At 40.0% G+C, this 72,089-nt stretch overlaps 2 long non-coding RNA genes across 2 annotated transcripts in view; both read left to right on the top strand.

Moving 5' to 3' along the window:
- LOC147912028 (uncharacterized) overlaps positions 1-8,647 on the top strand; it is a 12,716-nt gene extending 4,069 nt beyond the window's left edge. The window contains exons 2-4 of the long non-coding RNA XR_015550391.1: positions 1-89; positions 1,929-2,139; positions 2,611-8,647. The exon at positions 1-89 is cut by the window's left edge and continues 22 nt beyond it. This is a non-coding gene — a long non-coding RNA (uncharacterized LOC147912028). The remainder of the gene's footprint in view (positions 90-1,928; positions 2,140-2,610) is intronic.
- A 9,324-nt stretch (positions 8,648-17,971) lies between these two features.
- LOC147912027 (uncharacterized) lies at positions 17,972-68,719 on the top strand. Its single transcript, XR_015550390.1, has 6 exons — positions 17,972-18,033; positions 52,449-52,547; positions 53,466-53,545; positions 53,869-53,992; positions 54,357-54,446; positions 63,436-68,719. It is a non-coding gene; the product is annotated as an uncharacterized LOC147912027 (long non-coding RNA).
- The last annotated feature ends 3,370 nt before the right edge of the window (positions 68,720-72,089 follow it).

Raw genomic sequence — 72,089 nt, 5'->3', positions numbered from 1 at the left:
TGGAGTTAACCTGATATTTCCTTGGGGTAATCTGATTTCTTAAAGAGGTGAAGAACTGACGTCTTGAAAACTTTTTCACGGTTTTGAATGTAAGCATTTTCTCAGGATATATGTAGAAATGAGTTTCTTTTAATTAATTCAGAGTACCCTGTGACCTGAAGGTGAAAGATTTTTATAGGATGACACTGTAGTTTAGCTGTCTCAAGCACTGTGTGCAGCTTTCTTCTTCTTTATCTGCCTCTGTGCAAAAGGCAATTCGATTTACCAAACTTCTCTGCAGCCAGGACTGTCCATGTGACATGAGAGTGGCCAGTGAAACATAGGTATCATCTATGCTGGCACTTTTTCCCTTTCCCTGTTCTTTCTTCTTGGAAATTTGCCACGATATTTGTAGGCTCATTTGATGACCAGGCACAGAAAGACTGCATGGAACCAGGGATAGAAGGATCCAGGGTCATGGGTATGTTTCTTGAGTTGCTCCCACAATCCCTACAGTGTTTCCAGAGATAAATCCACCGCTTAACTATATAAGTTACTCTAGCTGAGCATTCTGTAACTCACAGCCAGAGGAAATCCTGACATACAACCTTTTGTGTTTGGAGTCAGGATAAAATACTAGCTCTGTATCTACTGTTACATTGAGGAGCACAGTTATGGTGGAATTCAGCTCGTCCCAATTAAAGTCAAAGTGCAAAGATCCCAACAGAAAATTATCAATTGCACTTTTTAAGAACCCACCCATAAAGATATATTGTAACACGTGTGATAAACTCTAGGCCATTCACCCTTAAGCGTTGTGTAGTTAGAATACTGAAAATCTTTTTCAGTGACGTGAATTGCTTCACTTTGTAAAAACATTAACGGGTTTTTAGGGGGATGCATTGGCACTTAGTTTCTCCCATATGTAAAGACGCGTTTGAATTTTTGCAATTACTGGCATCACCTCCATTCCAGGTCATTCAGGAAGAAAATGCAACGTCTGAGGAGGTGTTATTAGGTATAAAAGTATATTATCAAGACCACATTTAAATGACTTGATATTGGCCTAGTAATTGAGAGATCGATCAATGCAGTTAGTAGAATGTCAGAAGAATGCCCAGTCAGACATGGAGTCCACGATAGTGTGATATTTCAGAAAGATGGATAATTTTTTTTTAAATCATGGTGGGGTGACAGAAAAACTATTTGGAAAAATGGCACAGTTGCCTTTCTTCCTCACGATTTGCACCAAACTAAATTATATGTAATTTAAACATCTAACTATTTTTTAAAAACATGAAAATACGGAAATTGTTTCTTTTGTTTTCCTATGGGAAAGGTCTTTTTAATCGTTATGTTAAACCCAGAAGTCAAAAAGGAAATGTACGTATGATTGTAAATTGATGTCCTTTACTAAAGGGTAAACTGAAGCATATTAAAAATTTTAAGAGTTTATTTGACCAAAAATCGATTGGAATCAGCAGCATCCAATCAGGCAGATAGAAAGGAGCTCTAAGGAGCTGCATGAAATGAACGACTTTTATAGGCAGAAGGAAGGAGCAACAAGGAAGTTATACTAGTCAAAAAAATGGCATTGGTTATTGCAAGGTCACTTTCTTTTAGGGATGTCGGAGGTTTATCAGTTAGATTACCTAACTTGTGCTCGTCAGGCCATTCCTGATTGCCTGGTTTAAGATTCCATTTCTGGGAGAGCCAAAAATATAAGTAAGTGAAGTCTCAGTTTGATGATGTGAGGCTTAGCATAAGCGACTCCATTTGGGCCTTTCGTCTTGTTTTTAACACCCTCAAATAGTGAAGTCTGTATCACACAGACACCCAAATCCATAAGCAGTCTAAAAGACAAATGAAAATTTAGAGGAAATAAAAATGTACTTGCAACAATATATCTAGTTAATATGCTTTTCTTTCTAAACTATGTTCTTACACAGATAAAAAAAAAAAGATCGCACCTCATTCCAAATATGGGTAAGGATCTGAACAAGGAATTCAGAGAAAAAGTGCAAATGGCTGACATACACAGAAAATATTCAATTCTACTCAAGACTGAAGAAATGGAAAAATAAAATGAGACGCTATATGTACCTATTAGACTGGCAACGAACAAAAGTTGGATAATACTCAGTGTTGATGAAGGGGCAGGTAAAGATTGGATTGGGTCGGGATGTCTCAGCTCATTGAGCCCTCCCTGGAGACCAGCCTCTGGTCGATCTCCAGGGCACTCTCCAACCAGTGGCTTAGGGAAGAACTGACTTCACTAGGAACCCGGCAATCCATTAAAAAGTCAGCTAGGAGTCACTGCTTTTCCTTATTACCCATGAAATTGCTTCTCATATAACACAATGCATGCTTACATGATCATTATTAAAATTGAGTATAGTCATGCACTGCACAACAATGTTTCGGTCAACAATGGACCACATATATGATGGTAGTCCCATAAGGTTAGTACCATATAGCCTACGTGTGTAGTATGCTGTACCATCTAGGTTTGTGTAAGTACACTCTATGATGTACATACAGTGACGACATTGCCTGATGACGCGTTTCTGAGAACGTTTCCCTCTTGTTAAGCGACGCATACCATAATGCAAACCATGGTTTGTTTTGCAGGTTGTTGAAAATAATAGCTGTTAACAAGGTGTTAAAACTAGTATGGGACGCAACAGCTGTTCAACTCATTTTGGAAAATGATTTTTATATATGGCTTACAAAGCACCTCCACTCAGCAATAAACGAAATCCTGCAGAATGTAAGCATTTAAGCTCTGTGACAGACGGCCGCAACTCATTTCCTGATGCGTTTTGTAATGGAAATTTAACAGAGAAAACACTAATAATAATGCTATTAATATAGTGCCTTTTCCCTAGGAGCTTCAAACCCTTGACAAACATTACATAATTAATGCTTAAATATTATACAAACATCCACAGGAAGCAGGAGAGAGGAAAGGATTGGCAGCCTCATTCTGTGGTTGCAAACAACACACATATTCACAGGCAGATGCACTTGGAGCATAAAAATAAGTCAACAGGTAAAGCAGTGGTTTCCAATGCTTCCTGCGTGTTAGCATCGCATGGTGGAAAGAAGGAGGCGATTAGGCTGTGGCAAGAGAAGGGAGAGGAAGAGAATACGAGAAGCAGGAGGAGAGACTGCACAGAGAAGAGTGAGCAGGAGCAAAAAGAGAGGAAGAGGAATCTGCATTCGAATCTCCCCCCACAAATACCCTCCACATGGGATTTAATTCCTACTGGTTGGGGGATGTGAATCTTTTTCTTAGCATCCCCAGATAATTCTAATGTGCAAGACTTGTCAATCCTTATGCTCAAATACTCCACCATAACTTATAAAGTCAATGACAGACCTTAAAGCACGCTTGTTGCATTCTCTATTAAACATCTCTACTAGCAACGCATAGTCCTTCTTCAGACAGTGAATGGTTTTGGGTGCAGGATTTCCAAACCATGAAATTGAGAGTTCCAACAACCTTCAGGTGAGACTTGCCTCACCAATTTTGTGTTGTTTTTATTGCTGGCTGTAGCTAAAACATTGCCTTTGAATGGATAATGTAGACCAAATTACCTCCTTGGCCAAAGGCAGGACCCAGGAGTACCTAAGTAAGGAAAAACCTGGTTGTAGGAGAAATGTGGTTCCCCACCTTGGGTGCCCTTCATTCAAAACTCTGAAGTGAGCCTTCAGAGTATCGACTGGTGTTTTTATGAATGTCCCTTTGTGTAAGGATTAAGAGATAAATGGAAGAAGTTTATTAACTGGAAAAGTGCTTTTTGTCTGGTAAACCATAAATGGCTCTCATGAGTGTTGAGACTAGAATGAAGCTACAGGAACCTGAACTTTCTCCAATAAATCCATACATAATTGATGCTGCCATGACTGCAGGAAATTAATGGATGGAGCAGCTTGTAGTAGCTTCATTTCTAAGGCCTTCTGTTTGAAGCACAATCGATCTGCTTCATTCAATGATTAGGCCCGGGAAACTTAGCCTGAACATCAAAACATCCATAGCTGAGCAGTTTCTAAACAAGGGTCCCTAAAGACAGTTTAATTACTATCTCGTAGCCAAAGGTAACCTGGAAAGGAACCTCCTTGATTAGGTTCACCTTTGTAGCAACAATTTAAAAAAATCTGTTTGTTTCACCTTGAGGACATTTTTCTGGAGGCTGGTTTGAACGGCTACATGATCCAGTATATCATTTTGCACTAAATACAGTGATGGATAACATTAAAAATGATGAAAATATCTGCCACCCAAGTCCAAGTGTGAATCTTCCCACTGTGCAATATTGTTGTACTTTGGTGACCCAGTTCTTCTACCCAAATTCATCTTTTCCTTAAAGAGAAATGGAAATGATGCTCCTGTTTGATGATTTGGGAGTGTTTGTAGAAGTCTACTAAATTGTGTTAAATGATACTAGGAAAATATATAATCCAGGTATTTCTGGTTTAGTGAAACTCCTACAGTTATTTTTTAGAGGCACGTGAAGTTCTTAGTGGCCTCAGTATAGAACAGGTTTTCTCAGCCTTGGCATGATTGACATTTGGGGCTGGATAAGTCCTTGCTGTGGGGGCTGCCTTGTGCATTGTGGAATGTTTAGAAGGGTCCCTGGTTTCTACCCACTGGATGATAGTAGCACTTTTCTCCCTGAATAGTGAAAACAAAAAATGTCTCCATATATTGCCAATTGTCCCCCACAAAGGGGTTGTGTGTACATGTGTGTGTGCAAAATCACCCCGGTTGAGAATGAATGATGAAATAACACAATTTCTGTGATTCTTTCAATTGAAATTTATTTGCTGCACCACTAACTATTGATATCCTTGAAATTAAATACAGTCTTATGAGTTCTTTTCATAAATAAGCCCCCAGTGTTACTCTCCTCTGCTAAATTTCTATAAAACACACTCTAGCATTGTTTAAATGTGTTCACAAAAGTGTGTTGTATGGTTTTCTTCCTACAGGTCCCAGCCTCTTTTTCTGGGTTCTTTCTGTTCTCTGTTAAAGCCAGCATGCTGTTGATTCTCCTAGTTTGTCCTGCATGCCCTTGAGCAATGAAAATGTTATTTTTAGAAAAAGATTTAAGTGGAATTCTGGAAAAACGATATACAATAACTCAAGTGTGTTTGGCACCAAATGAAACTGAAGATATATTTTATTTAAAGACAATTTACTGTTACAATTCTTGAGGGATTTTGCACGGCTTAGTTACAATATGATACAGACAAAGCAATGTAGGCACTGCAAACATGCTTATTTGACTTTGTCCAACCATTGAGTGCTCTGTGGTTTCAAAATGCAAGCTCCAACGATGTTGTAGCACCTTTAAGAAGCCCAATGATGAAAGGGAATAACTTACACAGATTGAGTAGTACAACGGGGATTAGGAACCGAACTGTCTGAGTAGACAAAATTAGTTAACTTGGGAGTTCCTGGGCTGCAGAGATCTGGGTTCATATTCTGGCTTTGCCATTAATTGTTTGCACAACACGGGACCAAATAATTTCACCTCTCTAAGCGACAGTTTCTGCATTTGAAAAGTGAGATGATGAGGTGCATTCTCCAGGGTTTTATAAACAGTAATAAAAGCCTCCTGCAAAGTGGCTGGGTCTGGCACAAATCACGGGCTTGATAATGCTACTTCTCTTTCTGTCTACCAATGTGCAGGCTCACTGACTTGTTCTGGGAGAGAGACTGGAGAGACCAGGACTTTGCACACTGTACTTGGATGAAACCACGGGCATCTAGAGCTCAGATGGCTGTGGAAACATTCAGGGAAAATTGATACCTGTACTCTGAAGGGCAGCTTGATTTCAACTGAAAAAGTCAGGTCTGGAAGCTGTGCAAAGGATCTACAGTTTCCTAGTATGGGAGAGTAGAAAGTATATATATTGGTCTCTGCCACCCCCACTGCCTCCCCCTGCCCAGTTTCTGGCACTAAGTTCCTAAATCCCTTGGAATTTCCTGGGTGATAGGAGCATCATTTCTAATGAGGCAATGCTCCAGGGGCTCCTGGATGGAGGGTGGTCATCAGAAAGACCATGCCATGATCAGAAGCTTGGAACTTTCAGTTACACCCCTCTGCTCTCCAGCAAGGGGAGAGATGCTGGAAATGGAGGTTATGATTGGTCATGCCTATGTGATGGAGCCTCCATAAAAAATCCCTAAAATTTGGGGTTGGAGGAGCTTCCAGGCTGGTGAACATGTGGAGGTGCTGGGAGAGGGGCACACCCAGAGGGGGCATGGAAGCTCTGCTCCTCTTCCCACATACTTTGCCCTACTCATCTCTTCCAGTTGGATGTTCGTCTGTATCTTTTATCATATCCTTTCATACTAAATTGGCAAAGAGTAAGTAAGCTCTTTTCCTGAGTTCTGTGAGCCACTCTAGCAAATTAATTGAACATGAGGAGGGGAACCTCTGATCTATGGCCAGTAGATCAGAAGCACAGGTGACAATCTGGTCTTGCAATTGGTCTTTGAGGGTGAGGGGGCAGTCTTGTGGGATTGAGCCCTTAACCTGTGGGATCTGACACTCTCTCCAGGTAGATGAACAGTAGCACACCCAGCTGGTGTCACACAATTGCTTGGTGTGGGGAAAAAACCCACACATCTGGTGTCAGAAATGCTGTAAGGTAGTGTGAGAGTAAAGGAGAAAAAAGAAGTGTAGGTTTTCTAAACAGGGAGGATGATAAACATGAACCTATGTGGAGAAGCAAATTAAGGGTCCTTAAAGATGAGCTATTTCGTTGTTCCTGGCTAGGGCCATTTCTTTTCTTCCTTTTTTTAAAACAGCTTTATTGGGGTATAATTTATATACCATAGAACTCACGTGTTTAATGAGTTTTAATAATTTATAGTGTTGTGCAACCACCACCACATCCAGTTGGAGAACTTTTCCATCACCCCTGAAAAGATCATGTGTGCCCGTGTGTGGTCAGTCCCCGTTCCCACCCCCAGCCTCCCCGCAACCACCAATCTGCTTTCTGTGCCTATAGATTTACCAATTCTGGACTTTTAATGTAAATGGATTCATACACGCTATAGTGGTTGTTGTCTGGCTTTTTTCACTTAGCATAAGGTTTTTGAGGTTAATCTACATTGTAGCAGATATTAGTCCTTTAGCATTTTATTCTTTTTTATGGATGTGATGATTTGAGCCGGTTACTGTAAAACTCTCTCATCTATATGAAGGAGATATTGGTAGGACCAATCTCAGGTTATTTTGATGATGATAAAAAATAGCACACATAAAAAGTCTTAGTATGGGGATGTCAGCATCATGGCAGAGTGAGCTTTCCTGTAAACTCTTCCCCCAATAAGATACAACAAAAGGAACAGTCACAGACCAACAACGGACTCCTAGACAGTGAAAAGCAAGATCAGAAAGATCTACACTGCCACACGTCTGAGAGTAGAACGTGCTGGGCCCCTGGAGGAAGCGGGGAGAGGTAAGGAGAACTCCTCTCCCTCCCCATCAGATAAGCGATCCCAGTCTGCGTGGCTCCCAGAGACGGGGGAGGGATGGCCATCTGTGGGGAAACCGTAGCTCTTTGGGCTTTCTCAGCCAGTGGGAAACTCCCACACAGAGGACTCAGAACTGCTACAGGGGCACCATCAACATCTGAGCACACCAGGAGAGCCGATAACAAGGGGCAAGCAGGAAGCCCCCCACGCCAGGGACCCAGCAGGCAAAAGAGAGAGCCCTCCCCCTCCCCACAAGCCGGGCACTGCAGCTCAGCCAACCAGACCAGACCAAGCGGCCAGCGGATTGCAGTGAACAGCTGGGGCAGAGTGCAGTGGTTCAGATTACACAGCCTTTAACCCCCACATGGTGGCGGTGGGTGGAAATTGCAACCAGATATTTCCAGGATGAGGAAAAACAAAGCCAATACAAGAACCACAATGCAAAGGTACATGAAATCACCAGACCAGAAGGAAAATGACACGCACCCAGAAACCAACCCTGAAGACACAGAAATCCATAACCTAAATGACAGAGATGTCAAAATAGATATCATAAAAAAACTCAACGAAATACGAGACAACACAGACAAACAATTCAATGAGATTAGGAGTTTCTTCACAAAAGAGATTGAAAACATAAAGAAGAACCAATCAGTACTGATGGAGATGAAGAATACAATGGAGGAGATAAAGGAGAATCTGGAATCTTTAAAGAACAGAGCTGACAATATGGAGGAAAGAATTAGCATTATAGAGGATAGGAATACAGATATGCTTCAGATGGAAGAAGAGAGAGAACTAAGACTAAAAAGAAATGAAGAAAGTCTCCGAGAAATATCTGACTCTATTAGGAAATGAAACATAAGAATTATAGGTATTCCTGAGGGAGAAGAGAGAGAAAGAGGAACAGAGAGCCTATTCAAGGAAATAATAGCTGAGAAGTTCCCAAATCTGGGGAAGGAGCAAGAAATATCAGTAAGTGAAGCCAATAGTTCACCTAAATATGTCAACAGGCAAAGGCCCACTCCACAACATGTAATGGTAAGGCTGGCCAAAGTCAATGACAAAGAAACAATATTAAGTGCAGCTAGACAAAAACAAAAAATAACGTACAAAGGAACTCCCGTCAGGCTCTCAGCAGATTTATCAACAGAAACTTTACAGGCTAGGAGAGACTGGAATGATATATTCAAAATACTGAAAGACAAAAACTTTCAGCCAAGAATACTCTATCCAGCAAAAATATCCTTCAAATATGATGGAGAAATAGTAACTTTCCTAGATAAACAAAAGCTATGGGAGTTCATGACCACAAGACTCCCACTACAAGAAATACTCAAGAAGACCCTCAGGCCTGAAAAAAAGAAAAGAAAAGGAATACAAAGCTTGGAGAAAGGAGAAAAATAGGTAGACAAAATCAGAAAAATAGTAGATCTTTACTGGAATAGGTTAGAAACCACTTAAATACCAAAATCAAAGATCAAAGGAAGGAATTCACCAAAAATAAATATAACCTCATCACTGTAAACGCACAGCCACAACACAAGATAGGATATGGTATAATAAGAATGACTTAGAAGGGGAAGAGGAAAGAGATGGAATTGACTTAGTATAAGGAAATAAGAGGCTATCAGATAATGGACTATCTCATACACAAGCTTTTTTATACAAACCTCAAGGTAACCACTAAACAAATAATCAAAACAAAATCACATATGATAAACAAAGAGAAAACTAGAAGAGTCATAAGACAGAACAACCAAACTGAATTGGCAGTCCGAAACAAATGGGACAAGAAACAAAGGAAATGCAAAAGAACCAGAAAATAAGTGACAAAACAGCAACATTAAGCTGTTACTTAATCATATATCAATAATTACTCTAAATGTAAATGGATTGAACTCTCCAATCAAAAGATACAGAATGACAGGATGGATTAAAAAGCAAGACCCAACAATATGCTGCCTCCAGGAAACACATCTCAGCTCTAAAGACAAGCACAGGCTCAGAGTGAAAGGATGGAAGACAATACTCCAAGCTAATGGCAAACAAAAGAAAGCAGGTGTTGCCATACTCATATCAGACAAAGTAGACTTCAAGATAAAACAGGTGAAGAGAGACAAAGAAGGGAAATCTATAATGATAAAAGGGACACTCCACCAAGAAGACATAACACTTATGAATATATACGCACCCAACATAGGAGCACCAATGTACATAAAGCAACTATTAACAAACCTAAAAGGAGACATTAACAACAACACAATAATAGTAGGGGATTTTAATACCCCACTTACATCAATGGATAGATCATCCAGACAAAAAGTCAATAAAGAAATATTAGACTTAAATGAAAAACTGGACGAGATGGACCTAGTAGACATATACAGAGCACTCCATCCGAAAACAGCTGACTACACATTCTTCTCAAGCATGCATGGAACATTCTCAAGGATAGACCATATGTTGGGAAACAAAGCAAGCCTCAATAAATTTAAGAAGATTGAAATCATAACAAGCATCTTTTCAGACCATAATGCTATGAAATTGGAAATCAACCACAAAAAAAAAACACTGGGAAAGTGACAAAAATGTGGAGTTTAAACAACATGCTACTGAACAACCAATGGATCATTGATGAAATTAAAGGAGAAATCAAAAACTATCTGGAAACAAATGAAAATGAAAATATGCCATATCAAACCATATGGGATGCAGCAAGAGCGGTCCTGAGAGGGAAACTCATAGTGATACAAGCCCACCTTAACAAACAAGAAAAAGCCCAAATAAGCAACCTCAAATTACACCTAACAGAACTAGAAAAAGAAGCACAAACAAAGCCCAAAGTCAGCAGAAGGAGATAAGTAATAAAAATCAGAGCAGAAATAAATGAAATTGAGACCAAAAAAACAGTAGAAAGGATTAATGAAACAAAGAGTTGGTTCTTTGAGAAGATAAACAAAATTGACAAACCTTTAGCCAGACATACTAAGAAAAAAAGAGAAAAGCCTCAAGTAAATAAAATTAGAAATGAAAGAGGAGAAATTACAATGGATACCACGGAAATACAAAGGATTATAAGAGAATATTATGAGAAATTATATGCCAACAAATTGGACAATCTACAAGAAATGGATAAATCCTTAGACTCATACAACCTCACAAAACTGAACCAAGAAGAAATGGAGAATCTGAATAGACCAATCACAAGTAGAGAGATTGAAATAGTAATCAAAAACCTCCCAAAAAATAAAAGTCCAGGACCAGATGGCTTCTCCGGTGAATTTTACCAAACATTCAAAGAAGATTTAATACCCATCCTTCTCAAACTATTCCAAAAAATACAGGAATATGGAACACTTCCCAAATCATTCTACGAGGCCAACATCACCCTAATACCAAAGCCAGACAAATACAATACAAAGAAGGAAAATTACAGGCCAATATCACTGATGAACATAGATGCAAAAATCCTCAACAAAATATTGGCAAACTGAATACAGCAATACATTAAAAAGATCATACACTGTGATCAAGTGGGATTTATACCAGGGACGCAGGGATGGTTCAACAACTGTAAATCAATCAATGTGATACACCACATCAACAAAACAGAGAATAAAAGCTACATGGGCATCTCAATAGACGCAGAGAAGGCATTTGACAAGATCCAACATCTGTTTATGATAAAAACTCTCAACAAAATGGGTATAGAAGGAAAGTACCTCAACATAAGGCTATTTATGACAAACCCACAGCCAACATCGTACTCAACAGGGAAAGACTGAAAGCCATTCCTCTGAGAACAGGAACGAGGCAGGGCTGCCCACTCTCACCACTCCTATTCAGCATAGTACTGGAGGTTTTGGTCAGAGCAATTAGGCAAGAAAATGGAATAAAAGGAATCCAAATAGGCAACGAAGAAGTGAAACTCTCACTATTTGCAGATGACATGATTTTATATATAGAAAACCCTAAAGAATCCATTGGAAAACTATTAGAAATAATCAACTACAGCAAAGTCACAGAGTACAAAATCAATCTACAAAAATCAGTTACATTCTGTATGCTAATAACAAACTAACAGAAAGAGAGCTCAAAAAGATAATACCATTTACAATTGCATCAAAAAGAATAAAATATCTAGAAATAAATCTTACCAAGTAGGCGAAAGACCTATACAATGAAAACTACAAGACATTATTGAAAGAAATCAATGATGACATAAAGAAATGGAAAGACATCCCATGCACAGGGATTGGAAGAATAAACATAGTTAAAATGTCTATATTACCCAAAGCAATCTTCAGATTCAATGCAATCCCAATCATAATCCCGAAGACATTCTTCATGGAAATAGAAAAAAGAATACTAAAATTCATATGGTGCAACAAAAGACCCCGAGTAGCTAAAGCAATCCTAAGAAAAAAGAACAAAGCTGGAGGCATCACAATCCCTGACTTCAAAACATACTACAAAGCAATAGTAATCAAAACAGCATGGTACTGGTACAAAAACAGACACACAGATCAATGGAACAGAATTGAAAGCCCAGAAATAAAACCACACGTATACGGACAGCTAATTTTCGACAAAGGAGGTAAGAACATACAACGGAGAAAGGAAAGTCTCTTCAATAAATGGTGTTGGGAAAACTGGACAGCCACATGCAAAAGAATGAAAGTGGACCATGTGCTATCGCCATTCACAAAAATTAGCTCAAAATGGATCAAAGACCTGAAGGTGAGACCTGAAACTATAAAACTCATAGAAGAAAATATAGGCAACACACTATTTGACATTGGTCATAAAGGAATCTTTTTGGGTGACATGCCTACCCAGATTAGAGAAACTACAGAAAAAAGAAGCAAGTGGGACTTTATCAGATTAAAGAGCTTCTACAAGACAAACGAAACCAGAATCAAGATTAACAGACAACCCACCAGCTGGGAGAAAATATTTGCAAAACATATATCTGATAAGGAGTTGATCTCCACAATATATAAAGAACACACACAACTGAACAACAAAAAAAAACAAACAACCCGATCAAAAAATGGGCAGAGGAAATGAAGAGACACTTCTCCAAAGAAGATATACAGATGGCCAATAGGCACATGAAAAGATGTTCAACATCACTAATCATCAGGGAAATGCAAATCAAAACAACACTAAGATATCACCTCATGCCCGTTAGAATGGCTATAATCACCAAGACAAAAACAACAAATATTGGAGAGGATGTGGAGAAACAGGAACCCTCATACACAGCTGGTGGGAATGCAAAGTGGTGCAGCCTCTATGGAAAACGGTATGGAGATTCCTCAAAGAATTAAAAACAGAAATACCCTATGATCCAGCTATCCCACTACTGGGAATCTATCCAACGAACCTGAAATCAACAATCCAAAGAGGCTTATGCACCCCTATGTTCATTGCAGCGTTCTTCACTGTAGCCAAGAAGTGGAAGCAACCTAAGTGTCCCTCAACTGATGATTGGATCAAAAAGATGTGGTATATATATACAATGGAATACTACTCAGCCATAAAAAAAGACAAAATTGTCCCATTTGCAACAACATGGATGGGTCTGGAGGGTATTATGTTAAGTGAAATAAGCCAGAAAGAGAAAGACAAACACTGTATGATCTCACTTATATGTGGACTATAAACCAACACATGGACAGAGAAAACTGTATTGTGGTTACCAGGGGCAATTGGGGTAGGGAGTGGGCACAAGGGGTGAAGAGAGACATATATATGGTGATGGACAAGCAAAAATGTACAACCCAAAATTTCACAATGTTATAAACTATTAAAACATCAATAAAAAGAAAAAACAGCCATAGTATGGCATGTGGCCCAGATAGAGAGCTTACTATGCATTTCTGTTTTGTTGTCATGATCATCATAGCTACAGTTATCATTTTTAATGCTATCACCACCACAGTCCGTATTCATTTAATGCAATCAGCAGGGAGACCCTCTTTTGCTATTCATTGTTTATAGAAACTTCTATAAAAATCTGTTGGCAATTTTTGTCAAATTTGTGTTATTCACTACTGGAGCCTAAAATTGGCTCCTAGAGCCAGGAGGAGTTCAATAATGTTTGCTGAATGAAGAAAGGAAAGAGTGGATGGTGCATTCCCAGCACCTAACATGAGGTCCATGCATGGTTGTATCCAGGAAATATTTGTTGATTGAATTGACGAAGAGTTTAAAAAGTATTGCACACCTATAACCAGGGGTTTAATGACTTAAAAGCATGTGATCCTTATATTTTCAATGCTGCGACCCAGCAATCTATACGTTTCCACGAGACTATTGTCTAATTTATGGGGCTGGGATTGGAGGCAAAATTTGGAAAGTGCTGAGTGTAGTTAAGCAGTGAGAAGTAGGAAGAACTCAGATATGCAGAATCGAGTGACTTTCCTTTGGCAAGGTCAGACACTGAATCCTGGTACAGAGAGGTTCGGGGGAAAGAATTCAGTCACACTGGTAGTTTTCTTTTTAACACAGATTTGCGCAAGCCCTTCAGACTGCAAATACATAGCACTCGGGGATTTGATGTACTGCGTTGTAGGTCTTGGTGCTCATCACCCCTGGGAATCATTGTGCATAAGGAGAGGTGTTACTGACACCAGCCTATCATGCAGCCAGGCTGCTAAAGAGATACTGAGATGCTGTCCTGTGAAGGGCAGAAAAAGACCTCCAGACACCTGCAAGCCTGACAAATACCAGGGCCTGCTTAGCAATCTCAGAAAGGAACAATAATAAAAAGGCTCGGTTTTTTGATGTATAGAAGATGCATTTAATAGAGAGGGGAGGAAAAATGTTTTCAAAATCAACATTTCTCAAATTAATTTTGTGTTGCTTCAGTAAAGGTGTCTGTGATTTGGTAGGCCATCAGGTGTGGGTTTAATTTTGTTTTGCTTATGATGTATGATCGCAGAAAGGTGTTATTCCTGAAAAACCATCGAAATATAATTAAAACATTGGCAGAGGTGATGTCTCATCGCTGGCTTTGTTTATTTTTTTAATAAAAAAGAAAACCCCAGTTGTGCTCTGCTTGGAGTACAATGACCATAAACCAAGAGAGGGAGTTCACATAGGTGGAAAATCACACACTGGCTTTTGCTTGGAAAGGAAGGGGGTTTCACTCTGCGACAAGGCACAGAGAGAGAGAGACTCTGAGACAAGGCACAGAGAGAGAGATCCTAATCTGGATATGTTTATTCTCCCAAAGAGTCTATCTCATTTGATCCTGAAGTCCTGAAATTGATGATTAAAAGGTAATGATGAAAACTATACCCTGAGGACAAGGGCAGCAATGAAGCTTTCATTGGTGGACGAGTCTTTGTGCAAACTGTTCCCTCTACTCAGATTTTATCCGCCTCCTGTTAGTATCAGTGCCAGATGGTCACTCCCTCCAAAATCCTGTTGTGTATCATCTCCCTCTTGAAGCCTTTCCTTGGAGACCCCCACTGCAGTTCATTCTTGCATCCTTCTGTATTTGCCTTGTACCTTACAGATCTGTGCATGGAGTTAAGATTTACGTGTTTACTCTCCTGTTCCACTTTAAGACCCTTGAATATACGAACCATGTGTTACTCATCCTTTCACACTTTAGTCGTAGTAAATTGTCTGAAATAAGAGATTCCAAGTCAATGTTAATTGAACTGAGTTGTACTCTAATCATGTTTATGATTATAGGACTTTTTGGAAATATATTTATTTATATGTTTAACTTTCATTCATGTAAAATAGCTGTAGACTTTATATTTTGAACTGTTTGCTCAGACCTTAATACTTTGCAATTGCTACACTTGGTCGTTTAGCTTGAAACTGCCTTCTTCATACCTGCTTCGTCTCCAGACAGGGAACTACGTTATTAAAGGAGGCATTACAAGCTGCCTTCTTTGGAGCAAAGCAACAACATACATTTTGGTTAGAATTGAAGATGCTTGAAGTTATGAAAATGTAAATCTAGGAAGTGGGTTTAGGAGAGAATTTTTCTATTTTCATTATAGACTTGCATTTCCCACAAACCTACAATTAAGAATCACTTTATCAATAAGAAAAAATAAGCATCTGTAGTTTAATATCTATATACCAACACTGAAGGGCTCAAAGCACTCTCAAATTTTTTTTTAGTGTCATTGAATCCTAAATAAGTCATAGAATCTCCTCAAAGAATGACAGGGCTTGTGAAAATGAGGTGTTAATATTCAAGTGGAGCAGCCTGGCTGATGGGCTAAGTTTTCGATAAGTATGCAATTGCTAAAGATTTTAAGAAAATCCTCATTCCCCTGGTGAACTGAAACCTGGCTCAATGGTTCTGTGAGAACTTTGTTGTTGAGCAAGCCTAGTGTCTGCTAAAATGTTTGATTTTACGGTATCTGGGGAGTCTGACCAGGAAAGAAGAATTCAAATGGTGGCTTCATAAATGTAAAACCAATTTCAGGCCTAGCCCCTCTATATGAACGTGGGCTAAGAGTCAGGCGGTGTACCTCTGAGAGCTGTGTCAGGCAGCGTGGCTTCCATGCTTCTAAATTTTGGGGTGCTCAGTCCTCAGACTTCTGATCTATGCTTACTTTTCTAGGTGACCTTATCCAATTCCATGATTTACACACTAGCTAAATCCTGACAACTCCAAAATCATATGTCTCCAGGAATGTCTTCTCCTCTGAATACAGACCTGAATATCCCAGAGCTTCTTCAGTGTGAATCTTAAATTTCATATGTCTAAAGTGAATGGTTGTTGCCATTTCCCCCAACCCACTCCTTCCTCAGAGTTTCTTATCTCAGTAAATGGAATCATCCAATTGATTAGACCAAAATTTTGGATGCAACTTTGACTCCTTCTTTCTCTCATATGCCACCCAGCTCTGTGTCTCTCTGTTGGTGGTGGGAAGTTCACCATACAACCAATTGTGTTTTACGTTAGAAGGGATGACCTGGTAAGCCCCAGACCACTGGACCCCTAAAACTTCACCAGTGTGGCAGGCTGTAAGGTCTTCATGGAGTGAATCTCCCAACTTCTGGCATGGCTATGTCTTATTAGGGCATAAAGGGAACTTGCCACCTCCTGCTCATTGTGTGATGTCGTAAGTACAATGGACCAGTATGATGCCGTGCAGAATGTCAAGGTGATCAAGATGACAGAGACAGCTGAAGAGTCAACATGTGTAGGTGAAATGCTTTTGATCATCCCTGATGATGGAATAATTCTCAAAAAGAGAGACACCAAACACCATTCTGACCTGCTCCATTAAATATACCATTCCTGGAGTAGTGGCTCCAATTGGGGCAGTTCGGTTAAATTTATGATGGTTCACAATTATTTTCTATGACTCATTTGGTTTTTATACAGACTAGACGTGATTTGAACAAGGACATAGTGGCACCCGCTGCTCCAGCATCTTTCAAATCCTTAATGGTGGACCTAACCTTTGTAATTTTTCTTGAGCACGTCATTACCAATGATCTACTATCTTGGCTAATTTAGGGGATTCCACTTGGCTTTCTCCTATTATAATGACCCTTACTCCCCAGATCAAAGAACCCATATGAGGGCTCTGCCAGCTGTAAGACATCCCAGTCATACGTTTGGGAACTGGGATGACGAGCTAAGAAGGTCGTGGAACCATTGGACCCACTGTGAGAAGAACTGGGTCAAAAGTCCTTATCTAGGAGTCTTAAACATTTCTGGGAATTCTATTCTCACCAATATTCTGGCAATTGTCTGTGGATGCTGTTGAGGGAAAGTAAGAGAAACATTTACCATAGGTTCTGGTATTGCACGGTAGAGTCTTTCCTCAACGCGTCCTGGTTTTTCCTCCAGTCAGTGGGCTCTGGGTCTGTAAGCTGCCACAGCTCTGGAAACTGAGTAAGGGATCATGGTTTTTCTACTGATGCAGCTGATGGCGGCTTTCTGCTTGACAATTCTAGCTTCTTTTCTTTTATTAAAGAAATCATCTTTTTATTAAAGAAATCTTTTATTAAAGCAACACCACTAACATTGCCATGATCTATTAGCCACAGATTCTCTGGGCATCAGGCACATTGGCTGTTACTCTGGGTTGAAGCCAGTTACAGTAATTAGGTTCGCCTTGCCTCTGATGGCTAAGTGCTTGCACCTTTCCTCTGCCATCCCAGAATCCAATCAATATCATCGATATTAGGGAATGTGTGGTTGCACCACCCACACTCAACCTGGCCTGTGGATAATAGCCACTGAGTAGCATCTAAAATATGCTAATGCTCCCTTCACTTGTGCATTCCTTGGTGCTGTAATGTGGGGGGCAGGGAGGAGGGGGCATTGTCTTCGGAGTCCCCCCAGGGAACAAAGTCAGGTGGGAGGTCTCCGGTTGTACAGGAGCAGTTCATTCTAGCATCCTGACTTCCTTATCCTTCTCACCCCTCTCTCAGTTCTACACTGAGATATGGCAACTCCACCTTATTTACAGAAGGCCATTTCTGTGTCCACTATTGCAGGTACCATCATATCAAACTCTTAGGATCGGCTCTAGACGTCTTACAGAAAATTGAATTCCAAGGTATGTCTGAATGCCACTATGCCAATGAATTCTCTTATCTAGCCTTATATTCTGCTCCTCCAATCCCAGTCTTGTCTTAAGATCCATGTCCACTCATGTCCCCACAGTTGGGCCAGTTGAGCTCGGTCCTGCAACTCCTCTGGCATAGATGCTGTTTGTTTCCCTAGAGTAGGGCTCCTTACCATTTGGCTCATCTGTGGTGAGACCTGGGTATAGGACCAAAGCAGTGGTTCCTCAAAGTGTGGCCCCCGAACCAGCATGAGCAACATCTCCTGGGAAAGTACGAGAGTACAGCTTCCCGGGACCCACCCCAGACCAACCGAATCAGAAGCTTTCGGCATAGGGCTTAACAGTCTGTTTTAACTAGCCTTCCAAGTGATTCTAAGGCATGCTCCAGTTTGAGAAACACAGGTCAAAGAAAGATGAGGGTGGGTCTTGAGGAACATGCTTCATTTTCAGAGGCGCCTCTTGGCCAGGGAAGATCATGGCAAAGGAAGAAATGTTTTCTCTGGATGGTGGAATGGGGCTGCTTCTGTCATTTGGAATGTTCCAGGGGATGTGGGGGTTTGAGATCCTCAGGCTAAGTCTACTGAAATGTTTCTGACACAGGTCTCAGGGTAGTGCTCTTTCCCTTCCTCGCACACAGCAGGCCTGTCAGGGCTCCTCCTGCAGTCATCTTTGCATCTCTGTCTCGTTATTATCCATTCTGGTCCTGATTTGCAGCATAATCTGCCCTGAGGCTGCAGAAGATGATAGTCTTCCTTAGTGCCTCCCTCTTGGCCATCTGCCTTTCACAGCATGATTTACATTGACAATTAGCCACCCTGAGCATATCATTTTCTTTTTGCAAGGTTTCTGATGTTGAAAGCAGCCGCCCCACAACACAATCCTTACAGATATTGTGGTCCCCATACCAATTAAGGACAGCAGCCACTTGATCTCCCAAAGCCTTGTCTTCCCCCTGCGACTGGTTCCAATTCCCACAAGTGAAAGCTTTTGTCATTGTGAGGCCACTGCCTGGGGAGTGTGATCTCCACCCCCACTTCACCACCAGCAGTAAAGTCCCTACTCCTTGGGAGAGAAGGACACTCTAAATCCTAAATCCTGTCCTGTGGGGTCTCATTTCTAGTCCAAGAAAGCGCCTACTCTCTGTGCCTGGATTTCCTAGACAGCAGTGCCGAAGACAGAGCTTGTGGATGGATGCTTTCCTGGGAGAAGCAAGCTCAAGGACATGGATGAACGTCGACGAGTTATGGAACTGCTCACAGCAAGACTAGAAAATAAAGCAGGGTTGCTCAGGTAGGCAGGACATGTCTGAAGAGAAAGAATGAGATCATCCAGGCAAGTCTTCAGGTAGGAGAGAAAGGGAGATCTAGTTACTGCTCCCTGAGAGCTCCCCTTCAGGGTATTAACACTCCTGTGCGTATGGCCCAGCTAGATGACCACTGGGGACACCATACCCACACCAGCAGCGTGGAACTTCATTCTATCAGATCTGGGAGTGAAGGATGAGCTAGAGCACCCACAGTTCAGTGCAGTAAAGCTTTGGTGCCAGAGCAATGCAGCCGCTTCTATAGGAGACAAGATGGCAGCCAAGCAGGAAGGCAGCCTGCATGGCCACAGGGCTGGCTTCCCAGTCTTAGCTCTGATGAGATGAGCCACTATGGACAGTGGGCTCTGGGGTTCCTGCAGTAAGGAAGCATCCGAGGGCAGGGAGGCAGGCACATGCCATGAGAATCTAAGGAGGTGCTTACATAAGTTCCAATACCAACAGTGGTTCCAGATGGGCAGGTCTACCTGTTCCTCAGAGCTCTTTCCACCATACTATGTGCAATCTTATTTCTTTGAGTTTATAATGTGTTTCTTCCCCTTCTATATTTAATGACTGAAAAGCAAAAAAAGTTTTCTAGGTGAGCCTTGTAAAGAATTCATATCGTTATGTCTATCTAAAAAAAGAAGAAAGAGTGCTAAGAAGCTCTGACCTGATGCTTGAATTTTTTAGATCTTTTTCTGGGGAGAGCGGTCAAGAAATGTTAGTTCAGTAACTCTCTAATTTTCTTGCACTCTAATGAACCCTGAAGCAATAGAAAAGTTTCCCTTTCCCACTGCAATCAGTGGCCCATTAATTTTTAATTTTACTTTCTACACATTCCCAAGTGTCTCCGCTTTTCTTACCCAAAGTCTTGTATTTGCCGTATTTCTCCTCTCTCTTGAAAGTCCAGGCTCTTGTTGTCTCATGCCTAGGTAATTACCAAAACTTATTGAAAGAACAAAGAAATGAAATAATAGCTGTGTAAATGAACATGAGAGGATCTGATGAGTGTGAGGATCCATCAGGTATTTTCCTCTGTGTTATCTGACTCAGTCTGACATCAACTTGTAACACGATAACGTTACCCCCACTTTGAAGATGAAGACATTCAGGCACACAGATGATTCTCTTGCATTCCAACTCTCATCTTTATAAATCTCTATGTCTTATCTTCTCTCAGAGTCTTAGTGTTCAAACACTATTTTAGTTACAGCGTTCCCCTGCTGTAGTCAATTTGCCACCCTGACCCTGAATGTCAGTTCACCCTCCATGTGGCACCTCCAGTCTAGGAAAAGTGCCCCAACCCCAACTTCTCTTTCATAACTACCATCACGGTTACATCTTAGAGCTTCTATTTCTTGCTTCCTTCCTTCCTTCCTTTCTTCCTCTTCCCTCTCTTCCTCCTTCCCTCACTTTCTCCTTCCCTCCCTCTATCTTTCCCTTCTTCCTTCCTTCCTTCTATAACCCTCTCCCCTTTCTTTCTCTTTGTGTGTCTTTCTGCCTTTCATTTTCTTTAAGTTAACATCTGTCTTTCGCTTTATGTTAATATCTCTTCATCTTAGCCTGTAAGCTCCCTGAGGACAGAGGCTAAGTCTGTTTTGCTAAAAATTGTATCTCCACTCCCTATGTGTTGAATGAATGAACAGATAAATGAACGAAAAAGTTAGTACCTGAGCATACCACATGAAAAGCCAACAGCCAAATTGTAGTAACTCTATTTTACTACACCACATATTTTCTTCTAGTAGCATTTGTTACTTGGTATTGAAAATGTACTAGAGGCTTATCATAATTGTTACCTAACAGAATCTACTTAGATGGGGCCAGGGAGACCATAGCATCCCTCAGTAGGCAGTGCTGCCATGCAGTATGCCATGCTGATGAAATTGCACTTCTTATGAGAGGCTATGTGATGACCCAGAGAGAGAACAGGTTTGCCTCTGTTCCCAAACCTGACTTATCTCTTACTCCATCTCATCTGTAGCAGGCAAAGGTGAGCAGTCCAAATGGTTTTATTGCCATTCAACTGGGACCCAGAAATGTAGAGCTCCAATTCCAGCAGCTAGAGTTGGACTTTCTTAGATATGCCAAAAGGCAAATTTTGGCTAAGGGGAGATTATTATCTAAATTGTATGAGTGAGGTTGTGCCCCAGGCCCCTGGGAAACAGCGTCCATTGGCAACAGGCTCCAGAGTCTCTGTGCAAGGACTTCATGACAATGGCAGTCAGCCTCGTAAATTGCCAAGGAAGATATCATTTCCTCTTGATTTATGCCATTTCTCTTTTTTCCTTCGCTTAAGGTAAAAGATGTTTGATCCTTTAAATTATGAAAGCTGATCCACTTCTGTCCTTATCAAATCAATCTTTTTGTTTAGAGATCACCCGGCTTACTGGTTGTTTCTCAAATTCTGCTGAAACAGGGATCTCAGAAACCATCTATAAGTAAGGACCTCGGTTCTAAAGGAGAATTACTTTGGATTAGCTGTCACTATCTTTCAATTGATCTTCCTCTGTTCTCTGCTCTCTATTCATATTAATTATTTTCTTTGATTACAGAATAAAATGGAAACTTCTTTGATGTCTTTAAAATTAAAAGGCAGTCAAGAACCACATTTCTTTCTCCCATAAAGAATATTTTCTGTTTTAAGCTAAGAACATTTTTACAAAGTCATTTGCTGAGTCGGCAAACTATAGAGACGTCCCTGCATTAACTTCACCTTTGCTGGTTGGGAATCCAACACTGGCTTTATTTTGCAATCTGTTCCCAAAATGTGAAACTCTGTTCATAAAGAGGTGTTGAAATAAGCTTCCCAAGTCATCTCATCTTCCTCTTTGATTATTTTATTTCCTAAGATTCTGTGCTACTTGAATCTTCTTGTTCTGGCCAAGGACCAAAAATAAAATATTGTTTTGATTTTATTTTGGGTCTAAATAGAAACAAAAAAATCAATATAAAGCGTTTATTAATATTATCAGACATATGCAAAAGTCTATTCCCGGGAAGTTTCTGATGAAATTATGTCAGATATGTAATTTTGTACATAAATTTGGATTATCAGGAAGAGAAGGCTGGTCAAATTCATTCCACTTTCTAAAATTCTCCATGTGGTGTTCTCCATTTATAGTCAAAATATCATCCACTTTCAAATAATTTTTCATACCTAAATTAAAGATATTTTTAATGATATACATATCTGTGTGTATAAACACACCCTCACATATATAATTATACAGAGATATTCAATATGGACATATACATTTGAGAACTCGTCATCTAAGAGGAAACGAGTAATGTTTATAGTAATCTGGCTTTAAAAACTTTCCACAGTAGAAATTTTTAATAAAAAACTTAAAGGTAATTGTATTAACACATTCCAATGAGACAGTGCACTTTCACCATTTCATATGGTGTCTCGTTGACATTTTCTGCTAACGATGTGCATATTTTAAAACTTTTAGACTATACATAGTTTACTCAATCTTTAGGAAATATTTTATTCTTGAATGTAAATTTTAATACTTATTTCACTTAAAGGTTACTTTGTAGTTAAATGTTCAGTATATGTATATAATGTGTATACAGTACATATGTAATATATATCAGTATATAGTATGTGTTATAATTAATTATATCTGTATATATTATAATAGAGAGATTGTATAATTGTATATACTGCACATATTACATATAATAGTATATATGATAACCAATATATATCAGTAGATGATATGTTATAATTAATTATATACATATATCTATATATCTATCTTTCTATATAAAACCTTCCAGTCTATCTTTTCTACAAAGTCTTAACAAAAATTCTCAGTGATGAGTGGAGAACCTGTTATTTTGAAGTCAGCTGAAATAGCTATTCTACAACAACATGGAAAAAAAATAGCCTCCAGGTCTCATATACAGCAAAGATTTACAAAATCAAAGAAAGTAGAAAATTCTGGAAAAAATCCAGACATCAGTTAAACTTTCAGCATTTGATAGATTATGAAAGGAAGCGCATTCCAGCTCATCAAGTTATTAGAAGATCTAAGAAATCGTGTTGGCAAAATTTGTGCAGCAGTCTTAATCAACTCCCCTTAGGAGAAGAGATGCAGAATAAGATTAAAAGCATCATCTCCAAAGAGGTCAGAGCTTTTGAAGCACCTACTTTAATTAAAAGGTGAAACTACCACTGATTCAGATATACAAAGTGTTAAGTGGAAGCCCTGTTCATGTTAATCATGAAGAATATGACAGAGTTTTTCTTTTTTAAAATCTTGGCAAAGAAAGAGATTTTTAAATTTTGAGAAATCAAGTGAAATTTGTAGTGATGGGAGTTAACTGGACTTAGTGTGGTGATCATGGCTCAACACGTACAAATACATTGAATCATTATATTGTACACCTGAAACTAATATAATATGTCAATTATTCAATTTAAAAAATCAAGTGGACTTCATTTCTTAAAGTTATTGATAAAAGAATGTGTTCTGGGCCGGCCCTGTGGCTTGGTGGTTAAGTGCGCGCGCTGCAATGCTGGTGGCCCGGGTTCGGATCCCGGGTGCGCATCGAGGCACCACTTCTCCCTCCATCCTGAGGCCGAGTCCCACATACAGCAACTAGAAGGATGTGCAGCTATGACATACGGCTATCTACTGGGGCTTTGGGGGGAAAAAATAAAATAAATAAAATCTTTAAAAAAAAAAAAAAAAAAAAAAAAAGAATGTGTTCTGCCATTTTCAGATGCATTTCAGGATAATTAATGAATGAAGTATAGTTAATTTTAAAACATGGTTTGTCAAAATATCCTTGCAAACACATAACCTTTTCTTTTCCATGATCATGACTTGTGAATTCCTTGTCTGGTGCTATACAAGGATATTACCTTTTATACTACCATATAGTAATGGGCAATTTTGTCATATCTCTCTCTCTCCCTGACTTTTTTCTACCTTCTTCCTTCCTTTTCTGCAGCAATATTTGTTTAATAAATGCTGTGTATCATAATATATTCTAAATGTTGGAGTGAGAAAATTGGTCAAGCCACAAAATATATCTATGTAAGATAATATGCCCCCTCCCCCACTCGGACAGAGCTGTACTTAATTTTACTTAACCAACTCTTTTAAACAAGGCTGCGTTTCTAGTTTAAGAGTAAACTTGCAGAGCATCAGATAGACAGGGAAGTGACCACACAGGCACCAAGTCATATCACCACGTAACATGAGGAAGACTGTTCTTAAATGTGCCGGAGATATGATGAGTGGCTGAAATTATGTTTCATGCACTCAGTTTAAGGGGTCATAAGCTACATTTTCAAAATGGTTATTCATGGCTATGGTTTAATACATTTTCCCTAGAGACAGCAAATGGAGAGAGGAGATGGTCACTTATATCTAATGATTTATTGAGCTGGGATGTGGGTGGGTGGCAGCTTTCGTTAATTTGACTTCTTCTGTAGTATAAAATATGTACAAATATCTGTAGTATAAAATATCTGCTAAATGTTTTATGAACCTTCCCCTGTAGCAGGACTTTGGGTGCTAAGCCTGGAAAGACTATGGAGGTCCCTCTCTGCTTTCTAACACAGGCAAAGTCCTCCAGAGTGAGGCAGGGAGACTTTCTGATCCATCTCGCCAGCCCACTGGCTATTCAAGGCTTCGCTGGTCTTCCCCTACCCAGCAGAGTCCCTCCACCTGGGGCCAGTCCATCCTCTCTCTGCCTGTGCCTGGTCTCAGCAGACACCTCCAGAAAAGAAGGGAGCTGCAGCCATTGCCCACCAAGGAAAAGCTGTTCTGCAATTCAGATTCTTGGTGTTCACAGTTCTTTGGTGATGTAGCTTGGAATTAATAGGATTTTTTAGTTTATTCTTTTTCCTCTAGTTATTACAGTTGGAGCAATGGTTTGTTTCAACTTTTATATCCTAACCAGGTGTCAGTATTTCATGTTCTGAAAACTTTTAAGCAACTTTGTTTAAACTCCCAAAGGAAGAATAATTTTGGCATTTTTTTGAACATGTTGAATGCAATTTAAAATGGCGTGTTTTAAAATTCGCTTTTACTTATGTGAATCCATTCTGCTGTGCTCCCCAAGTGGAGCTATAACCCACTAGCTGAACCACCCCCTTCATGGATGTGTTTGTTCCACAGACACCAACTTTATTAAAAATGTGTTTGTCACGTGACTGCTAGCAGCATAGAGTTCTCACAAGTAGAAAGAAAAGCAGGAGAAGGGAGAATTAGCTCCAGGTTTGTTTTCGCTTCTCGCTGAATTCTAAAGTTGATAGGATGACACTTCATGGCAGACATCGACAGAGCACTCCCTGTGTGACTAGCGCTGTTCTAATCAAACCCTCACTGTGTGCCCATGAAATACAGAGGAGAAAACTTGTGCCCAGAGAGGTTGGGTACATTTCTCAAGCTCACAAAGCTATCAAGTGGGGAAGCCAGGATGGAACCTAAGATCACAGGACTCCACTCTCCATCGTCCTAATTGCTCAACTAGCGGTCAGATTTTTCTTCTGATAATCTCTCACTGGCTACTGGATAATGCATTTTTCATTAAATAAATACATGCCTAGAACACTGTGTCACTGAAATTGTAAATAGCAAAGCTCTAGCCACCAGAGTGTTTTATGAAGGGAAATGATGCATTGAATTTACTGAAGACCGAAAATGATCACTCATTAGTGAGATCATAAGTTCAACTGCAGAGAAAAAAGTCTCACCAAAGTCGAAATGAAAACCTTCACCTCCTCATCTCAGTGACGGAGTCTGGCTCTAAATGGGTTTCAACTGCTGGCCAATGCCGGACTCATACTTTGCTTTAGCAGTCATCCTTAAATCTGATACATTTTCAAACAAAACAAAAGTTGTGATTTGCACAGATAGGTAGAGAAGTCGGGGTGGAGATTTATCTTCTTTTATTTTAGAATATTAAAACAAAATAGTTCTTATATTATGACTGTCACAATCATTTAATTCAAAGAGGAGACTCATCCAAAATGATTTGACGAGGGGCATTCATGGTAGAGAACTAAGTGGCCTAGACAAGAAACCCTTATTTTCCAACCCACCTTGAACATGGAAACCAGAATCCTGCTCTCGGCGAGCCACGGTGCCCTGTGTGTTTTGGGGGGAAAATACATGCAAAGAGCTATAGAGACATTCTGTAATCACCTACACTTTTGGATTTGACCTAGAAAAGTTAAAAAAACTACAGGGAGCTACCTTGGTCCAGAAAGAACAGACAGTAACCTACTTCTATAATCATATCAAGGAAACCTAAGTACCCTGGAACCTAAACAAGCCAAAGAACACCCTTTCCCCACCACCGAAACGCACAGTGAAGACTCAGATTTTGTCACAAATGCCTGCTGCAAATATGGGCTCTTTGTTCTTTGACCCTGAGAAAGAAAGTCCTTGAATTCCCCCCATGGAATCTGATTCCTCAATTCCTTGCCCATCTTTCTATTTCTCCAACAGCAGCAGAATCTAAAGAATATCCTAGTCTATCACTGCCGTTTATTTTTAGGAAACAAACAGGACATCTGGAAAGGAGAGATTAACATTGAATAAGATGAAACGCTCTATTCCACACCGCATCCCAATGATCTGGTAGGCTTTTCCGTCGTAAATATTCCAGATCTCCTCCTTAGGTGGGAGTCCTGCTCACCTTCCGTTGCATCTGGCCTCCCAGGGTCTACCCCCTCAAAGCAAGTGACGTTCCTCTGTCATTAAAATGCACAGAAGAAAGACAAAAACATGTGACACAGGCTTCAGTGTTTTTTTTCCTATAATCTATCCAGATTTTCAGCAAATACCTTGGGAAGGAGCCTTGAGTTTAAGCTAAAAACCCTCAAATATCAACAACAAAACAATCACGGTGCTTCCATAACTTACTGACTGCTTTTGATTTTGAAGTTTGATTTTTTTTTCTTTTCAGTATATAGACTTTATTCTTTAGAAAAATTGAGTAGAAAGTACAGAGAGCTCCTATATAAAGCCCCAGGTTTGACTTTAATGATGGTAGAATCATTTATTGTCCTGTAGGAAAAAAAGGGAAAAGAAAGACTGTAATCCTGTTTCCCAACAAGATGGAAGAGACAATCAGCGTGGCGATCATCAACCTGATATTGGGCAGCCTGGAGCTGGTTTCATCCCCCTCAGGAAGCTTAACCCCCAAAGGGTATTTGCTTCTTCCAATTTACTGCCAGGTTGGACGTTGTTATGATGACAGTTTCCCAGGAGCATCTTTTCCTCCTTCTTGGCCACCATCGTACCCGGTTTAGGATGTACAGACCTTTCATCACCCTGTAGCAACTTCTTAGTAATTGATGGGGCCACCTGTAATATCAAGTTATTGTCATTAAAACCAGTCTGTTTTCATGGCAGGAGTTATTACATTTTGTAAAGAAATGCTTCCCAGACACATAAGTCACCGAAGCTCTAACAAAAGAGCAAATAAACGGCTTGGCGTTGGTGAAAAGAGTCTCCGGGAAAGAGGCATTATACAGCAGAACCTTTTCAAACTCCGGCCACAGCCTCACGCTCCGGGACTAGGGGTCTCATTGTGCTGTTACCGATCCCAGCCCGCTTTTAGAATTCAGTTTTATTTCCTACCATTCAGAGCCTGCTAGTCCATTTCAATGAAGAATTCATCAATTGCACCTTTACTTTACACGCGCTCTTTTGAGTGGCTCTATCGGTCTCTAAGACTTGCCAAGTCTGGGATCATTAGCATGACACGGACGTTCCCTTCTAAAGGGAGCCGCTGACACAGAATGACAGCAGTGCAAATTTGCAAGTTTGTGGCAGCCTCTTTGTCATAAAACCAAGCTTTGTGGGCTCACAGTCATCAGCCACACGATGAGAAAAGTGCAGACACTGGTGTCCACTTGGGAAAGAAAAATGATAGTGTCTGTATTCATAGTTTATAACGCACATCGCTGCCTTCCAGGGTAAGGCGAATCAAAGATGTTTTTTTCCTCTGGCTTGCATCCTCAACTGCTCTTTGTCAATCACCGTCCATAGGTTTTACTCCGTGCATTTGAGTTATTTGTAAAACCAGGGCTGCGCTGTGTTGGAAGAGGCGATTTTACAGACAAGGGAGGTTTTCTAGCAGAAGCCCCCATCGCTGGGAGCTCTACCAAAGAGATGTCATGAGATGAAAGCACCACAGTGAAATGAAATGAAATCATGGAGACTTATAATTATGTAGCCAATGAAATAGGAGCTGATGCTAGGGAGCATGACACGTCACTCTTTTGGTCTTTCCTCTTAAAAATGGCACGACTGTCTCAGGTGGGGAATTTATTGTGAAGCGAGGATTCCATTAATGCTCTTTCATCACTATGTCTTTTGTAATTACATTTCTTCTTGGTTCTTTAAGCCCGGGATTCATAAATCCTCATTTACAGTTAAGCCATCACCGTATCACATAGCACTTCAGATGGATAGACGCATGGTGTTTGGTGTCAAGTGCAAGCAACTGTCCTATATCAATACATATGAGTAAAACCTTGAACATAGAGTAAAGATGTTATCTCCAGGACTCATCAAGATTTAAGCCCAAGGTTCAGCAAACTTGTTCCATAAAGGACTAGATAGTAGATATTTTAGGGCTTGCTGGCCAAGATGCCTACGCTCGGCTTCTGCACGGTGAAAGCAGCCACAGACAGACAGCGCAGAAATGAATGAGGGGGGCTGCATGGAACAGGTGCTGGCCGGTTGTGCCCCCAGGCTGCAGTTTGCAGACCCGTCCCATGTTCTGGCCCTGGGATAGAAACTAAATGTCCCTTCATGGGCCACCTCTGAACATCGGCAATGGCGGCTTGGAAAGGATCAGGACGTTTCAACACATTGAGATAGCGGTAACTGGATTGATTCACAATACGGGGTATGTAATTACTAATTACTTAGTATGGACCAGCCTCCAGGCTGAGACTTACATCTCCCCAAAACAAAGCAGAGAAGGCCTTACGGTTATCGTTCCCATTTTACAGATTGAGGAGTGAGGCAAAGCAACATGAAGTAGCTTTCTCAAAATCTCACAGGTAAGGGCCGGCCCCGTGGCTTAGCAGTTGGGTGCGCGCGCTCCGCTGCTGGCGGCCCGGGTTCGGATCCCGGGCGTGCACCGACGCACCGCTTCTCTGGCCATGCTGAGGCCACGTCCCACATACAGCAACTAGAAGGATGTGCAGCTATGACATACAACTATCTACCGGGGCTTTGGGGGAAAAAATAAATAATAATAAAAAAAATTATAAAAAAAAAAAATCTCACAGGTGAGAGGTGGATGTCTGTGTATGGAGGTGGGAGACCGTAGGAGGGTGAGCAGGATTTCAACCAAGATATTGGATGTTGTCTGGGGAACAGGATGGGGAAAGGGGCCACAGGCCATGGGTTTGCTCTTTGTACGTAGCCTCTCCTTTGGAATTCTTTCTCCAACTAAGTTGGTGATGTTTATCTTTATGATCACATATACATATGTATGTAGGTATATATATGCACACACATATGTATATGTGTGTGTGTATATAGTACATGTTTACAAGTAATATTCTATTGTTATTCCCATGTGAACTAACTGGTAAATTTTACTTATTCATCATCATAGTGACTAAAATAACCTTGAATATTAAATAGCGTGTGACTCTGGAAGTAGGAAAAAAGCTATTAAATATTTGACATGAAATTTCACTTCATATTATTGGTCTGAACCAGTTAGAAGAGATAATCTTGGGTGGGCAGGCACAGATGCACGAATCAGCATATATCCTTTCATATTTAGAAGTCATGAATTGTAACTCAAGTGACCAAGATGTATTGATGCCTGCGGGTTCCATAACTCTTGTAAATGATTCTTTAGAAAAATGCCTCCTTGCATCATTCATATTTATCATTTTGGTATATCTCCTTACAACTTTTTTTTTCCATTTTCTTATTATATTTATGTATCTGAGTACACATTTATCCATCTGTCTATCCATCATCTATCTACGCATTGTCTAATTTTAATAAAGTGGTATATACATAATGCATGCATAGATAGTATACTGTTTTCTCTCAGAATGTTTCGTCACAAATATTGTCCCATGTAACTGAAAATTCCTCGTAAGTCATGATTTTTTTGTGTGTGTGAAGAAGATTACCCTGAGCTAACATCCATTGCCAATATTTCTCTTTGTCCTGAGGAAGACTGGCCCTGGGCTAACATCCGTGCCCATCTTCCTCTACTTCATATGGGACGCTGCCACAGCATGGCTTGATAAGCAGTGTGTAGGTCCACACCCAGGATCCGAACCCACGAACCCAGGGTTGCCAAAGCAGAACACGTGAACTTAACCACTATGCCACCAGGCAGCCCACCTCATAATTTTTAATTTTCACAGTTTTTTCCATCAACTTTGGGCCACAAATTATTTCATCATTTAAAAAAATGATTTGACATTCACGATGTTAACTTATTTTTGCTATCATAATCAAAGCCAAAATGGTTTATTTAATATCAAGATCAAGGCATGTATTGATTATTATATTGTTTGTATTATGCTGAAGGAGAGAAAATACAGCTGGTAGAATTCAGAAATGATAGAGTATGTTAAATAAATTTCTCCTCCTATCTAACTAAGAGTGTTTTGCCTTTGTATTGTGTTTTAAAAGGTTATACAAGTGTTTATTTGCTTTTATCTCTTCAGCCATGTTTTGCCATCTTTGGGATCATCCTGTGTTTGTGCACTGCGATTGAAATTGCAGTGTTTGTTCAGAACACAACGACATTCGACCGTCAATTGCCAAGAGCATTGCGGCTTGAAAAGCGAATGAGTAAATAGAACAGAGGAAAAGAGTTAAGTGGTTCCAGGAGTGGATTAGTACATGATGTTGTTGTACAGTGGTATATGTGTTCAAAAGATTTAAAAGATCCCTGATCAATGAAGACAAAGATGATTCTCAATGTGAGCGGCTTAACCGCATCGCTCAGTCTCACAGGGCCTAAATGCTAATTTGGGCTAAAACAAAGCAAAATTGAAAAACACCAGGTCAAGAGCATTGCCTAAGCATTTTTGAGTCCAGAGAAGGTTCATGTATAATTTATATGTTTATTTATATTATGCATTCGTTATATATGTGTATACATATATGCATGGCAATATATTATCTGTATTGTCTCTGCATATAAAATGCATGATACATACTTAGGATGGTGTGTGGTGTGTAGGTTCTGCATTCATGCTCAGCTAAACTGCTCACAATGGCGTTAATGAAATCGTACTGGCAGAAGCAGGCCATTGCCATCTTGGCGATTGTTTGTCTATATCGTATATGAATCCAAGGTGTCTGAAAGTCATGGCCAAAAAAATTGGGGGTTTGAAAAATTTGGGGAAAGTGATGCCTTTCTTACAAAGTGTGGGAAACAAGGAAATAAGTCTTTAATATCAAAACCCAGAGTTTTAGTTTCTTCCTATTCCATAATCAGGTGCGATCCCATCTCCACCCCGAGCCACATCCAAGCAGCAGTCAGAAGACCCAGCTGGAAATAAAAAATGAGATCCTGCTGTGGCTTTCCTTTTCCTGCGGGAAAATATTTTAAACTATTAGAAAGGGAGTAGAATGCAAAATATGTGTGACTTTTACATATGAAGCAGAAGACTTGAATTGTGGACAGTTCCGTTGTGTTAGCAAATTTTCCTCCTCCACCCCACCCTCCAGCTTGGTCCTTTTGGGGCAATACCGGACTACTTGGTCATGAATCCTGCCTACTTGAGTAATATAATTTCCTCAACTCTAAAACGCAGATGGTGACAGACCCCACTTCACTTTGTCACTTGTTGTGAGAATTAAGTAGATTAACACAGATAAAGTGCCTAGAGGAAGGCGTGGACACAGTAAGCCTTCGACAGATGTAATCCATCATTATATTATGCGACCAATAGATGTTTATCGTGTGTCACGGAGCATGCTAGTGCTAGACTTACCTCCTTGTTCCCCCAGTGTCTACAGTCTAGAGGAAAAGACAGCCTCTAATCAAATAATCGTGCATACAGCTGCTTTTAAATTTGAAATTGTTGGAAATTATCTGGATGATGGCCATGTGCATAATGAGGGCAGCTAAGCTGGTCAGGGGTGCCTGAAACTTTCGAGAGAGAAGGAAGTCGGTATTGGCACCCAAAAAATGCTAAAGGAAGATATTTTTGGCTGAAGGAAGAGTGTGTTTCTTACCAGGGAATGGTAAGAAGACGAGTTAATAATGTTCAGCCTCTGACATTGCAAAGGAAGGGGATCAGAATATGCCACCCCAAAATATGCCCCTTTCGCATAAAGATTATTTGGAGCAGAAGGCAATTAAGAAACAACAGACGTGGGAGGAACTCTCTGCCATCCCCCTTTCTGCCTAAAAGCAGAGCATACATTACTCTTTGGAAAGGTGACACATTTTTGTTTGTAAAAGTGTCTCTTTCTCCACTGTCAAGAAGAGAACAACTCTTAATCCCCAGAGATGACTCTTGTTACTGCAGAGGGCACTTGAGTCTGCATAACATACCTTACTAAACAACCCTTATCTACCATTAGTTTCCCTCACGTATTTACCTTCCTACAATTTGCCACCCCTAGAAGCCCAAACTCTCACTCCTTCCGTTGTCTAGTCACTTCTCCACAATTTATTGCCCTTTGTTAAAGTGATATGTAAACTCCTGGGTCTAACTGCCTCCTTGGAATTTTCATTTCTTTTCTGTGAAGCCCCTCACGCACATAAAGTTATTAACATCATTAAAATCTGTGTACATTTTCTTCTGTTAATCTGTCTTTTGCTAGTTCAATTTGTTTGTCCCAGCGACTGATCCTAAAAGGGTAGAGGAAAAATTTTTCCTCTCCTGCAGGATGGAAGAGTCTGCATACACCCCCCTAAAGGGGAACGTGGAGGAAGAGAGCTGACCTAATGTTCTTTGGGCTATCCTGGGTCTTCCTGTGGAGAGGGGTGTGGTCATCCCCCAACACACTTGCAGAGACTGAGCTAGACTTCTGGCAAAGGGGCCAGAAGGAGTACACGGTGCTGATTCAGAGTCCATAGGGCCAGGAAGGGCAAATTCAGGCCATGCCAGCCAGAGAGGGCTGACAGTACCTGACTGGGACTGAAGTGAGCAGCTCTCCGGGGTTCTATGGAGAATGCCAGCAGAGGAAGCAGTGACCAGGCAGGTCTTCAGGATGCGCTACCCAGGAGACCAAGGGAGCCAGAGGAGGCTGTGTCCAGGCACTGTGACCACTCCCCTCCATCTTGAGTTAGGAACATTCACACTCACCCCACATTCCTAGATACTCATACAGTGGTGCTGTTCAGAGAGTGGACCATTGGGAAATGTGAGTGATTGAGGATACCCTCATAACACGTTCCAAACCAGATAGGATTAAAGGATAGTTTTCCTCTGCAAACACATAGGTATGTGTGTATATAATATAACATAGTTAATACAATAATGTAATGTAATATAATATAACATAATATAATATAGAGACAGAAATTTTTGCTGAGCACCCCAGTCAGTTGGAGGGTCGAAGAACCTCATTAGTTTTCCTCCCAGTCTAGGAGAGGCAGTCCTTGGACCAGAAGGACTGTGACCTCTTGCTCTTAGTATCCCAAGTGCTTGGGACAGGGTTGTCCACAGACCAGGAGCATGAACATCGCCTGGGAGGCTGTGAGCGGTGCCCCGCCTCAGACCTGCGTTCTGATGGGATCCTTGGGTGACTGGTATGCTCATTAAATTTCGAGAGGCCCTGCTCTAACTGATGATCAATAATCGTTTGTAGAAAGAAGGAATAAATGAATGTATACATGAATAAATAATTGAATAAGTGGAGCCATTAGGAACTAGCTAATGGTATGTTTTTCTTTACTCTTGTTTAGCATGCTTAAATACAGAGGCTGAGTTGCTGGCTTTTACCTCAGGCTTCTCTTAAGAAAGAGCTTTCCCTTCCCCACTCATCTTCTTTCCAGATGGACCAGTTGGGTTGTGGTAATGGAGCTGGGTTCTTTCTCTGAGCCTTGCCGGCTGATGCACAGGTAAAAGCTTACTCACCCTGTGAGTTTTAAACTGGTTCTTATAGAATCTAGACCTTAGTATCTGAGCATTGATGCCTGTGTGACATCCTTTATATTCCCTCTTCATATCTCCCTAGACTTAGAATGCCTTGGACTCCTGGCCATAATATTCCATGTGTTGGGTTTTATTTGGTGGTTTCATAATAAGATGGCCTATATACCCCTCTTGTCTGCCGACAATTAGCAGGGTGCTTGCTCTGGGCTGCATATTATTTTGATTTACATATAGTTTCTGAGTGTCCACTGGCTTTGTCCTTATCAGCTTCCCATAATCGTTATTCTCGAACTATTACCGTGATGCCTTGAGCGAAAGCTGCTGAGATGTCCTGAGTTTACCTTCGGACTCCAATGCTTACTAGCTGGGTGGTCCCATGGAATTACCCTCCTTATGGGGTTGTAGGGCTTAGAACAGTGACTAGTATACAGTAAACTCAATGTAAGTGTGCATTCCTGCTCTCGCTCATTCATTTGTGGATTTAATAAGCATTTGTTGAGCGACTAATGTGCTGGGTATGAAGGATGTTCAAATGAGTAAGGTTCTGCTGCTGTCTTTGAGGTTCTTACATTTGTATGGGATAGATGGTCTTATAGATGACTGCTAGTGAGCTGTTCTAACTGAGGGCTGTGTGGAGTGCCTTGGGAGTACAACGGAGGAGGCTATGAACTCAACCTGAGACATGACAGGGGGCATCATTGAAGAAAAGGGGCCATTTACGATGGACCCAAAACCATCAGCCCGATTCTCCTTAATCTTCTCCCTCGATTGAGCCTGCACAGGAAATCCTACATCAGATTTCTGTCAGCCCGACAGCTCAAGTGGCTTACACAGTCCATGGAGCTATTCAAAGTGGGATTCACTTTTAGGACATTTCACTGTCCCTGTTACCCAGGGAAGAGAGGCTGATAAAACAACAACAAAAAAAAAAAAACAGAAAAAGACAACGACTTCCTGAGTCCCAGTGTGCATCGTGTTAGAAAAACAGCTTCTTGCTTCCCTTATCAGCTAACGCATTCCGCGCCATTCACACATATAAACGCCTTGCCCAAAGAGACCTCTCCTCCTGCCGTACATTGTTTATATCACTTGCAATGCTTTTTCTCAGATCTTCACAAACAGGGGAAATGGTGCCGTAAAGAAGAAAGGGGGCATCCTTTGGCCAACACTTCTGAAAATCCTCCATGCTTACTTTTCTGTCAGGCTGATCAATGATTCCATACTTTTTTATTTTTTATAATGGAAAATAAACTTCAAACAGAACAAGACATAACATGGCACAACAAGAAAAAATGCCACCCAACTCTACGGCAGGGAACGCAAATGCCTTCAGATTGACGTCAAGAGTGTGTTTTTTAAGTGGAGAAGAAAAGCCAGCACGTAGCCAACAATGGAGTCTGGGTGCAGTGGTCGGGCGGGTGTTCCCACTGGGCTTAAGGTCTGTGTCTGTCAAAGCCACCTAAAGGGCACTGCCTCCAGTGAAAGCTCACTCTTTTATCCCTTCTCCAACATCTCCTTCTTTGTAAATGTTTGTTTTTCCCGCTGAGGAAAGAAATTCGGTGTTGAGATAGTGGCTGCGAGAGTAGTGAAATGAATCGGCTAAATAGAGCCGTCTTCTTGGGGACAGAGGTGGGGAGACCATTCAAGACATCTGGAAGGGAGCAGAGTCCTGCCAAGGGTGAGATGGGAACAGGCGATATAAATGTCTGCGTCTGCAGGTCTGCACCTCCATCGTTTTGAAGTCTTAAAGGAACAGGCTCTTGAACTTTATAAGTAAAGCCAACTAATCCATCAACCAAACAAACAAATATACCAACTCTGAACTGACACCATCCTGTCTTTTGCGGGGAGGAAACCATTAAGAATCTGTTTGCATTCATCCCCTGAAGATCTTCTCTTTCGTTTCCTCAAGAGCTGTGTAAGCTAACATTCCTAGATATTAATTATAGGATATTCACACTGGAAGGCAGTTTAGAAATCATTTTACTCAAGCCTCTCAGTTCACAGAAAGTTACATGTAATTAAAATAAATGTTAACGTGAATGTAATTCACAGAGGTAAATTGACTGTGTGAGAAGATGTGACTACTTCTTAAGGCTTGTGGTAGGGAGGGCCATTTTACCCTCCCCGGAGATTATACCTGTATTTCCATCAGCCATCATAGAATGTTGCCATCTGACATTTCTATATGGGATCTGTCAGCATATCAAGCTTTTTTTGGATCACAGTGTCAGGGCCAGTATTTTAGCAATGAGGTATTAAAGTAATTGGCATAGGAAATAACAGAATGGATCTCATTCCACTGTTGGATATCTGATAAGTGCTAATAAAGTGGATAACTGAGGTTCCAGGGATACAGTGATAGCTTTCTTAAGCACCACTGTCCTGCGACTTCTGCCATGTTAGTACGGGTGAGTTTTCAATATATAGGTTTAGGGCAGGGTTTCTCATCCTGGGCACTGTTGACATCTGGGGCTGGATTTTTATGTGTGTATGGGGACAGTTCTGTACACTGTAGGATGTTTCACAACATCCCTGGCCTCTAACAATTAGATGCCCATAGTGTCGCCCCCCCGCCCCGTCAAGTTGTGACTATCAAATATGTCTCTAGCTATTGCCACATGTCCTGGGAAAGGGGGTGCCTCATCATCCCCAGTTGAGAACCACTGGTTTAGAGTCATGTGACCAGCCTTCATTTGCCTTATGGGAAAACTGACATATTTAAACAGACAGCAACAACAAAAACTTCTGTTCTAAAGTTTGGAGATTTTTTTCCTAACCTAACTTGTGCATAAATGGTTGTCCTACAGAATGGAGACTCTGCAGATACAGTGTGAGTGTGTGTGTGTGTGTGTGTGTGTGTGCAAGGATGGATGGGAATAATCTCTTCCTATAGACAACACATTGCGTAAATGGTGCTATAATTATTATTACATTATTTCAGGAATTCAAATCCAAAAGGGGCACTTTACAGGAGGAGTTGGCTGAAACTGGACAGTGTACCCCAAGATGTTGCTTACTAGGTCATGACTAGGGTGTGGGTCATTCTTCTGTCAAGCAAAGCCAGGAGCATCAAACCAGCTGACTTGAGAGAGAATAGAAGTCAATATTCCTGCCCCCATCCTCATATCCCAGAACAACAATTCTACCACCAGGAAAAATGGTAGTAGGTGCTTGTGTGTTTGCTGTGAGTGCTGTCTTTTCTTTCTGCATTCAGCTTTCTTTCAATTATTGCCTTCCCCCTCCTCCTTCCTTCTCTCTCTGTTTCTCTATGCCTCTGTCTAACACACACATACACACTCACCCAGCTACCCAGGGATATTCAGTTTTGTTTTGTTTCTCTTTCAAGGAAAGAAAAATAATTGGATAATCTCATCAGTAGTGAGATCTTAGTGATAAAGCAGTGCTTCTTCCAAGGTCGTGTTTGAAAAAAGCACTTTAAGGCAATTCTTACCAAAGGTTAGGTGAGCTTGAGGAAATATGTATTGAGCACTGTCCTAGGCACCTGAAAAGCAAGGATCAGGAAAGCATGGAATTTCGTGTTGCTGCAATTGCATTGGTGTGGGGTGGGGTGGGGTTGTTTTGGAGCAAGAGGTTGTCCTGAAGTAAATTAGGTAAGCACTTGGTCTCCTCAGCCTAAGGATGAATCTAAATGAGAAAAGAGTGGGGGGAGGATTTGAACCAATTATTTGGTCACAATGAAGAGCTGGTATTTTAAACTCTAAACAATGCTTCTCTAAAGTTGCCGGCTAAGACACGCTGCTGGTAACTTGCTAATGTTTCTATTTGGATTGTTCTCTAAACAACTGTTGTACGTCTTGTATCAATTACTTGTACATTGTCTCCCTTCTGTTTCAGTATAACAATATTTATTTGTTTTCCATTTGGAAGGAGCTGGATCTATTTTAGGTTTGTATTTCCACTCCCTAATTGTGTAATGCGTACATATGTGCCTGTTGTTTTCAGAAATGGAAGCAGACAGGGTTTCTACATTCAAAGTAAAGAGCAGTAAGCATGATTACTCAGGAATAATGCATTTCTGTATGGAAGCAGTCTCGCTGATGAGTCTTATATAATTGAATACTGCCTAAGTCTATTCTCTTTGTGTAAGAACAAATTTTATTCTTGGTCATGTTAGTGATGGATTTTGTCTAGTAGTCTTTCTCCTACTGAGGAGATGTGAAAGAATGTGGGCACTACACAGTTAATGCAAACGTGATGGCTCAGCCAGCTCGACCAAAATAGGCCCAGGGAGCAGGTGGTTCCTTCCCAATGAAGACATTTGTCATCACAGACAGGATCTAACCACAGAAAAGGAGCATCTGAGTAATGCAAAGAGTTTGGGGACAACGTTGAAGTGCATGCACACATTCGTGCACACACACATGCGTACATGCACACAAACATGCACTAACTTGAACGTGCACACAGGCTCACAAATGTGCACACGAACACATACATACACACTCCTTTTCTCTCCTCTCTTTTTAAAACATCCTCTTGAACGTGTAGGGAAGGAAAAATCTTTTTCCTTCTACCCTACTAAGTTCAATGGCTGGGACTGTGAATCAAACTGATAGAAGACAGATTAACAAGACAAAAAAACAGTTCATTGAAGGTCGTAAAGAAAAATGTGGCTTAAGGAGGCAGCCAGATGATTGAGGCTGATTGAGGCTTATGTACCATCTTAGGCTAAGCAAGGCAAAAGGGGTTTTGGGCTTTTGGTGGGGGAGGCAAGTTTGGGACCGTGAGGGGAGGAAATGTCTGGTAAATAAGGGTTGTCTTGTTATGCAGGTCAGAGTCTCTCAGGTGATAACAAATGTTTCCAGGAGTAGCTCTCTTCCTGGTATGGAGACATTTTTACAAATGGAAATTTCCTTTATAAATGTAAATTTCCTATACAAAAGGGGAAATTTATATACTCTATTTTGAGGCAGTTAGAGGGAGGTAAAGAGCTTTTCTTGTGTCTGCTGGTTCTTAATTGCCTTTGGCTCACAATAGTCCATACACCAAAGAGGCATATTTTGAGATGGCATCATCTGGTACTCTTCAAACAACATAAGGAAAAAGACATTTTCAGGCACATCAGGACCTTCACAGGATAACACACTCCTGAACCCAAACTCTAACAATTTCTAATTTTACCAATTCAGGGGGTATCAGAATGAGACAGAAATAGCTAGAACACAGACAATAGAAATGTATGTCATGAAGCTTGGTTGGGAAGAAAGGCTGTTTGTCATGCTGAACTTTGAGCAAGCACAGAGAGAGGGATTGAGTTGGTTCTGTAATTACTGTCAGAGCTGTTTGGCACTTTCGAGGTGCTTGTGTGGTTGAGCGTAGCACAAATAAACAGGAGAATAACAGCTAGTCAGAGTAGCAGCCTGGAGTCCTGCAGTAATGCCTTTGTTTTTACAAGTACTTTGTGTTTTTCTACAGCTTTTGATCTCTTTTGGTTTACATTTTCAAATTTACATTTGGTTACCATGTGCAACCCTGTCCACTTCTGGTTTTTACCAACACTCTGAACTTTCCCATTGGCTTTGCTCTGCCAAGCTTTGAAGCAAAGAATTCAAGCAAGTAGGACATTTAGACAGGTGGCCATTGGACTTGGGAAATTCTAGAACAAAGTAACAGATGGGGGCCACGGCATATGGATAGGACAAGGTTTCAAAGAAGGCTCTCAGCCCCAAGATATGTAGGTCCATGTATGTTGGTATAAAGACTTCTAGAATGTTTGGGGACATGATCAAAGGGGATTAGGGACATGACACCAGGGCTCGGAAACTCATCTCACTAGAGTTTCAGTTTTTGGAATGAATAGAGTAAGGAATTCAGAGACAGATAGAGTTCATAATTTAGCTCTGTCTCATATTAACTGGATATAAAAATACCTACATCATGTCATTATTAGAGGAATTAATTATCTTACATTCTAGTTCCCATCACATTGTAAATGCTGAATAAATTCCATGTTTTGTTGTTGTTGTTGTTATAGTTACCAGTATGGTTACTAATTTCTCTTTTTGTTGGTATTGGGAATGGTAGTGGTAGTGGTACTAAGAGTAGTGGTGGAGATGTCAGAAGATAAACCCTAGAACGTAGTAGGCAGGGAGCTCTGCGAACACCAGGCCTGACGGAACAGAACCAAGAGTGGAGTATTGGAATTAGAGTCAAGTTTCTAGTTGGCAGCCATGCTGATTTCTCACATTAGCTGTTAATATACTGGTCCAAGTCTTTTAAAGTTGCATCAAGGTGTACACACACCTAACCCACGTTTTTGAGGTCCCTTTGCTTAGAAACAGCAGACTTGATTTGCTAGTGAGGATTCGGTTAGGGAAGGCAAAGCACCATGAGCAAAATGGAATTAGGGATTTTTTTTTTTTCAAGTATGATGGGGCATAGAATTTCCAATGGATAGAGTAATTGGATCCAGTTGCATGGTGTAGGTGGGCCTGGAAGGACGGATTACATTACTGTCTCAAACATATTAGTGTAGAATAATGCTAGTCATGGGTTGGAAATTCCATCCTCCCTTATGGTCAAAGGAATATTCTCAGATTAGAGGAAATGTGTTTTAAAATAGTGCCTTAATACTGATACATTTGAAAGTGCGTTTATTGTTTTGTTATTGGAAAGCAGTAGAGAAGAGAGAGGAAAGTGATGTTTTACTATTTTTAACTCATGGTTCAGGACTAAATAGAAAGAAAATGACTAAAACTGACTGCAAGTAATAGCAATAAAAGAGAAATTACAAGTGGTATTTAAGAAAAAATTGATGAAAACTTACAGGAATAAGGGATTTTAATTAGACCTTACATAACTGTGAGAGGTGCTAGAATGCTAAAAATCAATAAGGGGGCAGTTGGAGAAATCAGAGGAAAGTCACTAGCCAGGGAGCACAAACAGCAGCTGGTAAGATGTGCATGCAAGGCTGTTACCCGTGTATCCAGTAGGGAGACTGAACTCAGCAGGGAAGATAGGTGAGAAGAAAGATGGACCTAAAACAGGAAAGCAAGGACAACTAAGACCCTCCTGGATAAGCTGGAGCCCATGGGGACCAGTTGGTACCTTCCAGGACAAAATGGAACCCATATCTCTCCAATACGTCTAAACCGGACAATGCAGTGATCTTTGCCTGGAGCTGTATGTGCACCTGGCCCAGGACCTGGAGTCACTAGAGGAGGTGTTCTGGGAGGATCTGAGGAGATGTGGTCCAAGCTGCCACCCTACACCAACAAGGGGATCAAGGATATCAGTGACAACTTGAATGAGTGTGTCCGTTCTTGACCTCATACCAACCTTCTGTAATGGCTGCTGCTTCCTCATTCCTTCCCAGACTCACAGAACTTTCTGTGTGTCCAACCTTAACCCAGAGTCATACATGGAAACACATTCTGGAGAGCAGAGAACCAGCTAAGCTACGTTAAGACAATACAAAACTACCACACACTGAAACAGATGACAGTTAAATGGTCCCATTTCCACAAACCGGAAGACAAACGCAGCATGACACTGAAGTTCATCCACTGAGCAAAGGAGCCTAATCCATGGGGATAATCACACATCCTACTCTAGCCTCTGCTGCATACCTGGGATCGGATCTGCACCCCAGGTGAAAGGGTCAACATTTTCTTTCCACCAAGGAGTCTTTGGACCAGAGGAGATGCTTTCTCTAATTGGCACAAAGTCACTGCATAGGCTAGGGGTGAACTCAGGTACATGAGAAGACAGCCAGCTTTCCATCAAATTGTAAATTCCCAAAAGTATGTAGAAGTGATCTTCTCCATAAAAATTTCCCCGGGTCATTTTCTTACTTGTAGCTCGTATTCTGCACCATACAAAGTCTTGTTGTGGCTTCTTTTGGACTCTAAAGAGCTCCATGGGAAATGTCTTAGATGGACTGGTAAGTTCTTTCTCTCCTGAAGTCCTTGGTAGTGTTGGGGAAGAGGGAGAATCCTCCTCCGCCCTTTCCCTTAAGGTTCTTATGGCTGGCCCAATAATTAAAAGACAGGTTAGCAGGAGAAAATAATACCAAATTTAATAACATGTGTACGTGGGATAAACCAGGGAAACTGAGTTTCTCGACAAATGGCGAAGGTTTTCACCTTAAATAGCATATTCAGGTAGACAAAGAAGGATGTTGGGGGGCGGTAGTGGTTTGGGATTTCAGAGGGGAAGAAGACAATTCACATGGAGAGGGAAATGTAAATGTTCGTCAGATAATTCTTTACTGGCCCACCTATAGATAATGTGGCTGGAGAGACAGAAATCACAGTAATCAAGAGTATGTAGATTTAAGTCCTCTCCTTCTGTACTGATAAGAGTTTCTACAAATAAGGCCATCCCCCCCTCTTCCCACTAAACAGAGGGAGATACCTTTACAAATGTAAATGTTTGGTAAGCAGAACTTTGATATGAATGGGCTTAGCAAGGACCCTGCCAGTCTGTCCATACCCAGAGTTAAATTCCTTTAGGCTGTTAGTGGAGGAGGTCAAATGTCTGTCAGAGAAAATAATCAAGGTAAAGAGACATATTTCAGGGTGGCCAATTTTTGGTCTCCCACAGTAGCTTCCAAGTACTAACTCATTCATTTGGTCAAAACATTTCTTTCTCTGAGACCATATCACTTGGAGGAGAAAACCTCAACAATTCATCCAAGATGTTTTGATTTGGTTGATCTTAGGTTTTAAGTTTTATCTGGACAATGTTTAAGGGGGCTCAGAAGTTCCATTGTTTGTTTCATTTCCTAGATCATGTCTCTGTAGAGTCATTCTCACCCTGACCCTGATCAGTGATAATAGTGAAACATTGAAAATGAAACCCACTGAGTAATCCCTACGGGGAAGATCTGTCATCTACCATCTTCTGTCTTAGGAAGACACTTCACAAATGAAAAGAAGGCTTCCCTTGTAGGTAGCCTTCCAGGTGGACCTCTTTGTAACAAAGCAGTCCTTCCTTAAATAGGGGATTTGGTGCCACCGTCCACTCTGCTGACTGAAACCAAGAAAGAGTATATCACCTAAGCACTGGCACGTTGTCACCTCTTGTTCTCAGCGAGATGTAGGAGACTGATTATCGGCACACCATGCAGTGTTCGTGTGAAGTCACGGACTTTTCCAGGGCTCCATGTGTTCCTATTCCAAGTCTCGTCACACGCTGGGGGGTGGCCACTCTCCATTCAAGGGAGATTTTTTTATTCTTTTTGTGGCAAGAGGTATAAGGAATCTTGATGAAGTGTAATCATGCTTTTGAGTGAGCATGCTGTGTTTATTAGCATGGTTCTCTTGATGACCAAGCTCTAGATAAGCATTTAAAAATACAGAAAAAAAAAAGGCCAAGTAGGGTATTACTGATTCATACTTCTATTAGAGTCTTTACATACACATGGATTTTTTTTTTTTTTTCTGGGAAAGATCTTTTACTAGCAAAGCATGACTCTCTAGATTATGCTGTTCTGTTGCTACAGTGATACAGATATTGTAACAGAAAGTGAAATAAAACATATACAAATGGTTTATCACTGTACTTATTCTCTTTTTTGAAGTATTAATTATTATAAAATTAACTACTGTAAAATGACCACATTCACATTCATATTACTTTCATATTATTTCTGACTTGATAAATATTTTAAATAGACAGTTTTAAGAGAAACGTTCTTAATGTTTTGAAGAAATGTCCATCCACAAGGTGTTGGAGAGATTTTGCTCCACGTGTTTTCATCTAAAGACTTTGGATTCAGCTACTTAAGATCATTCCATACTTGATATTAGATTCACTGGAAGCTGAAGGAACAGAATTATCTTCTTGCCTCTGTATTCTGACATATGTTTGTTAAATGTCTAAAGATAATGAAAAAGTACTTTGGGTGAGAAACAGCATTCCTTTTTTTTCCTCTCTCATGAGGGGAAAAAAAAAAAACCCAGATGGTACTTATTTAACATTCTCAAATATATGGCACCACATATTTTGTCTAGTAAAAAGAAAAAAAAAAAGATTATTAGGATACAGTTTGTGAGTTCTTGACAAACAACCTGATATAGCACATACTTTGCCAGGTCTGTCAAAGTGAAATACTTTTGGAAATAGAACTAGCTGTATTTTATGTGTGCTTAGTTTAAAAATGGAGTGAGTTTCCTTGAAATATGATTTCCAAGTTTGGAAGTGTTGCATGAATGCACTCCATTCTAACTCAAAGGGGGGTGATTGATGGGCAAAAGATGGGGCATTCATGTGGCCATCCTTGTCTTGTGTGTGTGACTCAGTAGGCTCCATAGAGACATCTTTTTCTCAATGTTAGTGTCATTTTTAAGATTGCTTTTTTTCTTTTTTTTTGTGAGGGAGATCAGCCCTGAGCTAACATCCATGCTAATCCTCCTCTTTTTGCTGAGGAAGACGGGCTCTGAGCTAACATCCATTGCCAATCCTCCTCCTTTTTTTTTTTCTTCCCCAAAGCCCCCCAGTAGATAGTTGCATGTCATAGTTGCACATCCTTCTAGTTGCTGTATGTGGGACATGGCCTCAGCATGGCAGGAGAAGAGGTGTGTAGGTGTGCGCCCGGGATCCGAACCCTGGGCCGCCAGTAGCGGAGCGTGCGCACTTAATCGCTAAGCCACCTGGCTGGCCCTAAGATTACGTTTTACAGAATTGTTTTTCTTCTTAATTCCCTTTTCCTCTATAGAGTTGTCTTAAGAAACCATTATTCCCCTTTATTTTTTTGCAATTATAAGATTCCTCACATTAAAAATTAAATTTTCGTTTTTTTCTTCATTTTGATCAATTTGTTAAGATATTACAAAGATTAAGAGCCTAAACTATGGAGTCAGACATCCTGGTTACTAATGTTAGTTCTGCACTTACTAATGTATGATCTTAGAAAGTGACTTAACTTCTAGGTTATTTAGGAGTTTTTTGCTGTAAAATGGGGATAATACCAGTACCTACTTTATGGCTGTAGTGAGAATTTCAGGATTATATATGCAGTGCATCAAACATCACTTGGGGTGTAGTAAGCACTACAGAAGTGTATTCTTATCATATAATTCACCTTTCTGACATTTGTCTTGCAAACATAGGAAATCTTGAAAACATTTCTCTCCCTGACCCTTCTGAGTCCAACTAGATTCCATACTTGAGCATGTCCTCCAAGAGCCCTGTTTTAGCAAAACTCCTGTCGATTTGGCTTAGCCAGAATCCCCCACCCTCGATATCTGATAGCCCTTCTCATCCCCCACCAGTCCCCAGGTGCTATTTGATTACCCTGGCCTGCCTGTTGGGTTAGTTTAGCAAACAATTACCCTTCCCTCTCAGTCATTTTCCATCCACCTCTGTCCCCGACCCCTGCCACCCCCACACACTCTGCTCCTTGGCTTTTCTTGTTGTATTTGGAGAGGAGCCCAATCTCTCTCCCCTACTCCAAAAGCCCTTTGCAGTAGTCCCTATACCTATCCCAACAGTCCTGAATAAAGTCTGCATTTCCATTTCATCAAATGTCATGAATAATTTTCTTTTCTTTAACAATCTCCCTCTTAATCCCTCTTCCTTCCATTTTCTTAACCTGTCATAACTTTGGAATGGAACTACCACATGGTCCAACAACCCCACTTCTGGGTATATATCCAAAGGAAATGAAAGCATTACCTCAAAGAGATAGCTGCACCCCTCATGTTCACTGCAGCATTATTCACAATAGCCAAAGTATGGGAACAGCCTAAATGTCTGTCAACAGATGCATGGATCAAGAATAGGTGGTCTATATACACAATGGAATATTATTCAGCCTTAAAAGCGAAGGAAATCCTGCCGTTTACAACAACATGGATGAACTCTGAGGGCATTATTCTAAGTGAAATAAGCCAGACAAAGAAAGATAGATATTACATGGTATCACTTATATGTGGAATCTAGGAAAAAAAGTTAAACTCGTAGAAACAGAGGGTAGGATGGCAGTTGGCAGGGGCTCGGTGGGGGGAACCGGGAGAGGTAGGTAAAAGGGTACAAACTTTCAGTTATGAGACGTATAAGGCCTGAGGACCTAATGTATCACATGGTGACTATAGTTGATAACACTGTATTGGATAATTAAAGTTTGCTAACAGAGTAGAACTTAAATGTTCTCACCAAAAAAAAAGGTAAATATGTTTGGTGATGGATGTGGGGGAATCCTTTCACAATGTATCCATGTACCAGATCATCACCCTGTACACTTTAAATATCCTGCAATTTTATTTGTTAATTATACCTCAGTGAGGCTGAAAAAATAAAATAAATACATTTGGGACAGTGTTGACTGGATCTACTGCTTGAACATTTGATTCGCCTTTATTCCTCACTATAAACAGTGATTTTTTTTGAGTCAACAGAGAGGAGTGACTTAAATTCAGCATTGATTTTCAACTTTAAAAAGAAAGCAAAATTACAGCTTTACTTGAGGGAAAATCAAAGATAAACACAAGCACACCACTTCCATAAGACACGTTCTCTGTTTACCAACCCGTTTATTTCAAAAGTGCAGAGCGTGCCTTTGAGCGCTGGGTGTGAGGAGTCCTTTTATTGAATTTATTTACTTATCTGTTTCCTTGAGGGCAGCATAGAGTATTATTCATTTTTGTATACCCAGTCTCCAGCACTTGATAGACAATAAATGATTCTGTTTTAACTCAACGTGTTTTAAGAGATGTTCTCATGAGCATCTTCTGGTTTAAGTGCATGTTAGGAGTTTAGCCTCTTCTGACTGGGTTGGGAGTTCCTTGAAATCAAGTATTGAGTACTGACACGCAGGAGGGACTCAGTTCATTTTATTCAAATAATAAGCGGCTGATTGGAAAGGAACAAGATCAGAGGCAGGGAGAAGAGCTGGAAATTAGCAGAGTCATCCAGGAGAGAAAGATGGGGGTCTGATCCAGGGCAGAGGTCTGATCCAAGGTGGTGGCAATGCACGTGGAGAGGAGGGACAGCTTCAAGGGCTAATCAGAAGAGTAGAATCAATCCCGGCTGTTCATTTATCAAGTTGTGGGCTTTGGAGAGGAGGAAGAGAGGGGTCAGTGATGAAGTTCATGTTTCTCCCCATTCGGGGTGAAATTGTGATGCTTTCTATCAAGCTAGAGGAACCAGCACGGGAGTGAAGTGTAGAGCGCACATGATAGGTATTAATGAGATGTCCAAAGAGAACTTCATAGATGAGTCTCAAGTACAGGGGCTGTGTCTGGAGAAATTGGCGATTCATTAACTGACAGCTTGAAGAGACTGGTGACCATAAGGGTGAGACAGGAAGAGGGTCAGAACAGAATGCCTTGAAACTGCATCATTTCGGAGGATCTGGAGAGCTTGATGGAAGGAGGTGTATGGAAGAGAGGTCCATGAGAGACTAAAATGGAGACATCTAGGGGAAAGGAGAACATGAGGAGGGCTACACAAACGAGCAGAGAAAGAAAACCCCAGCAGTGTCATGTGCAGCAATTGCATCAAATACACCGAGGACCAAAATATGTCTTTTTTTTTTCATTTATTTTATTATGGTATAATTTGCATACAATAAAATTAACACTTTTAGGTGTTCAGTTTTGTGAAACTGACAAATATATACAGTTGTGCAACACTGCTCAATCAAGATATGGAAAAATTGCATTACAATTCCACCTCCCCCACCCCCCCTCGCAAATAACACCTTTAAGCATCCCCAACCCAGCCCCTGGCCACCCTCGATCTGTTCACTGTCCGTATAGCTTTGCCTCTTTGCAAGAATGTCACATAAATGGAATTATACAGTATGCATTTATTCTGTGAATTGGGCTTGCGTCACTCGGCATCATGCACTGAGATTGGTCCCCGCTGTTGCGTATATCAGTATTCATTCCTCTTTGTTGCTGAGTGGTGTGAATGTACCACAGTCTGTGTATCCGTCCCCCCGTTAAGGGGCATGTGGACTGTGTCCAATTTTTTGTTTGTTAAATTAAGTTATGAAAAATCTTGTGGGTAACCAATGTAAAAGCTGTTTTAGTGCAGTGGATATGAAGAAAGCCAGACTGAAGATGGACGAGGAGTGCATGGGGATTTGTGAGGAGCAGATGGCAATTATAGATTCATATTCATGAAATTTGGCTTTGAAGTGAAGGAGAGCAAGAGATCTGAAGTTTCAGTGAGAAAGAGGTTCAAGTGAAGATTTTGTTATTTTTATCATAGGAAGATAAGAGATATTTGAGCATGTGGATACTCTGAGGGCAAATACAGGATTTTGTTTTGGTTTTGGGGTTTTTTTGCTATTATGCAATATATACATGCCTGAAAAATAAATCTAGTAATCAGCAAAATCGTTGTCTAAAAATAGCAAGGCTCATGGGAAAATATGTCAGGAGCATTTTTCTCAAAACCTTTTGAACTTTGTAACCTGAGTAATAAAAATAAATACAATTATATCAAAACCACTAGCAAATGAAAAAGACATTTAAAGTGCTAATTTTAAAAGGCTGCCAGGATGAGTGTAGAATATTACCTTGAAATAAATAACGATAGCTTGATGGGAGGGGGTGTACAGAAGGTTTTGGAAGACAGTGGCAAAAACGCACAAAAGTCAGGGAGAACCAGACGATAAGCACATCCAAGATGGAGAGAATGGCTGCCCCCATGGGCCAGAAAGAGAATATGAGGTGAATCGAAATTGTGTACAGTTATCTTTTTTCCCATATAGTTGACGCTTCCAGTTGTGTTAGTGTACAGTCATATGCCACACCATGATGTTTCAGTCAACCACAGACTGCATATACGAGAGTGGCCCCATAAGATTAGCACCTTATAGTCTAGGTGTGTGGTAGGCTATACTATCTAGGTTTGTGCAGGTACCCTCTATGATGTTCACACAGTGACGAAATTACCTAATGACGCATTTCTCAGAACTTATCCATGTCATTAAGCAGCACATGACTGTATCTTTGTATTCCATTGCTGTGACTTGGTGGTATGAAACATTAATCTCTAGAGTAAAATTTTTCTGAACCAACGCAACATCCACATTCTACTGACACCATTCCTCCAATGATCAATGCCATTTGCACTAATTCATGACACGGACTAGGTGTGTATCAGTAGAAAGAATGATGTTAAACGTACAGGAGAGAAAAGTTTGGTGGAATGAGGTCCCAAATAATTTAGGATCAGATAGAGTCCATAACAGTAGTTGTGATGAATCCCTTAACCCTGAAGTCTTATTAGGAGGCATCTGGGTCAACTCCCCCATTTTACAAGTGGACCATATCAATAACTTCTAGATTGTCAATTTTAGCTACCATGGTTAATTGGCACCATTTCAATTGTTGAAATTGTTATCTATGGGTTTTCTAAATTTTCAGTATATAGCTCATAAAAGCCATGGATGCTGGGGCACACAGGAGATACATGTCAGAAAAATCATACCATAATGAATATAAAAGCTATCAGCAGATGATTTCATTATGATCCTTCTAAATGAAACTTTCTATTTGTTCTATTGTTTGTCACATATCTTATTCAAGAATGAACTTATATTATCGTCTGCAGCTTGTCTGACAGAACCAGACAGACTTGTTCAAAGAACAGCACACCAATCTCAAAATGGTGGCCCCCATATTGCAATGGCCTCAGAACGAGAGGGATCATGACCAGGATGAGGTTCATTATAGTCGAAGTGGTACAAGATCAGTTTCAGTCTGTGCCCCGATGATTTCCCTGTTTAGGCTTCAGGGATAAATCCGGGATACTCTTTCGTAATTATCTGTTTGCACATTGACACCCCCAATTAAACATGAACTTGAAGAGAGGAGGATTGTATTCCCTTCACATTTGAATTCAAGCTCTAGTCCCCAGTCTGGCAGCTAGAAGGTGGTGCAATTAGTGCTTATTAGATCAATGTATGAGAAGGGAAAGAATGATGGAGTTATTTTCCAATTGGTGTTAATTCATTTAAAAGTGACTACACTTGTTCTATCTTTTACCAGACCTGCAGCACTATTGATAGGCAGGAAGGTGAAATACTGGATCCCGAGGCCAATCAAAGTAGACTTAAGCTAACTGCTTGGCACACAGGTTCACATCACGAGGTGGAATGATGCAGCCTTTGCAAGAAACAGCCTCGGGTTCCAATTCTGACTCTATCAGTTTCTAGGTACAGGAGTTTGAGTAAGTTTCCTTGTCTCCTGCTCCTCAGAGTGTGGTGCCATGGACCAACAGCATCATCACCTGGGAGCTTGTTAGAAAGGCAGACTCTCAGGCTCCATCCCAGACCTGCTGAACTAAAATCTGAATTTTAACTAGATCCCCAGATGATGTGTGTGCACATTAAATTTTGAGAAACACTGGCCTAGACTCTCTGAATTTTCATTTCCTCAGTTGTAAAAAAGTGAAAAATGACCCACTTGTGGAAATATGAGGGCTATAAAAATGCATGTAAAATTCTTAGCACGTAGTAGCAGTGCCAAAATGAGAGCTATTAATAACAAGAATAGCAATAAAATGCAGCAGTAAGTGCATTAGATGTTGGAGATGAACAGAACCGTAGGCAAGGACAACTTCTCTCTCCCATTCTTTCTCTGTCTCTCTGCAAAGCTATAGCAATAGAGTTTCTAGATTTGTGTTTAAGTTCAATTATGGCAGTGGTTGTCAACTGAGGGCACTTCACCCAGGGGACAACTGGCAATGTCTGGAGACATTTTTGGTTGCCATCACTGGGTGGCAAGGATGTGACCACATCTAGTGGGTAGAGGCCAGGGATGCTGCTCGACATCCTACAATGCACAGGACTTTTCCATACAACAAACAATGATCCAGCCCCAAACATTAATAGTGCCAAGGCTGAAAAATCCTGAATTATAGTAATCTAGAAATATCTATTTGTAGAAAGGACACATTGGTAAGTGAAGGTCTTCCAATAAGGACATAAAAGAATAATATTTCTAGATATACCCAGAACATCAACTATGAGTAGGATCATACACATTACTTGGGGGAAGGAATTGGGGGATGAATCAGAAATTTTCTCAAAGAATTCTTTCTCCCTCTCTAAGAACATACTTTTCTGTTAGTTATCTCAACAAGAAAGTTAAATTGGTAGAGTTCTTGTTGGCTAGGAGGTTATAAGGAAAGCTGGACATTAAATATGAAGGCATTTTATGATGCAAATGAATATACTATGATGTAACGTCCAAGAGATTGTAAATCAAACACTAAACACAAATTTCAAACAAGGACTTATCACCTCTAGGCACAGAATGCTGTTAATGATGTCAGTGCTCAGCTGCATCTTGTATGTGGTGGGAAAATATCAACTGCAGAATTATTTCATTTACAACAAATGGTCACATTAGTTCTCTGCAATAAAGCACACTCTGGGTCATAAAAACACATCAAAAAAGAAAAATTTGCCTTAATTTATTACCTCAATTTTGTGCCCAAATTTCCCTAGCTATTCCTCTTTTTTTAATTTTATGACTTTTATGGTTTATTTATAAGCAGAATGCTGTCCTAAATGGATGAACCTGTTTACTAGTAAATCAGTAAACTGTAAACATTGCTATAAAATAAAGAATGTTGTTGTGATAAATCAAAAATGAAGAATACTAGGTATTCTAAGAGAGCATTTTTGGTGGTTCCACCCGCTAACTCAATTCCTGCACCCATGAATCAGTGATGTTTGCTGGTTTATGAGCCTTGCAAAGCACAAGTATTTCCCTTTTCCTGCTCAGCACATCTCTGTAGTCATAAATATGTAATTGATTTTGTCCTATTACATTCTTCCTATATTACCTTTTGCAATAATCACATATAAATCCATAGGCTTGTGGTTTCCTTTATTATAAATTTTTCATTAAAGTCCTCATTCTTCTTTCCTTAGTTGTAGGCATAAGCAAAAATAATCAGAACAGTCAAACTTAGATAATTCTTGTTTTTTGTATTCACATTCCTTTGTTATATTTATTATCAATAATTATTTCTTTCATCCTATAAATGTACTTACCATCTAAAAATACATCATTTTTCCTTCCACAGGTGACTCTCTAGGAAATTCCCAATACAGAGCAACAACTCTGCTTTAAAGTGCCATGTGAAAAGCAGTACCACCATAATAAGAGAATCTTCCTTACAAAGGTGAGAAAGGGCCTTGGAGAAAGAATTGGCAGAGTTTTTGTGCAGAGAAAAGTAGAGTTTCTACCATGTAGTACACACAACACATGGATTAAAAAAGTAAAATGAAATGAAGTATACATTAAAATTAAGGTAAAAAGGAATTGCAAAATTGTAGGCAAGAACCCATAACATTTTGAAAATGCTCAAGACATTTCTAAACACATCGTCTCCCTGCCTTAATAGCTTAATATTCATCAAAGTAGTGTATGCTTTTATTTATCAGACTCTCTTTCTCTGTCTTCATGACGATCTCTAATGACCTATTCAGAAAATGTTTTCCTCTCGTTGACTCTGAGCTTATCTGATTCAGATGTTGAACTACCCAATGAGGGAATGCCTCCTCCAGTGGACACACTGTTAGTAGCAGGATTGTGAAGCCAAAGCTTGCGTTTGCCTGTTGGGGGCTTTCCAGGTCCCTGCTTTAGGTTCTTGGGATGTTGTCAGGGGTCACTGACTTGGACCCTCAAGTCAGTTTTCCAATCAAGGAAAACGTGATTCTCCTCCAAGGGGACAGGGGTAAGCCCAGATGGGCCCCTGGGGCTGCCCCCTTTTCACACCACATATGATGGTCAGGGCGAATGAAGACAACCTAGCCCTACCTGGGCAACACTTTCAGGGTTGAGATTGCTATACTCATTCCACCAAGTAAAGAGCCCTCGTGAATAGAAGTGCTACCTACAGTAAAGAGGGACTTGAGTGGGTAGTGAAGGATGCAGGTGAAAAATACCGTATGGTACCTGTAGGCTCCGCCCATATTTCCTGTCTTGCTCTGTCTTATATGGTTACGTTTTTTAATTAAAAGCCTTATTTCCTTGTCTTTCCCCCTAAACTGGTAGGGTGTGTTGGCTGTGATGGTGAAACTTATCACTTACTCCCTAGGTTGTGGACTATCAACATGGGATCCAGGTAAAGCCAGAGAGGAAAGGGACATCCCCAAGATATCCAGGACTCACTGCCAGGTGACGGGGCTGTAGGCTGTCTCCTTTGAGGGAGGAGTTTACGCATATTTTTATTGTAAGTGCAATTGCTGCAACATGTTAGGCGGAGGATAATTTTGCAAATGTATATATAAAGACAAGGGTCTTTCTGCACAGTAGAGAGGCGAGGAATTTTACGGGAGTTTTTGTTTTGATCCCATATCATCCATTCAGCCATCCTATTCTCAACAATGGTATCCTGACTTCTTTTGCATGGAGGGGTTAAGGCAATCTCTTTAACTTTCATGGCATCATAGAGCGGTGAGCATGTAACCTAATTAGGGCAATTGGATTCTCTCTTCAAGGACTTTGAATACGAAACAGAGCAGAAGAAGGTCTACAGTGGATTCATCCCAAGAGCTGGACCCAAATGAAGCAGTCAACCAATCCCTGCTGCCTGCATCCTGCAGATGCCTTTGTCCTTGCCAGGTGCTGGCCTGAATTCTCTCTGAGGTTCTAGTTAGCTCAATGCTTAAATTCTTTTCCTTTTTTTTCCCCTTAAGTTAGCTAGCATTGGTTTCTATCACCGGGACTAATCAATAAATCCAAATTGACAGTCCTCATAACTAATTTCAACATATCATAGTTAGTTAGGTGAATATGAATTTCTTCAAATCGATTTTCAATCTGGTTGAAAAGACTGGACTATCCATTTTTCTGTTGTATTGTTTTCATCATTGAGGGGGCCCAATGCAGAATATTATTATTATTATAAAACTTGTATTTATTGTAGAAATTGTGTTAATCACTGTAAAGCTTTCAAACAAAAACCAGAACACTTTTATTAATATAGATTCTTCCATCAAATGACTCAAAACAGCGGAAGCCATGAAGATTTCTTTAACACTGGAGGATTGCATTTCATATGGGGCAATGGCTGCAGGTATGGACACCATTTAGTATTCTCATCTCCAGTTACCCCTAGTAGAAAGGGCTAGGGCTGGGCATTAAGTCAGATGCAGAATAACGGGCATTCTAGTAACACAAGGACAGGAAAGATTAAGGGCAAACTCATTGTGACATGTTGTAAATGAGGCCATGGTGATCTAGACCAAAACTGATGGGGCCATCACCACTGGTTGAAATTGAATCAGAAAACTCCCATGTGGGTATATATCACCACAATGTCAAGAATTAAGACAAGATACAGGTGATTGATTAAGTTTGTAAATAGCCCATGACAACTGATTTCTATGCAAACCAATTTAATGACTGCTCAGTAAATGGAGTTGATTGATAAGTCTGACTGTTTTGTCTTAAGAGATTTTACCAGATGTCATTATCTTTTACAAACTTTTTTCCTCCCAAATATATTGAAGCCTAGGCCTTTTGGAGTTGCTCACCTAATTCAGAATTGGAGCAACAGAAAGCATACACATCGGTGAGAAATGAGCCTAGTAAATGATAATTCTTTGAGTTCATCCCTTAGAACTTGGTCTAAATACCGGCATTCTTTTGAGAACGAGTGAACAATTGCACCAGAAAAGCTCCAATCCTCATCTTGTCAGCTCTTCCTCTAGGATAAATGACCAGAAGAAATTCCTAAGAACTGCCGGGGTCACCATCAGAAGAAACATGGGTTTAAATCTAAGAAAAACAGAACGTTAAAAGTTTAAACTGCTCTCATGAATGTACGATACTTGTCTCCAAGAAATCATTGTCCAGGGGCCAGCCCGGTGCCACAGCGGTTGAGTTCACGCATGCTGCTTTGGCAGCCTGGGGTTCACAGGTTCCGATCCTGGGCGAGGACTTACTCACCGCTCATCAAGCCCATGCCGAAGTGGCGTCCCATATAGAAGAACTAGAAGGACCTACAACTGGGATATACAACTATGTCCTGGGGCTTTGGGGAGAAAAAAGAAAAAGAGGAAGATTGGCAACAGATGTTAGCTCAAGGCCAATTTTCCTCGGGAAAAAAAAATGACTATAAAATAAAAAAGAAACCATTGTCCCATGATAATGGAATAAACAGCTGAAAATGTCAAAGTGAGAAGCATGATAGAATGCTTATTCTGATAACTGGATACTGACTAATTGGTCATAATGAGACGTGGCCCACAGAAGTGCTCTGACTTTTCATTCTGGCATACAACCTTAGAATACAATTCCCCTGTTATCATCAGTCTTCTGTTGCACAGATGAAGTTGTTTATATGGCTCACTTGGTTAATTATTCACATCTCTGCCACGAGGAACAGTTTAGGTCTATCATCAAAAAAACCCAAAAACTACTGTGATCAAGGAAGTGTCCACTTCAGAAAGGTAATTTAGGCTGATATTTGTTATCTCTTTCTGTTTTGTAGTTGTTTAGGGTTAAATCTAAAGTTTCCTCAGATTTTTGCCCCATGAAAACTAATGTCTCATCATTTAGTATTGATTGTTAACTAAAATACCCCTGACTCATATGAGTTATGAATCTATTTGTTTCCATTTCCTCAAATGGGCATACCTTTCTTGATTAATGTATAGGGTATCCATCTTCTTTAGAATAGGACTTGTCCAATTTTAATGTTTCTATAAATCACCTGAGAATCTCCATAAAGCAGAGATTCTAAGCCAGCAGATCGGGGGCAGGGCCTGAGAGTCTGTATTTCCCACAGGCTCCCAGGTGATGCTGCTTCCATTCCTTGGAGTAGCAAGGCTTAAGTCAGGGATCAGCACACTTTTTCTGCAAAACACCAGGTAGGAAACATTACAGGCTTTATGGTCCACACACTCTCTGTCCTGACTCTCCCCTCATAGCCCGAAAGTAGCCAGAGACAACGCAGAAACAAATAAACATGGCTGCATTTCAGTCAGGTTTTATTTAGGAACAGTAAAATTTGAATTTCATAGAATTTTCACATGTCACAAAATATTATTCTTTGTGATTTCTTCCAAATATTTAAAAATGTTAAAAAAACACTTTCAGCTCATGAGCCATAAAAAACAGGCGCCCAGGGCCGTAGTTGATGATCTCTGTTTTAAGGCAGCGTTGGGTGTTAGATTGAGTTGTCCGCAAAAAGTGGAACAGGCCCAGACAAGGAGCATTGCTTTCTCTTCCCCCTCCAGAGGCCGCAATTGGTTTAGCGGAGTTCTCTGAAACAGCAAAAGAACTGAAGGGTTTCATGGACAATTTACAAGTTATTATCTTGATTATCTGTCCTGGAAGAGTGGATAATGAGGCCACATTTGCAGTTCCACATATTTTATTGGAGCTTCTAGAAATTATGTTCAGGGCAGATATCAACCATCTGTTGAATTGTTGTGTATTTAATATTACGGTACAGATCAGTGAGACATATGAAATACACACAGCAAGATTTATAGAAATTAGTCACTGTCTAATTTTGGTTTAACTGCAGCTTTAGGCGATGACTGTGATGTCTCCTTACTTAATATTTCCGTATGTCCATACTCTTACCACTAGAACCAAATTAAAGCTTTCCATGCACCATTATATTAAAGTTTTGAGCCTCAGGTAGTACACTTAAGTTGGAGAAATCGGGAGGTCCTGTTGTCATGTGAGGTCCAGACAGTCTCCCACCCTGAGGATGTAGCATTGTGACCAGACTGCATTGACTTCTGAGCTGTACTTTACCTTCCCTTGACCTTGACTATGTAACCTCCTAGTTTTGTAGGATACTGTAGCTTGGAAGACTCAGAGAAGGGAAGCTTAATCCTGGAGGAAAAGAGACTGTACCATAATTACAATCTTGGAATCTAGCATATGGCACGCCACGTCATCAAACCCAGGAAGCCTTAGATTGAAAGTTGTACCTTTATTTTAAATACCACTAAGAAATCTTTTTAGAATGTCACTTTGACTATGCCAGTCCATCCATGGTAAGACACGTGCCAATTTTATATACAGTCCTCAGAATCAATGAAATATAGTATTTAACTCTCAGGTGCATACGGAGGTGAGAATTATCTAGTTTGCATTCATGTGAGATGATGGTTATGGCATACAAAACATGTGTATTTCTATTGCTTCATTTCCTTCTGGATGGACTAATATGATTATTTTCTGATGGGTAAATGGAATCTCAGACACATGGAATCTCTTATCTCAGCTTACACAGGTACCACATTAGTTAGGGAATTCTAGCTGCTAAAACAAATCTGAACAGGTGTAATGACTCCAACACGATGGAAGTTCATTTCTCACTCCTGCGAAGACCACAACAGGTGTGCCTGATCAGCAGCCCACTTTTCCCCAAGCAGGCATTTGGGACCAGAGCCCTTGCATCTTATGGAATCGTCTTCCATGTGTAGTTCCCAAGTTCTCTGTGCCTGTGGCTTCAAGTCGGTGGGATTGGAAAGAGTGTGGGGAGGCGCACCTGGAAGGTTTTTATGGTGTCACTCAACACTTCTGCTTGCATTCCTTCAGCTGGAACTCAGTCACAGGACACTCAGCTGCAAATGAAGTTGGGAAATGGGTCTTGCATTTTACTAACAAGAAGAGAAAGCTTACCTACTGCTCAAGCTACAATCCTTTAGGTTTCTTTCTTCTCCTCCTTAACTGAACCCCTTCTAATCTTTTTAATGCCTATACTCCAAATTCTACCCCAAAGGGAAGAGATTACCAAAATCAAGGATTTTGGTGATGATAATGATCTTTTCCTGCTTTTCTACTCTCCTTTATCTCTGCATTTTTTTTTTTTTAATTTTAGTGCCATGAGACAGGCAATTCTGAATTTCGTTTCCTGCAAGTTTATGATAGCACTCTTTAAATTATTCGGAATGATATTTCTTCCCATGATGGGAATATTATCTTTGTTTTTATCTCTGAGCCTATTGTATCAGCTAGTGGAACTTGTAAAGTTAGCACCTTGACATTTTCTTGTCATGGTTCAAACTCCAGTTTAAATTTGCATGAGGGGAGGAGCTGCTTTGGGAGATCTGTACATATGATCATGCATTCCAGCTACACTGCAGGTTAAAAATCCATGACTGCGATAGAAAAAGCCAAGCTCTAAGTAGCCAGCACTGGGAGAAAATTGGCTCATTTTAACAAGTGACTTGTAGAATAGACGAGGCTGCCAAAGATTCTAGAGTGTTTTTGCCTTCCCTTTTCCCCATGGCATTTGCAGAATACATTTTATATTTCTGATCCTGGGATGTGAAAAAAAGCCCATCAATGCCAACTGGTGGCACAGCAGCCAGGCATGCAGGCAGGAGTGCTTGTCCTCGCTCTAGTTCATGATTGAAATGTCCCAGCGAAAGGCTCTGAAGCCTCAGCCGTCCAAGACCTTGGACCTGCTCATCTCATCCAGCCTATTGCTGTGATTTTTTAAAATAATGAATCAATTATCCAGATGTCTTTGTAGGGCTCTGCATTGCAGAAATAGTGTCTCTTCAGCAACCACAAGGACAAGTGGAGCAATACAAAGATAAGAGATGAAAAATGGAAATGTTGACCTTGTATGTAGAAAATCCTAAAGACTCCACACAAAAACTGTCAGAACGCAATGACTTCAGCAAAGTTGCAGGATACAAAATCAACGCACAAAAATCAATTGCTTTCTATACACTAACAATGAACAATCTGAAAAGGAAATTAAGAAAACAATCTCATTTACAATAGCATCAAAAAGAATAAAATACTTAGGAATAAAGTTGACCAAGGAGATGGAAAACTTGTATATTGAAAACTAAAAAACATGACAGAAATTAAAGAAGACACCAATAAATGGAAAGACATCTTATGTTCATGAATTGGAAGACAATATTGTTAAAATGTTCATTCTACACAAAGCAATCTACAAGTTCAATGCAATCCCTATCAAAATTCCAATGGCGTTTTTTGTAGGAAAAAAAAAATCTGAAACTCATATGGAATCACGAGATCTCAAGTAACCAAAACAATTTTGAAAAAGAAAAACAAATTTGAAGGCCTCACACTTCCTGATTTCAAAACATATTACAAAGTTACAGTAATCAAAACAGTTGTGGTACTGACATAAAGACAGACATAGACCAATGGAACAGAAATGACAGCCCAGAAATAATCTTTTGTGCATTTGGTCAAATGATCTTTGACCAAAGAATTCCAAGACTATACAATGGGGAAAGGACAGTCTCTTCAACAAATGGTGCTTGGAAAACTAGATATCCACATGCAAAAGAAAGAAGTTGGATCCTTACCTTACACCATATGCAAAAATTAACTCAAAATTAAATAAAAATCTAAACCTAAGACGTAAAACTACAAAACTCCTAGAAGAAAACATACAGAAAAAGCTTCATGATATTGGATTTTTAATGATTTCTTGGCTATGACATCAAGAACATAGGCATCAAAAGAAAAAACAGACAAATGGGACTACATCAAATTTAAAATCTGTACTGGGCTGGCCTGCTGGCACAGTGGCTAAGTGCGCGAGCTCCACTTCAGCGGCCCAAGGTTTGCAGGTTTGGATCCTGGGCGCACACCGATGCACTGCTTATCAAGCCATGCTGTGGCAGTGTCCCAAATAAAGTAGAGGAAGATGGGCATGGATGTTAGCTCAGGGCCAATCTTCCTCACAAAAAAAGAAAAAAATCTTCTGTACATCAAAGGAAACAACCAACAGAGTGAAAAGGCAACCTACAGAATCAGAGAAAATATTTGTAAGTCATACATTTTATAAAGAGTTAACATCCAGAATACATAAAGAGCTCCTACAACTCACCACTACCAACAAAACCCAAATAATCTAATAAAAAAGACAGACATCTCTTCAAAGAAGACATACAAATGGCCAGTAAGCATATGAAAAGATGCTCAACATTACCAGTCATTAGCGAAATGCAAATCAAAACTACAATGAAATATCATCTCACATCCTTTAAGATAACCAGAATCAAAAAAAAAAAAAAAAAAGCAGGAAATAACAAGTGTTGGTGAGGATGTGGAGAAATTGGAACCCTCGTGCACTGTTGGTGGGAATGTAAAATGGTACAGTTGCTACAGAAAACAGAATGGAGATTCTTCAAAAATAAAAATAGAATTATCATGTGATCCAGCAATCCCAGTTCTGGGTATATATATCTAGAAGAATTGAAACTAGGATCTCAAAAAGATATTTGGACATCCATATTCATTGCAGAATTATTCATAATAGCCAAGATGTGGATGAAATCCAAATGTCCATTAATAGATGTATGGATAAAGAAAATGTGGTTTATACATACAAGGGAATATTATTCAGTCTTTAAAAAGAAGGAAATCCTGTTCCATGCTACAGCATGAATGAACCTTCAGGACATTATGCTAAGTGAAATAAGCCAGTCACAAAATGACAAATACTGTACAATTCCACTTATATGAGGTATCTAAATTAGTCAATCTCGTAAAAACAGAAAGTAGAATTGTGGTTGCCAGGGGCGGGGGGGGGGGTGGTGGGAAATGGAGAGTTATTCTTCCACGGGTACAGAGTTTCAGTTTTGCAGATAAAAAAGTTCTAGAGATCTGTTGCACAACAATGTGAATGTAGTTAACACTACTGCACTCTACACTTAAAGTTGGATAAGACAGTAAATATTATGTTATGGGTTTTTTTTCCTATAATTAATAATAAAAAGAGCAAATATTGAGGCTATGGGCTTGATGGTGATGCTTGGCATATCAGATTCTGGTTTCTGGGTCCAGTAATTAGTTTTGTCAACAACAACAACAAACCCCCCCAACTTTTACTAAAATGTACTCAGGCAATAAAGTTGTTGAAACAGCTGGGTGAATTTCAACAAAATATCAGGGTTCAGGTGATATTGATAAACTCTCAAGAACCCATGAAGGTTAGGAAATTAGTTACTGGTATCAGAATTAGTAGTATTTGAGTCCACTATTTGCTGTGGGCTCAGAACTTAAAAAGAAAGGCGTATTCCAATTAGTTATGTCTAAAAGTCTAAAGAACATTGAGGGGCACCTTGTGCAAAAAATCCAAATAATGTGACATGTGGAGTAAGAGAGATCTGACTTTGCATATATATGACACTATTCCTTTAAACATCCATAGCAAACAATACAAAATGCTAAATAATAAGAGTAAGGCTGTGACACCATATGTTTTGAAGCAACTTTTGAGTCACACCTACAAAGGTTGCACATATCTTTGGAAAACATTTTCATTATTTAATTACTGTGGGAGTCAAATTGCTCTTCTGGGCATCTAATTGAAGTCTGCAGGGCATTTTTAATGTCTTTAATTCTTTCTGGAGAACTGGATTGCTAGTTTCTACCTTAAAATTTGTGATTCTGTGGACTATAGCTCTCACTTGTCTTTAAAGGCTTCCAACAACGCAAATGTTTTGCAATTTTATTGAAAGTACAAAAAATACACCCATCGAAAGCTTTACTTTTGACTTTTTAATGAGATATATATATGCAAATATCTAAATAATTTTGGAAAGGATAGTTTTTCTGAACCTACTAAGCAGTACTAGAAAGTGAAAACACAAATTGTTATCCCAATCGTGAGGGTGATATCATTATTTATTACTTGCCTTAGTTTGGGTTTCTCCATAAGTAGACATAGCAAATCAGGATTCAAATGTAAGTGGCTTGTTTGGAACATAAAGCTAGGTGAGTGGGAACATGAGAAGGGAAGGTAATGAGTAAAGGGGTGTAGTCCATAGAAAAATATTGAGAGCTGAAGTTGTTTTAAATCTTCTATTAGCTACATTTTTAAAACATAGAAAAAAAGCACTGGCAATGTTAATTTAATAATATATTTTACTTAACCCAATATATCTAAAATACCATTTTAACATGCAATCAATATAAAATTATTAATGAGGTCTGTTCCATACGTTTCTTCATATGAAGTCTTAGTATGAAATCTGGTGTGCATTTTATATGTAAAGCACATCTCAGTTCTAACGGTCCACATTTCAAATACTCAATAGAGTTGTGATTGATGTCTACCATATTGGACTTCACAGTAATAAAGTATTGTTACTCGGCCAGCTCTCTCTGAGGATGACTGGAGCTTAATTTTTCCAGGAAAATGCTGGGAACTAATGTTACAATTATCCTATGAGAGAGCAAGGGAGCTGTGGTACCTATTCACGATGCCCTGTCCCTCCATGGTTAAGAGCTCCTCCCACAAGTGTTAATTCCCTGTCACTTCTCACCTGTCACCTGGAGAGAAAGGTGAAATCCGGCAGCTAGAGAAACCCAGTTGAAAAGTGGCTGGAATCTGCTAATAATAGCTTCTGCTACATTATTCAACATTATTTATATACAGATCAAGGCGAGATCCCGTCGCTCTGAGATAAATCGTCCCTTCACAATTAGAGCAAGATGCTTGGAAGTCTATCTTCATGCGTTTTTCAGGTTCAAAAATTCCGCACATGTCTTTGGAAAACACTGTCATTGTTTAGTTACCATTAGAATCTACTAGCGCTTCGGGGCATCTAATCGAAGTCTGCAGGGCAATTTTAGACTCTTTAATCTTGTTCTTTCTGGAGAACTGGATTGCTTTTTTCTATCTTAAAATTCATGATTTTGAGGATTTTAGCACCCACCTCTCTTTAAAGGCTTCCAATAATGTAAATTTGTTGCAATTTTATTGGAAGTAGAAAAAAATATGTCAAGTGAACATTTTTACTTTTGACTATTTTTTCATGATAGATTGGGTCATAAATCAGGCTCACAAATAACTTTTGTATCAGTTGTTTGTTGGATGTGTTCAAGTGGCACAATTTCTGTAAATACATAGGATAACAGTATAAAATGTGAAATTATATGATTGAGGCTGTGACGTGTCCTATATTTTAAAACAATTGCTGAGTCACACCTAGAAATCTGGGTTGGGCTATTTTTATGGCAGCGGGATTTCATTTCTTCAATAATGTGCAGGACATGATTTTGTGGCTGTGTTCTAATTTTTCCTCATTGATCTTCAGTTGAGAGACCAAAACAATCAAAAGAACATGTCATGCAGAGTAAGGAGATCTGACTTCACAACCTGCTAAGTTTGCTCCCCTGGGAAAAAAACTCCATGTCGTAGTTTTCAGATGTGCACCATAAAAACAGTAAAAACCTAGCATGCACGGATATTTTAAGAGTGAAGAAAAATTTCGTATTTGAAGGTACAGACCACACACATATAAAAGAGCTTCAGGGCCAGACTTTGAGGCCAAATGCTGCAGGGCATAATCCTATTATTTCAAAGTAGATCTCTCATCTTTTCATACATGCTGTGTAACTGCCCTGAAGACAAAGACAAAGGAATAAGCAGACAAACAAACCAAGCACCTCAGCCTAGGTTCTCTAAAAACAAACCTCAGGCAAAGTGCTAGCTGGTGCATTCCTGGAAGCAGCAATCCTGGCCTTTGAGAGAGCAGCTGCAGGAATAGAGGCAGTGAAGAACGGGAAGCAGACATAGTCGTGCTTTTTCACCACTGTTTCTCTATACGTCCAAGACACAAGGCTGGAGGTTGGACTGAGGCACTCAGAGAACGCCCAGGATGTCTCAGGGTGGATAACGTGGCACGTTTGCACTTTGGAACAGGAGAGAGGCCTTCATCTGCTGACTTCCTCCCATCTCCCGTCTCCCATTGGTCTAAGGTGCTCCTAGAGAGTTGACGTCTCTGCATTTCTACGTTGCTTCTCCTGGCCCCTTCAACTCGGGCCTGATGCTTCAACCAAGTCTGGAAATGCTGGGAGATGCCTGAGATTGGGCATGTGGCTTGTCAGCCTCAGGTGGTGGAATCATGTGTATCTACCACGTGGGCAGAAACGTGTGGGACTGGAGAGGGTAAGAGGATCTGGGAGAGCACCCACAATGACCCGCATCAAGGGACTGTCTTAGAAATTGTACCTTGCAGTTTATTCTTCATAGGTTAGAAATTAAGGGTCTTCTGGCATGGCTTACATGGACCAGCCCTTGCACTAATATATGTCTATTTGATGTGTAAAAGAGACTAACATATGGGGTTCTGTACAGGATGATGAGAAAAAGTAGGTTTAATATGTAAAGCAACGAAAAGTACCATTTGCTTTCGTTTTTAGTGTCAAGAAAATACAAAATACCGAAGAAGTCTTTTAGAAAACAACACAAAATTATTATCACATGTAATCCTGTTCTAAGATAAATGTTTTCATTGTAGCACATTAATTTTTGCTCATCCAAATATTGTAGGAAAGTTGAAATTTACATACCTTCTCAAGTACTAAGATTTTTTCTAACGTTCTAAAAATGTTCTCAACTTGCTTTGGAATTCCTCCTGCTGAAGGCACTGTAAGGCCTCAAACTTTCCAATCAAAGCTTTTGTGCTGATTAAAACAGTTTTTCAGGTTAGTTTCAAGCGTGTCAGAATATGTTCCCCTCCCCTCTTTTCCTAGGTAAGATGATATCTAAGACTGAAGGGGAGCTTAAAATTGTCTGACATTATGAGAATTTTATTAAATAATACTCAATGTCCGTCATTTTTTATCTCATTTTTTTACCATAATCAATAATTCTTCCTTGAATATCTTCCTTTACTAGTTATTCATTGAGGCATTTAAATGGATTCCTTCTAAGGAATCATCTTTCTTATGGAAATTATCTAAGATGTGGGTTTGCTTGTTAAATTATATTTTCCTGATAAACAATTAGCATTTTTATTTTTTAAAAGACATTTAATTGACCATCTAGGATCGTGTAGTCTGGCATATCTTACTGCTATAAATGCAATTTGATGGGGAAAGTAGGAGTCACCATCAACACAGTGAAAGTCCCTCCTTCCTGTGATATTGCTGATCAGTTAGAAGAGCTTCGTCATTGAGTTTCTCTGTGAGCGCCTCCTAGGTAGTAGGTAGGGACTCATGTTCCATCCATTTATGCATCCAACAAATGGAATCAGGGTTGTATCAAAGGGCCCACTGTATGCATTTATTTCACTCAGTTTCCTTTACCATTAAAATAGATCTTTGGCAAACTGTTCACAAAATACTTCCTGGCCTCCAGGGAAATCTAAGGGGATGTAAATACACCTAAACATATCTGAAATATGCATACTGTCCTGTCGTAGTACTAACGTATATCCTCTCGGAGTACACATTCTAGCCAGCCCAAAGCAGATGTTGGGGTACTTTGCAGAGTAAGCATAGCATGTGGCTATATGCCTGAATAATAATAACTCTCACTTCCATCATACTTTACAGTTTACAAAGTGTTTTTACCATGCATATGGGTGAGCATATGTTTCCATTTCTCTCTAACAATCCTACTTTCAAATATATTGCTACTGTCAGATTCTGTGATAGAGTGTGTAACTCTATTTCAAGGTTAGAAAATATGTCCCATCATTGAATCCTTACACAGACCCTATGAGTTGGTATCTGAGATAAGGCATCTCTTCGTTGAATCCTAGAGGAACCCTATGAGTAAATATCTTTGATGAGGAATCTAAGTTCCACACAAAATAAGTAACTTGTCCAAGTTCAGCTTGCTTACAAATGATCACCCTTGGGAGTTACACTTGGATCTCTGCCACCAAATTTGGCCATTTCTACACTACTAATCTACACCAGTGAAATATGGTTAAAAATTGTCATCCCAATTAGATTCAAATTTTACCACCAAACCAGGACCTTTCTGATGATACGTTAAGTGGGAAGATGGATTCTTAAAGCAGAATATTCATTGAAGTGATGATGGACAAGGGTGACTATCTAGTAAGAGGTTGTACATTGGGATGGAAGTATTCATTTCCAATATCCTATTAGAACTGGGTCTGGACCTGCTATCATTGTAGCTTCTGGTCTCTGGGATAGTTCAACAGAACTTTAACCTAAAGAGAGGTAAGAGTGAACTGAAAATGTACCCTTGGGTGCACCATGAAATGCCTCTCACTGGTGCATGAATGCTAGCTGGTGCTACAGCTCTCATGAACTGAAATGTAATAACTATGTGAGCCAAGTCAGTGCTTTGAAACAATCTAAAGACAGACTGATTTTCCAGCATCCAACATTATGGTAAAGCTGTGGTACTGCTCGAATCACCATACCAGCATCATATATCATAATCAGATATGGAATATAGGCTGATCCGAAGTCTGGGAGTCAAAGAGGAGCTAAACCTTCTTCCAAAGGGCTGTGATTGTGAACCGTGAGGCTATATGCTTGCATATCCTGCCAAGAATAGAAGTAACCTCTTGCCAGGCATCGAGCTTTTCAACTGCTCCTGCACACACGATAGCAACCGACTGCAGGGGTGGCATGCCATGTCAATCATTTAATCTGCAAAGTATTTTCAATTAAATGCGGTATTCTCATTCGACAGTGAGAGGCAATGCCAATACAGTCTCAAAAGGCTAATAATTGCAAACCCTGGCTTACCGAGTAATTCACGTCACAGACCACACAAGTCAAATATTGGAACAGGAAGCAGCACTTATAGATTTCGCCCTTAATTTAATTCTGAACATCAAGTGACCTCCCAATTTGCAGAAATTACAATATTTATGGGGAGGGTCAAGTGGAGTTTAAACAATTGTATTGTCCAACTGTGCAGCAGGAGCACTTATATGAGGTAAAGAAGCGATATCCTGCTGCAGGAAGAGAGTGTATCTAGTGAAACAATGAGGAGAGTTGGCCTCCATGTCTGAAGGCAAGGATATTAAGAAGATAGCATTTAAAGGAATTTCCCAGGCCTTTCGTGGGTGATTAACATAGATGGAAAAGCAGAAGCTCATAAAAAGCAGGGATTTGGGAGCTGGCCATGCCTCCAGTTGCATCCCTGTCTCAATCCTGGTTTGGACTGGGGAGTGTTTAGGAATGGGGTTGCTGAGTTGCAAGTGTATGTACCTTCCCGGCACTTGGTAAGGCCAAGTTAATGTTCAAAGTGGTTGTATACCTCGTCCTCGCCCCCGTGGTTTATATACTTCCACCAGAAGGCTTGGGGGTTTTAATTCCTCCATATCTTTGAGGCTATTTTCTTCATTGGTATTATTAGGATAGTCACACCTCACAGAGTTGTTGCTGACAAATGGAAGGAAAAAAATGTATAAACTACTTGGCAAAATGTATGATTTATAGCTGCCATTCAATGGTGGTGTTTCCCTTTTTTATTCTTTTATGTGCTTCCATTGCACACCACACACTCCTTTGCTAAAACACTTATTTCAGTCTATTGAGATTCCATTATTTACAAATGAAATTATGACTTTCTGGATACCAAAGCCTCTCTTTTTTCATTCGTTATATGCCTAGAACTTAGTACATAGCATTTAGTGGCTATCCTGTGAAATAAAATAAAAGATTAATGGTCTGAATTTATATGAGTCCATTTCAATATCTTGGGATATTAAGCCCTATTAAATTTGTGCAGTAATAAATGCTCCATCATAACTGAAAAAAATTACATTAATTTTTTAAAACATTATCATGAACTATTCCACATATATATATTACATCACAGTATGAATAAAGTACCCTTTATTTATGCACGCTCATCTTAAAATAGTTATTTGAGTGTGCTATGGACTGAATAAATGTGTCTCCCAAAATTCATGTTGAAGCCTCATCCCCAAGTGATGGTATTGGAGGTGCGGCCTTTGGGAGGTGATTAGGGTTAGATTACCTCACAAGGATGGGCCTCCCATGGTGGGATTAATGCTCTTGTAAAAAGAGGAAGAGACGCAAGAGCTCCCTCTCTCCATCATGTGAGGATACAGCAAGAAGGCGGCCACCTACATGCCAGGAAGTGAGCCCCAAGAATCCAACCATGCTGGCACCCTGATCTTGGACTTCTATCTTTCAGAACTGTGAGAAATAAATATTTGTTATTTAAGCCACTCAGTCTATGGTATTTGTTCTTGCAGCCTGCGCTAAGAAAGTGGCTTTCAGCTTTCTTATTTTTTCTTTATGTTGTGCTATTATGAGTAATGATGCTATGAAATTAGAGCACACGTATTCTTCATGCACATATTTAAAGTTTCCTCTAAGAATTTCTAAGTGAATGCTTAGGAGTGGACTTGCTGGATTATGGAGTATAAGCGACGTCTAAGTTCTGGATTGTGCTAAGTTAGTTTTCAAAGTTGTTGTACCAATTTGCATTCCCATCAGAAATATTTGGGAGTTTTAATTCCTCCACATTCTAGATAGCACTGGATATTGGTACATTCTAATATTGTCTAATATGGTAGAATGTAAAATGATTGTGTTTTTAATTTACATTTCCCTGATGTCTAATAAAGTTGAACGTCTTTTAACATGTTTACTGGCCGTTTGTGCATTATCCTTTGCGGCAAGTGTGTTCACATTTTTGCCTGTGTTCTTGAAGTGTGTCCCCCATCCCTTCCACTCTGTGAGCTCCGTCATTTGTTAAGTCTGTGTAGAGGTCTGTTCCTGGTTCTCCATTATGTTCCATTCGACATCTGGTCTACCAATAATGTACCTCCTTAACTACTTTAGGTTTGACTTGATATCTGCTAGTCCATAACCACCTTTGTCCAGGAGTATTTTGGTGATTCTTGGCCCTTTACTCCTCCATATAAATTTTAAAATATTTCATCAAGTTCGACACAAACCCTTTTTTCTTCCTCATTAATCCTTCTCGCACTATGGATCATCCTTCTGGGATCATATTCTTTCTCCCCTAAATACTTCCTTTAGAGATTTCTTTAGTAGCCTTCTCTTTATGGTAAATTGTCACAGTTTTTGTGATCTAAAAATGTATTAATTTTTATCTTGTCCTTGAAAAGATTGTTCTGTTGGAAATATAATTACGGGTTATAGCTATTTTCCCTCGGCAATGTGAAGAATGGTTTCCAGTCTCCTCTGGCTGCCTTTGATGCTATTGAGAAGTCAGCTCTCAGTCTATATGTACTATCCTGGTGGGTATCTATTTGTGTGTGTGTTTGTGTGGGTATGTGAGTACGTGGGTGTGTGTGCGTGTGTGCACCTGTTCTAAGATCTTCCCGTTCACATTGTTCTCAATGTTCAGCATTTTCATTACTGTCTCTAAGTGTGGATTTTTTTTTCTTTTTCTTTTTCTTTTTTTTTTTTTTTTGGTGAGGAAGATCAGCCCTGAGCTAACATCCATGCTAATCCTCCTCTTTTTGCTGAGGAAGACCAGCTCTGAGCTAACATCTATTGCCAATCCTCCTCCTTTTTTTTCCCCAAAGCCCCAGTAGATAGTTGTATGTCATAGTTGCACATCCTTCTAGTTGCTGTATGTGGGACGCGGCCTCAGCATGGCAGGAGAAGCAGTGCGTCGGTGCATGCTGGGGATCCGAACCCGGGCCGCCAGTAGCGGAGCACGCACACTTAAGAGCTAAGCCACAGGGCCGACCCTAAGTGTGGATTTTTAAAAATTTTTTCTGCATGATTTGTTGTATTCACTGAGTCTGATGTATCATGAATTTCATCAGTTGTAGAAAATGCCTCTTGTACTGTTGACTGCCCCCATCCTATCATCTCCTTCAGGAACCCCAATTTGGTGTATAGTAGACCTTATCACTCAGGCTTCCATTTCTCTTAACCTCATTTCATCTTCCTGTGTGTCTTTTCATAATATCTTCAGATCTCTCTTCCAGTTTGGTAATTTTCTCTTTACCATTCTCTCCTTTGCTCTATAGACTCAGTCATTCACAGACACTATTTTGTATTGGTTAAGACGTCAAGAGATCAGTTCATGGCAATGGACTGCTGGTTTTCATGTCGTAGTTCTGAGACATCTTAGCTGTATGACTTGAGGCCAGTTAATACCTATCACGTAAGACTGTTTAAAGGATTGTATGAGTTAGTGTTTGAAAATTCGTATAACTGTGCCTTGCAAGTAGTAAACAATAAATTATTTTGGCTGTCATTTTCAGTTTCAAATAGACATGTAAAATTCTAGACGTGCTTTCAACTCCTTTAAACTTTCTTTTTCATTTTGATGACATTTTCTCCTTACTCATGATTTTCATCATTTCTTTATGTGGAATTAGATGAAAATATATATTTGATACTTTGTATTTGGTTATTCCAATATCTAAAATATCTGACTTTGCTGTTTGCTCTTTCTGCTGACTCTGGCTCATTCTCCTGGTTTCTTCGCGTGTTCCATGGCTTCTGACTGTGGCTACATGTTTGCTGGAACTGTATGCAGGATAAATCTTTGTGGCCTGAGTTTTCAGTCCGCTCCCTTACAGAAGATTTGTGTTTATATTCGTTGGGGCCCTGGAGATTTTAACAACCTAAAACCACAGTAAATCAAATTTCCCGGCTTGAAGTTTTTTAACTACGCAAGTGGTGTGAATTCAGACCAGAAACCTATATGACTTTTTAAGAATGTTCCCCCACCCACTCCAATGCACAGAAGCTAATCTCAAAAATAGAAACATTTTGTTGTCCTTTGTATCAGATATATTTTTTTTCTTGTGACTTGTAGTTCACCTTTTCATTGAGATGGTAGCACTTCAAGGATTCTGACTGTATCCTCATCTTGTGAGGGCCTAAGACATTTCTCCATTATCTGTGCAAGCATTACAATTGAAGCTCTTACTTGCTGGACCAGGCAGATAACTCAAGGGCCTCGTAATAATTTACTTCTCTTGATTCATTCTTCTATTTCATTTTATTTCACTTCTCAGAATTTATCTTACTTTTTTGCAAGCTGTGTATGCATTTGAAGGGATGTTTTAAAATAGTTTGTCTGGCATTCCTGTGTGCTTTATAATAAGGGAGAATTTCAAAATATCTAGTCTAGCTCATTTCCAGAAGCAGAATGTCTTACAATTGAGTAGGAATCCATTTAAACATTTGTTGAATTCTTATTGAGTTTTCCATTTTTCTCCTCTAGTCATTCCCCTTCCTGGAGCCTTTGTTCTGGTTGTTCTTCCTAATTTTCCTCATAGTGGCTCCTGGTCCCCTTAGATGGATTGCCACTTTTCTCTATAGGCTCACTGGGCTTCAGGTGTGGTTCTTGAAGTACCTGCCATGGTCCATGCAGGCAATGGTAGAATAATCAGGATTATTTTAGGCAACATTTATGGGCCAATTTCTCCAGAGGTGAAAGTCTGCCATCTCTGGGGTAGATTAGAGCATGATGTTCATTCTTTAATGCACATGCAAGTCACCTAGGGATCTCGTTAAAATGCGATTATGATTCAGTTGATCTGGAGTGGACCCTGAGATTCTGTATTTCTAACAAGTTCCCAGTGGTGCTGATGCTGGTGGACCAGAAACCACATTTTGCATAGCAATGGGTTGGGAGATAAGGATGCACTATCAGGGAAGAGACGCTCAGGGAACAGGCAGTGTTCCAAGCTAATGGGATGGGAATCAGAACTGATCTCCACCTGCGGGCAGGATAAGCAGTGTAATACAGTGAAACGGGTAAAGGCTTTGAAGTCAGACCAGCCTGGGTTGAGAGGGTATTACAACTATTTTCGAGTATGCTTGCTTCCTCTACTCCCCGTCAAAAGAGTAAAATCCACCTCCTTATCCTCTTCAAGTTATGCATAGCCCTGTGACTTGTTTTGGCCCGTATAATATTGACTAGATGTCTCTCTCTAGAGAATCATTTTCTTGACAGGGCATCGCTTACTGCTCAAAATGTGGTCACCTGACCCACAGTATCAAC

This window comes from Ceratotherium simum, chromosome X (assembly GCF_057802395.1).
Source record: "Ceratotherium simum simum isolate JZ-2026a chromosome X, ASM5780239v1, whole genome shotgun sequence".
Taxonomy (NCBI): Eukaryota; Metazoa; Chordata; class Mammalia; order Perissodactyla; family Rhinocerotidae; genus Ceratotherium; species Ceratotherium simum.
Note: the sequence above shows the minus strand (reverse complement) of the source record. Positions and strands in the feature narration are given on the sequence as shown.